The following is a 71,024-nucleotide window of genomic DNA, read 5'->3' as shown; positions in this document are numbered from 1 at the left end:
AGACCTGGATACGGGCTTCCGCGGCATTCAAGGGAAAACTAATTTCCAGAGAAAGAGGTCCCTGCGTTCATTAAACAGCTGGTGAGATTGCCGGTAATCAGGCCCGCTCCGTCATACGCCTCTGACTGGGTGGCTGCACCAGCAGCCTCAAAAACTGACACACACTTTAGAATCCCGGCAAGATGATGCAGATGTTCTCGTGCACTCGTTTGCAGAAAAGAAAAAAAAAAACACATCCAAGAAAGCAGAATAACATAAAATCCTACTGGGATGTTGTTGTTGTTGTTGTTGGTGGGTTTTTTTTTAATGATTAGATTAATGTTGGGTGTTCTCGCTGTGGGAACAGAGTAGGTGTTGTTCCTGACAAGCTCCTACCCTTAAAATCAGAGTGTGGACGGTGCGAGTGGACACTCAAGCTGTTTTTTTTTTTTTATCATGCCTGGGGGGCAGTTTAAAAAGCCTCAGATCACTAAATTGTCCCAGCTGTCTTGACCATCTGCACCCGAAAAGGGGAGGCAGGGAGCGGAGGAGGGCGACCCTTTGTGCTGGTGGCCATGTCAAAAAGCCACTTTTACAGCGGAGCGCCGACTCAATGGCCTCCGCGGGACAAATGTGTCCTTAATGGGTGAGACGGACAGCATGTCAAAGCCTGCTGCTAACTGCGGCGCTTCACTCTGTCACCATTCACTGGACAAGATGGCTTGTAATGAGCATGACCCCCCCCCCTCCCCCGGGTTTCCTTTAGGACCAGCAGAAGCACCAACAGCTGGACTTTACTGTACAACAATGCGTCAGTTCATTCAAGAGTCTGTTCTCCACTCAACTGATGCTGCTTGAGACGACAGACAGGGTTTTATCCCGGATAGACGATTCCCAGTTAGACGACTTACTACAATAAGTGAATTATTTGTAACATTTCAATGACCTGGGATGAATGGTGATGTATTTTTACACATAAAGACACATAGTTTAACATCGCGGTGGGGAAAGAATTTTTTTTTTTTTATTGGATCTGATACTGACGGATTTTACACATCATGCCAGTATTACTTGTTAATTTTCACGTCGGGATATTTATATGCGGCTTCCAGCCGAGCTTTTCATAAAAAAATAATTCATAGAAATGTATTTATCACATCGGTTAAAAAATGCATCATGTAGATAAAAAACAAAACAAAAAGACAACTACGTAAGTCGCCCTGGACGATGTCGCATTTATTTAGAAATGCAATTTATAATTCAGTCCGTTAATCAAGACACACAATACCTTTAGGTTCCTGTTCACGCGAAGGCAACGCTGGAAGCCACCGAAAAGCAAACATGGCGGCCGAGGTGGAACGTTAAGAAAATGACGTTCTGACTCAACCCCACGTTTTTAGCCGATCATCCAAACAGTCCTGCGTTTCAACGGGTTCCAGAGTGGAGACATTTTTAATTATTATTCTCGGCTTTGTCAACGATTTGAAAACGATGATGTCATCACTCCTCCTCTCGATCCGATAACCCGGCGACATCACCTAGCAACAACAACAACCATGGCGGACATCATGCTCCAGGTCGCGCTGCAGAAGCTACTGATGCTACCGATGCTACTGATGCTAGTCAGTTTAATCGCGCAAGATGCCGGAGTTGTCGTTTTCTCAGTTTGCAGAGATGCAGCCCCACCTATTGGCCTGCGACATGTACTACATAATTTTGCGTGGTTTTAACGGTGTTGGCGTGAACGCAGATGTTTCCCCCGTGTGGACGGTCGATATTCTCCCGGAACTTGCTAGATTTAGAGTTCAGTTGCATACGAATGTCTGTGTACTCTCATTGTTAGTGCTTATCGTGAATCATCGTTCTGTCTGGTTTCGTTACGCAAACAACCAACGGCACCCACTAGTGGCCCAACATGAAAACTACATCGTTTTTACAGTTTCTGACATTTCCCTGCAAACGGACATCTTTTTCAAAAGGTCGCCGTATAATCACAAAAACCTTTCTTTAAATAAATATGGCAAAACTGGATTTCATTTGAAACGATGTAATAAAAACATCGAAGGAACTACATTTTCCCGCCGTTACAAAGTCGGACAGTTTGATTTGATTGTGACTCGATGTCTTCACTGATGGTACTTTTGTGTCCTCATTCATCCTGGATCATATCTACAGAGACGCTAACTTGAAACGTCACTTCACTGCTCCAGGCAACAGTTGAAACCGATCCACACTCAATCAGTCAGTTTATTCGAGTATCGCGGTGGAAGAAATGTTGCGTCTTTGACTGATATTATTGTACTGACACCTCAGGAACTCTTTGTTTGCTCAACATAAATGAGATAAAGTGAGAATAACCAGATAAATCTACCCACCAGTGTGTCAATTTCTCACATATGCAAACATAATCAGGTGAAACATGAACAAATACTTACAATATTTTTGCGCCGCTACTCAGGTAAGTTGATAACAGAGGGATTTTGTGTTGATTCCCACCCCTGCACTGCAGTTTACATCACCAGGAGTGGGGAAAAAAACCCACAATAATTCCCTCATCTCGTGTCCATTAGCATGTTACCAAAGCCCCAAAATCTCCAGTCTCGGGCCGAGGCAGGCAGACAGCACGCATCTCTCACTTGTCAAAGAAAACTTTTATCAATACCAAGAGCACTTGAAGTTTGTTTGCATTTTGTTTTCCAGCACTCTTAACAACTTCAGAAGTCAGATCACAGGAGTATCTGATCAAAGCGCTTCGTGGTTAGTTCTGGAAACACAGGAGTGCTGCGCCACGCTTTGATACTCCACATCAATATTTCAATTCAACAATCACTTGACATGCACCCATACTCCCAGAGACGAAAGACGAGAGAGAGAGAGAGAGAGAGAGAGAGAGAGAGAGAGAGAGAGAGAGGAGAGAGAGAGAGAGAGAGATGTCTTGTGAAGCATGTACAGTAAAATAAATTAATAAAAAAAAAAAATCACTGCCTTTACCTTTATCACCTTGCGAATTTATTGATCTGATTTGCGTTTGCGACGTAAGTTTAGAGTAAGAAAAGTGCTTTTTATTGAAGAATTTACAGAATCAAAATTGAAAACTTTTATCAACAAATTAAAAAAATTTAATCTAACAACGTATACTAAAAAAAAAAAAAAAAAAATGGCATAAAGATATTCCTCACCTATCGTCACATAACTTATATTACTATTGAAACTAAAACAGTTGTCACGGGCCGGAAATGTGAGCCGAGGATGTGTTTCATGTTTTATCAAAGGAAAGTGGTACAGGAACTCTGCAGCGATAAAGATGAAGACAGTCCACCTGCCAAATGTCACTTTCATGGTGCTTCATGATCATTTCATCATCTCGACAGGATGTGACACGCTTTGAAAGTTTCTGGCCCATAAAATATGGTGTTTGATCTGACGAGAGAGAGGGAGAGAGAGAGAGAGAGAGAGAGACTTGTAGCTAAGTTGCACGACAGGACGTGAAGTCAATCAGGAAATAATAAGTGACACGGCTGCTGAGCGTAATGTGAGTTCCACTGTGCACCCTAACAGGAAGTTAAATTGAGACATTTAGAGGGTTTTTTTTTTCTCAAAATATATATATATTTTTAGCTGAGAGATGTCAGAATCAGATAAAACTCTGACAAAGAGCCTTGACTCATGTGGACTTGAGCAGCTCTGGAGTTTGCATGTTCTCCCTTGTGTGAGTTTGATTCGTGGCTGAAATAGAGAATATGGTCAAAGTAACACAGACGTAAATATCTAAAATATTAAAGAAGAAAAAGGCTAAATTGAAAAAATTAAAGGAGACGTAATGATCTTTTATTTGTTGCACAATGGGGGAATTAGACAAGGAAAGAGTAGTAAAGGTATGAAAATAAGATACAGTAACAAGAATAGTTACATTATATGTGCTTGAAATCAAAATGTTTTGTCATATTGACGTATATACTATTGAGTTTTTTTGCACAAAAAAAAGCATTATTTCCAAGAATTACAACCCTATTTAAGAATTATTACATTTACTTCGATAATGTAATTATTTATTTTATTATTAGCAAAATGCTAATATAATAAAGCATAAAAATAATTATTACATAGGGGGTGTGTATTTGTTGTAAAAGGATGTAAAAATATATTTCATGACATTATTGGCATGATAAAACATTGCATGCTTCATTACAATTAAAAAGTCCAAAACTATGAAATTATTGGCCATTATTACATTATTTATTAATTTAATACATACCTTTCACGAGAAAGCCATTTTTGTGGTTGTTTTTCTATCCGAAAACTTGAAACTGCTCCAATTGAAAACTAAATTGTAATTCTAAAGGAGTGATTAATGCACATTTATTCATATTTTGTATATGATACATATTTCACTCCCCGTCAGGTAAATCAGTTCAGATGCTTGTATAGGATTGTACCTTGTGGGTTACCGACTGCTGTACTTAACCTCAGCATCCTACACTACAGGGGAAATTGATTTAGATTAGTATTAATGGGCTGTTTGATGAATATTTGCCACTTGACTGACACCCTGTGTGGATTGTCTGTTTAAAGTACCCACTGTTGTACCATTTTCCACCATGATAAGTTCATGTTAATTCATTTCCCCAACACGGCATATAAAATTAATGACAACTAATTTACCAAGGAAAAGAAATGAATTGTTTATTTATAGGGGTTTCCTGTGTAAATTCCCCAAAACGATGAATTCCCTACAATTGCCTGTCTGTACAATGGCACTCAGAATGAATAATAAAAAAGCGCTCGTGGAGACAAAGGCGAACGAAACAATGGGATTATCAATCACAGAGCGCAGGGAAACGCACTCAGACAAAGATGAACACAGGTATATAATTAGCTGGAACACTTGACAGTGTCATTTACAGCCTTCAAGTTAATGTGGGGATTGTCGCATGCATCAATTGATCTTATTGTTCAGTGTTTGTGGGCGACGCGATGCGCCTGCCATGCTGATATCGCCGTCTGGTCGGGACCAGTGAAGTCACATGATAACGACTCCAGAAAGGAATTAGCATGAGGATTAGGATCATCATTAGAGGGTTAGAAGGTTAGGATTAAGATTAGGGTTAAGGTTAGAGGGTTGGAAGGTTAGGATTAAGATTAGGGTTAAGATTAGACAGTTATATGTTTAGGATTGAGTTTAGCATCAGGGTTAGAGAGTTATTAGGTTAGGATTAAGATTAGGGTTAAAGTTGGAGGGTTGGAAGGTTGGAAGGTTAAGATTAGGATCATCGTTGGAGGGTTAGGATTAAGATTAGGGTTAAATTTGGAGGGTTGGAAGGTTGGAAGGTTAAGATTAGGATCATCGTTGGAGGGCTAGGATTAAGATTAGGGTTAGGGTTAGGATTAGGATCATTGCTAGAGAGGTAGAAGGTACGGATTAAGAATAGGATTAGGGTTAGAGGGCTCAGGGCTTCAGGATTAAGATTAGGGTTAAGGTTTAGAGGGTTGGAAAGTTGGAAGGTTAGGATTAAGATTAGGGTTAAGATTAGATGGTTGTATGTTTAGGATTGAGTTGAGCATCAGGGTTAGAGAGTTATAAGGTTAGGATTAAGATTAGGGTTAAGGTTGGAGGGTTGGAAGGTTTGATGGTTAAGGTTAGGATTGAGATCATCGTTGGAGGGTTAGGATTAAGATTAGGGTTAGGGTTAGAGGGTTTGAATGCTACAATTAAGATTAGGCTAAGATTAAAGTTAGACGAGGGTTAGAGTTAGGTTCAGAGTGAGGTTATTTTAGGATTAGGATTAGCATTATGGTTGGTGTTGAGGTCATTTTTAGGTGCCATGAATAACATGAAGTTCCCATTCAAACCGGTCCTACGAGAAACCAGTGCTTGGAAAAGGTTCCTATCTACGTAGTGGATGTGTACAAACCAGGTCCGGCTGGATACAAACAATCTCAGCTGCTTCCTGAATGCACACATTATGACCCAAACTTGTGATAACCGGCATCAACGGGTTAATTTAAAAAAAATTATAATTAACTCTATAATTCAAAAGCATTGATCGTTGTAATTTTTACACGTTTTCCATCTGATGCGCTTTTGACTGTCCTTTTTTGTGTTTGTCGTCTTTCTTACTCTGTGAAACTGTCATTTTCACGTTTCGCCCTGTGCTCCGTACACAGCTTACATAACATGTTTAAGGTTTTCCTCGTTTATTTTTTCTGCACCGTGACATGTTTTATGGGGAACGTGTCGCCGTCGCCGTCGCCGTCGTCGTGGTGAGCCTGCGGCATTAAGAAACCCAAACTAAAATCCTGGCTCCTGTTTCCATAAATATTACCCGGGAAGCCCCCAGCGTGCCATCTGGGGGAGAAGGACCGACGGCGGTGTGGCAACAGGCTCCCGGTGGCAGGGCTCCAGCTGAAATCCAGAAATGCAAAGCAGGTTGCCGAGATACAAGGGGCGACACGAGCGGAGGAGTGCCACGCAACCAGAGCAGTAGATTTATTTGTAAATGTACGCCTGTGATGCCACTATCTGTTAAGCCCCTCCGTCAGCTCAGCCGGCGTAATGTGAGGGGAAGTGTCACCCTGTCACCGCCATGCCAGGGATCAGCCCGCTGTTTGTGTGTACTGCCAGTGAAGCCCGGCTTTGAGGAGGAGGAGGGGGGTGGGGGGGGGGGGGGCAGGGGTGGTGGTGAGGGTGGGGGTGACACCGAGGCTCTTTCATCTAATCCGCGCGGTGTAATTTGCACCTCAGTAAGTTTAATTGATGACTACTGATCAAATGCTTGCCTTTGAAAAAAAATAAAATCTTTGGGATTGTTATTTTCCCCTTCAACCTGCAAAAAGAATTCTTAATGCACCTGCTGAGAGGTTTTTGGAGTTGATGGATCGGTATCGGGGAGTCTGAACTTCGGTGTAGTGCGCTGAAGAACCGCAACCGCTGCCAATACGCCTGCCTGCTCTCTTTTAATCGCCATATCAACTTTAATTCTGAACTGTGGGAAACTTCACTGAGCAAACTTGGGAGGGTGGAAGACTTTTCTTTCTTTCCTTCCTCGGCGCGGCGCGAGCGACGGCTTCCTCCAGAGATCCAACCCGGGGATCAACGTCATTCAGACAAATGGATAGTGACAGGCCGAGCTTATCAATGTCAACGTCGGGCTGCTCTCCGGGACTTGGATTCCGCACTTTTCCCAGCGCTGAACAGAAGGCTGATGCTTTGCAAAACAAACCCAACAAACAGGGATCCTGAAGAGTGTGATGAAAGAGTAAACAACACGGCCCGGTAACATGCCCCACAACCATGACACTTCCTAAGTAGGTTACCGTGGAGGGTAACCCAATTTTACCACGTGCGTCTGATTGTGCTGAGGAACAACCGCCGGGAACTTGAGGAAGTTCGCGGCGTCCCAGCGTGGCGAGGCCGGGGCGAGGCGAGGCGTGGCGATCCGTCTCAGGACCCCGGCCTCGAAATGGGCCTCCCTCCCCTTGCGCGCGTACAAAGCACTTCATTATCAAGAAAAATTATAGGGAGTCAATCTATTGATGTTGCTTAACTAATTGTAAAGCAGGGGATTAAAAAAAAAAAAAAAAAGCAGATGTTGCATTTCAAAGCGAGGAGACAGGTTATGATTTATGCTAAAATGTGTGGCTTCAAAGCGTCGAACGCGGCTTCTAAACAAATTGAACAAGTCAAGCGCTATTCACCCAGGACCGGGACGGGAGCCCGGCGCATGCAGATCAGAGGCGCACGGCTGCCGCTTGTAATATCACTCAGCGGAGGAGGAGGGGTCCCACCGGGGAGGGGGGGGGGGGGGGGGGGGGTGCAGAGAGGCTAACACCGAGCCACAGAAAGGAATTATGTACGAATGCAGCTGCAGCACCTGTGCAGAAAATACAACCCCCCCCACCCTCTCCTCCTTCCTCCTCCTCTTCCTCCTCCTCCTCCTCCTCCTCCTCCTGGAGCAGCAGCATCATCATCCACATGGAGGGGCGGGGAGGGGGGGGGTAGTGGAGATGGGTGGGCAGCATCTTGAGACTTGACATCCTTTCGGTGGATGGCACTATTATTTGGGAGGGGATGGTGGAGTCGGGAGAAGACGTATCAACACACTGATGCAATTTGGTAAAACCCGGATGGAGCCTGGGTTGGTGGTCGGGACGACCGGGAGGCTTTAAGGCGCGTTGTCTTCTAAACCGGGTGGCACAAATACCCCGGACTGATCTCGGCTGTGTCAGCGAGATTCTGCAGAACCTTAAAAAGAAGGATTTCATCCGTTCGAATTGCGACAAAATGCAACACGTGCAAGGCTGCAGCACATTTCCTCACGACGCACGCTGCACGGAGGTGGATTAGACAGTTGTAACGGCCTGAATTTGACATTTCAGAAGTATTCCTCCTCGTCTGACGCCGCCACACACATGTAAGGAGACAGACTGCGCGGACTTCTCTCATAAGTCTTTTTTTTTCTCCCCTCCGTCTGTTTTCCTCCATTTGATGCAGCCTAAATTGGGACGGGAGAAACGAATTGCTAAATTTTTAATTAACTTCATAACATCTGCACTTGTGCTTTGAGAGAGCAGCGAGATTTCCTTTTAACCTATTCCAGCACATTTGCACACCAAGGTAAATCTTGATGCTGGCACTCTTACAGAAAGGAAGGAAAGGAAAAAAAAAAAAAAAAATCAAAAATGGAAATGAACTCGCACTTGTGTGTTGCAGATCAAAGATGCAGAATTATTCAACTTTTTGCCATTGCTTGATCTTCAAAAAAAAAAAAAAAAAAAAAGAAGCGAGGAAAAAGTAGGGAGCTGCAGATGGATGAATGAGTTTCAGTCGGAGTGTTGTTTTAAGAGTGTTCGTTTTTTTCCTTATCTGGTGTATTTACCTTGTACATGATTACTTTCATGTTTCAGTTCTGGCGCTGCTTCATTTCGCAGGTAAAACAGTCGTGTTCTGAGTGTTTCTAACGCAACAGAGTCACTTCATTTTAGGCCTTTAAAATTGTTCTCCTGCCGCTGGTTAATCTCTGTTACAGAATTAATTATCAAGAGTCTGATCATAAAGGGTCGTATTACAATGTCAAATAAAGGCCGTGAAACCTTCGGTAAACTACATTTTCCTGTACAGAGGACTAAAAGGGCCAGTCACATAAATATAATTCCATTGAATAAAAACAGGACTTGTTAAATTTTGCACACAAGAAACATGTATCTCGTTCACTTAGGTGCCTTAATGGGTATTTTTTTGCATGCTGAATGATAATATTTGAACTGGGGCTTGATGTTGCAGCAGGAAGAACATCTGGCATAAAAAATAACTAAAATTACAGAGCAAATTGCAATAACTTTTAGTTAATAACTAACCATAACCATAACCCTAACCCTAACCCTAACCCTAACCCTAACCCTAACCCTAACTTTAACCCTAACCCTAACCCTACCCCTGTAAGAGAGACCACTAAAGCTAAACATGGCGTTCCACAGGGTTCTACCTTAGGACCTATGTACTTTTCTCATCAGCCTGTGCGTCTTTCCTGTTGGGAATATTATTAAAGAAACATACCGTTGTTATGCAGATGACACACAATTCTATTTTTCTGTGAAGTCAAATGATACTGATGAACTTGCCAAATTAGAGGCTTATTTTGAAAACATACATAAAAGCCTGGAGGATCCCTGAAGTTTTATTTAATCCAAAGCATCCGCAAGACCAAAAAACAGAAAAGAAAATCTAAATATCTAGTCACACTGGAGGATGGTACTCTGCCCTCCAGTACCACGGTGCTGATACTTTTGACCAGAACTTCTCCTTTGACTCCCACATCAAACAAGTCTGCAGGACTGCTTCCTTTCACTTGTTGATGTCTGTAACATCAAGAAATTGCTGACTCGGAGGGATTTTCTACTCTCAAAATGTCCCAATAACTACTTAGGAATTCTTCGATGGATTCAAAATGCAACAGTTCATTTCACACCCCACCAGAAATAATCAAAAGGAAATGAATGACATCTTAAGGGGAAATATTGACAATGCCAGTGTTGGGCCGAGTAGAAATCAGCTCTATTGTTTAAGTTGACTCCACCAGGTCAGTGAAACCGGAGCAGCAGTGAGGCCCCCCCCCCCCCCACATACCCACCCCCGGCTGCAGGCACCTGCACAGGTAGTCCTGACTGATGTGGGTGATATCACAGCACAGTGAAGCTCCTTAAACAAATCTCCCTTTGATACAGCGCACACAATGGTGTCTCTATAGGGACCCCCCACCCCCCCCCCGGTGTGTGTGTGTGTGTGTGTGTGTGTGTGTGTGTGTGTGTGTGTGTGTGTGTGTGTGTAGAGTAAACCTTAAATGAGAGAGGGGGAAAAGCTTCTGGTTAAAGAGTCCAGGGCCTGTGGTGCTTTTTCTCGCCTCTCCACAAGAGGGCGCTGCTTTCATGTTCAATCTCATCTGCTCCATGGTCTCCAGCTACAGTAGATCAGTATTTGAGTGTGCTCACTCTGTACCATCATGCAGGATTGAAACTTGGATTTATGGTGGATTTATGATAATTAGTTTCTTGCATGTTGTCTCTCTCTTTCCTTTTGTCACATTCTATCCAGAACAGAAGAAAACCTCCACCTCCCACTCTCGTTTCCAGCTTTCTTCCTTTTTTAATGTCGGTTTTCTCATTCTGTTGGCGTCTATTCTTGCTCATGTGGAAAAGGTTTTCCTCTGGAAACGTGTCCTGAGATCACTATGCTGTTATCGGTGCTACGCACAAAAAACTAACTTTTCAAAACTTTCAGTACAAATTCAAAGAGGAAGTACCTGCATGCAAACAAAACACAAACGTATCTACTAATGTTTGCTTGCAATGATCTGCCTGGCTTGAAATTTAGATTTAGTTTGATCAATAATAAAAAAAAAAAGATTTGTTCACGTCACTATTCTCTTTCAGACACCGGGTCTGAGTGATTTAACTAGAAACCTGTTAAAAGTGTATTTAATGTGCGTCCATGTTGAAGTTCTTTCTATTGATGTGTTAATAATAAGAGTATAAAAAAAAGAAAAAAAGCAGAGCTTCTACACAGTCTGAGAGGTGGAGAGGGGGGGGGGGACGGAGGATGGGGGGGATGGAGGGATGGAGGAGTAGGGAGGGAGGGGAGGGGGGGGGCAGTCTCTTGGCTTTGTCTGTCTGTTGAATGGAGCCATCAGATAACAGCCAGGACAATGGCGCTCCATTTTGAAGGCTCACTTTAAATGAGCAGGAAGCGGCGGTGAGCGCGAGCAGAGGCTTCTGGTGGACTCCTGGGGTCCGCTCAGCCCTGATGGAGCACGCCGCCCGCTGAATGGCTGGAGAGCGCGGCAGGAAATGAGAAGCTAGTAGCCACCCAGCCGGAGCCACCAGGGCCCTTTGATGCTGAAGGAGTGAAACAAGGAACAAGGTAAAGGTGATGCAGGGGTAAGAAGAAGTGCAGGGGGGGGGGGGGGGGGGGGTAAAAATCATTTTAGGTAAACAAACCATCTCTTTTGGCCTTAAAGAATAGAAATAGGCCAGAAAACATGTTTGATGAGCTCAAAGGTGTGCAGTTCCCAGGAACGCGCAAAACAAACAATCACAAGGTTCGTTGTGTTGTTTGCAGATTTCACTGTTTACTGCAGTGACCTGGCTTCTTGTCTCCTCTGTGTCGTACAGCTGACGCTCACCTGGTTCAATCACATCACAAACTCCGCAACTATGAATGCCGTTCCCAAGATCTTGGTTTGGTTTGTTTGGTGTCATCCAGATAGACGAATCCCAGATAGACGAATCCCGGATAGACGAATCCCAGATAGACGAATCCCAGATAGACGAATCCCGGATAGACGAATCCCAGATGGACGAATCCTAGATAGACGAATCCCAGATAGACGAATCCCAGATAGACGAATCCCAGATAGACGAATCCCAGATAGACGAATCCCGGATAGACGAATCCCAGATAGACGAATCCCAGATAGACGAATCCCAGATAGACGAATCCCAGATAGACGAATCCCGGATAGACGAATCCCAGATAGACGAATCCCAGATAGACGATTCCCAGATAGACGAATCCCAGATGGACGAATCCTAGATAGACGAATCCCAGATAGACGAATCCCAGATAGACGAATCCCGGATAGACGAATCCCAGATAGACGAATCCCGGATAGACGAATCCCATTTCAACAACTTATTATAAAACGTGTATTTATGTAACATTTCGGTGACCTCAGATGAATCGTAATATATTTGACCCGGCTTTTTGTTAATTTTTTTCTTTCCCTGGCTCCTTTAATGTGTCTTTATAAAACATGTGTTTTTAGTCATTTTTTAAACTGTTGAACCACTTTTTCAAACTATGTGTCTTTATATGTAAAAAAATACATTACTATTCATCCTAGGTCACTGAAATGTCACAAAAATTCACCTTTTACAATAAGTTGTCTAACTGGGAATCGTCTGTTTGGGATGAAACCGTTTGTTTTACTGTTCGAATTTGATTAAAACGTAGTTACGAGTACCACAACACGCCCGCAATCATTACAGCCAGTATTTTTTGTTCCGATTCCGACTTCCTCTACATTGTAAAGTGACAAAAAAAATAACAAACCCCCCCCCCCCCCCCGGTCCTTTCTCATATCACGTTCGACGTCTGACTTCAGAATCGACTCCCTGACCGCCGGCACGTTGTGGCAGCCGGCCGCTCCACATCTCCAGGTCCTCCACCCGTCTGCCTCCAGCCTGGTACGTGCTGCCGAGGCGGTCCGTCGCTGCTGCCGCAGCCTTGTGAGGCACTTTGTAGTGTTCTAAAGGCCAACGTCAGGAAATCCAGTGTTTCAATATTGCTGAATGGCATCGGGTGACGTTGTCGGTTACATAAGAAACTGAACACAGAAAAATAAAAGAGAAAGTGAGAACAGCTCTGACCGACGTATGGATGTTAAGAGAATATGGTTTCTTTATGACTTCCTCGACATTATACATAAATGTGCCCTGTAGATTTTGTAAAAACACAAGGCTTTATGTGTTTTTTTAATGACTTCCTGCAAAGTCAAATTTATATATTGTGTAAAGATTCGACGTTTAACAAGAAAACCCTGTAAAGTTGCCACGATGTTTTGGTTTTTGCATTTTTTTGTAGTTTACAAAAGTAAAATAGCAGATTTAACATTTTGAAAATGCTTACTCTGATTAGCCATAACATTATGACCACCTGCCTAACATTGTGTATTGTATCCTTCTCACTTCCTGTATATAGAAAACATGTGATGCAGTATTTATTCTGATGAACAACAACAATGTCATATGTCTCCCCGTCCATGTTCTCCTGGGACTTTGTAGGTTTATTGTTGACCGTCACCGTAATAACAATACAACTAGGTTATCTGTCCACGTTCTCCCTTTGTTATTGTTTACAGGCTTGTTGTTCTCTGCTGAATGTGTGTGTGTGATTTCATTACCAGAAAAAAAAACAGCAGCGCCAACATGTTGCCTGTTATGGTAACTACATTTCTACAGTTGCGTCGTGTTCAAAATTTTGCAGCGTAAACCTAAATATAAAGCAAAACACAATGTGTTTTCTCTTGAAACGTTGTGTAAACGAGGCTCGATTGTGTTCGATTCCGCGTAAAACCAGGTGGCGTATTTTCAGTGTAAAAGCATCGAGTGAGAAATGTCTCATTGTTCAGAGTAACGAGGAGACGGATTTAGTAAGAACCGAGGAAGCTGAATCAAATTCCACTGGTCTGAATCACGGCTAATTCTAACAAACCACTTAAAACCAGTAAAGCAACAGTTTACTTTCAGATCATCAGTGTTTAGGAACTCGCCGTCGACTCGTGCTGTTCTGGTGCACAGCGGCCGCTGGAAGTGTTTGAATCAACATTCTGGCCCGAGCGGCAGCCTTGACCTTTGTCTGAGGCGAGCCTGGCTGCACTGGTGATTCTCAAGGAGCCACTCCACCGGAGTCTCACGCACAAGGCGAAATCCTGGAGTCTTTATGGGAGATCGCCGGGGAAAAAAAAAAAAAAGCGCTATTTACTCCAAACTTTTATATTAAAACCACCTTCAGAAATCCTGTTTCCTTGCTCGCGTGTCTTGTGTAATGCATGTGGGACAAACTACTACAAACTACTCTAAAACGCTCCGGAGCTGAAAGTGAATCTGGCGTTGAGAGACGCGTCGGAGCGGGAGCAGACAATGCAGCGGCGGCTCTCACAATGTGGTTCAAGGCCGTGTCGCCGCTGTGTACTTGAGCTGCACAATGCTTTGGCATGGGCGAGGAAGTGGCGGGTCCCGGCGGCCGGGCTCTCCAGTCGACCCCCGGATCAAAACGCTATTGGGACTGATAAAGGGGGGGGGGGGAACTGAGAGGCGGCAGTGAAGAAGCGTCGACGGGGGAGTAAAGAGAGGAGACGTCTCCTCCAGTCTAGACGGGAGAGGAGACGGCCAATCCCCCCCAACAACATGACTAAACACGAGAGTTTTATTATTTCATTTCTTCCACTGGAAGTTCAGTGACTATCAGTGGAGAAGGGAAGGTCAGGAGGGAATCCAGGTCTCACCTTTTGTCCTCGTCTTGACGACACGGCCAAAGGCGTCGGCCTTTTTTTCTGTCTGTTTTTGGTAACTCTGGTTTCCGACGGTACCTTTTTTTTTTTCCCCCTCCCCTTCGCTTCCAGTCCGCCCAACAATTATAATGTTGGTAAATCCACCCTCGGCTCCTGATGGGAATTGAAGCATGATGTGCGCTTAACCCGGGCTAAAGCACGGTAACATCGTTAAGTCATCGTCTTTGTCGTAACCTTAATGAGAACATAAAACCTAATTGTGGAGGATGCTCCATGGGCGCGCGCACACACACACACACACACACACACACACACACACACACACACACACACACACACACACACACACACACACACACACACACGCGCGCACACACACACAGATCCAGGCCCTCGGGGGAGCCGCTGGATGTAGGCGGTTGCTGCCTTAGGAGATGCATGACCCAGATGCTTGATGAATGGACACGGGCAGTGTAGGTGTGGCAGAGGTCAGGAGACGTTCATCAGGAAATAAGCAGCTCGCAAACAAAATCGGCCCCCGACTCACGCCAAGGTAAGGAGGTAAGGAACAGTTTAAAAAACCCCAAAAAACAATAAATCCTTTCTTGAGAGAGAGAGAGAGAGCGAGAGAGAGAGAGAGAGAGCGAGAGAGTTCGAAAACGCAAAAACAAAACAAAACTGCAAGTGCAATTCATCACACATCTTTGAGAGTAATTAGATTATACTGTGTTGCCTGGGGATCAAGACATCTCTAATTACAGCTGCTGTCAAGAACAGAGGAGCAGGCAGAAGAAGAACGTGCCTGGTTGAAGAATGCAAAATGCGTTTGATTATTGTATCGCCTGCATAATAGCTCTTGACAAGCCGCTGTGAAACAGGCACTTTTTCTTTTTTTTTAACGCACATCAAAGGGCCGTTAGACAAATTCCTGTTTGTGTTCGGCTCTTAACCCCTGCAGAAACGAATGCAGCCCGCCGTGGACGAATCTCCCTCCGAAAGGGACGCGATTCCTGAGAGTCAAACAATACGGCGGCGGCGGCGGCGGCGGAGACGGGGAGACGCTCTGATGGACGGAGACGAGCAGCGAGCGGAAAAGGGCCAGAGGCCGAGGTGAGGAGACACCGGGAGAGGTTTCGCCTTCCAGTGGGCGGCCTCGCGGACAAGGTCACTTCCAAAGCAGCGTGCCGTGTGTGTGTGTGTGTGTGTGTGTGTGTGTGTGTGGGGGGGGGGGTCCCATAAAGCAGATAAAGAACAATAGCAGGAACTATAGGCCAGAGAAGTAACTGGAGACTCTCCCTGGAAGAGACTAATTGTCAGACACACTCAGCATGAAGGAGACAGGGTGGATGAGGTATTTTTATAATCTGATTGATGCTGATGCAGCAGAGGGGAGCGGGATCACTGGGCGGGCGGCAAAAACACGAGTGCTGCCGCCATCAAACATCCACGACGCCGCAAGAGTGATGGTCGCCGTTTATCTGAGACGAGGTCGCTGACTATTTGTCTTCCAGGATATTATTCTGGAACGTCGGCAGAGACAGGAAAGACAAGACAGAAAACACTGTGTTGGGATTTACTTGAGAGACAGACTCACTTTCAGCCAGAAATCCAGCTTTCATGTGCTCGTAGTAATCTGGTTGATTAGCTGAGGTCAAATGTTGTTCCTCAAACTGGACGGAGGATTCAGAAATCGATGTTTCAACCACTTTTTAGGCCTTAGAAGTTCAGCTTTACTTTGATAGAGACGAGCGTTCGCACACAGATCAGCCTCTGTGGGGATAAAAACAAGCATTTGTTTTGAAGTCCTACATAAATAAAGTTTGATTTGATTCTGAAAACGGCTCCAAAGGTGGAACTGTTTAAAAAAACAAAAACAAAAGCAAAGCGTTCCGACGTGTTAACAGGGTGAAAATGTAACTTTAATTTTCTGCTACTTCACAGACACACACACACACACACACATGCACACACGCACACACGCACACACACACACACACACACACACACACACACACACACACACACACACACACACCTGCGCGAGTAAACAGACAATAACAACAATGTTTCCTCGTCATGACTCCCCGTCCATATTATCCTAGGACTTGGCGCTTTTATTTTGACAGTCACCGTAATAACAATCCAACTTGGTGGCTCTGTCCCTGTGAGTCTCTGTGTCCTGCCATGGTTAATGTTTATAATGTATGGTTCTCTGTGTGCGTATGTGTGTGTGTGTGTGGTTTCATTGCGAGAACAAACAACAGCACCCACTAGAGGCCAAACATGAAAACTACATAAGTTTCAGCTTTTCCCCCATGTAAAAGGACATTGTTTTCACGACGTTGTCGTGGAAACGGGAAACTTTCAAAAACCACATATTTTTGGAGAGAGAGAGAGAGAGAGAGAGAGAGAGAGAGAGAGAGAGAGAGAGAGCTTTATTCCTCCCCAGGGGGAAACACAAACTTACAACAGCTCAAGGTAAAAGGTGCAGAACTTATAAAATTAAGGAATTAAAATATGTAAACATATGTAAATATCTAAACAAGAGCAAAAAAGAGTACAAAAAATAGAATATGTAAAAAATAAATAAATAAATACAACAATGCACTTGAAACATTGTGTAAATGGGGCATAATTTATATATATATATATAATTATTTTTTTTATCATTAAAATGCCCTTAAGTTAACAAAAAGGTTAATTTCTTAATCGACTTTTGCTTTAAGTATAAATGTTTTTCCTTTCCTGGCCTCAACTCCCCAAGATGTTTTGCATCCATTACAAGGTGGAGACACGCTCTTTGTTTTTCGCCGTGTCACTCAAAGCTTTTGCACTTTCATTGTTTGAATTTACGAAGAAGTCAGTGTCATGAAGGAGCAGTGGGGTTTCATCTCGTTATGGAGGGGTTGGGGTTGGGGGTGTTTAACGCTCCATATCCTTTTCCATTGGACGCATTGTTCATTTAACCACTGATTAATATCTTGTTTAAACAGTCTGCAGACACATCACTCTTTTGGTGCGTTCATAAATTCTCTGGAGCAAATCAACACAATGGCTCAACATTCCTGGCATTTCGAGGAAGTCCCTCATATCACTGCGTCTCCTCTCCACCGCACAGACACACAGACCCAATGGATACCCCACTGGGGCAAAAGGCTTTGGCTGTTTGCTTCATTTAGCGCAGGAACGTTTGCATTTTCCACACATCCAGCTCAGATAGACTGATGCTCCAATCAGGCGAGGGGAGACGGGGCCAAGTCATGAAGTCATACCTTTAATTTGCACGTATGAAGAGAAGCGGATTGTGAGGGTTTCACAAAACCAAAAGATTTTCCAGTGGAAATTGGCTAAAATCTCAACATGAAGCCATGTCAACGAAACCTTCTGGAGCAAAATCCATTCAAGTCACCGGCGACGTCTCAGCCTGGAACCAACTTTCTTCTTTCTTCTTGTTTAAAGACACTCTTTCTTTTCCATCGTCGTTCATGTTTTTGTTCACGTGGATTTGTGGGGGTTTTTTTCTCTGGAAAAGTGATTTGAGATCATTATATTAACTCCCCAATCTGTCCTCAATATACTATATAGTTAAATAGACCCAAAGTTTTCCCATATAGATAATTGAACAGGAGAAGACAAAGCTTGTGGAGTGTGAACGTCTGGAGGAAAGTGATGGATGTGTTTCTTCAAATCTCAATCATAGGTGTGACTCTCTGTTCTGTCCAGGTTTCCGATATGCATTTTAAGCAAGTAAGTGTTGCTGAATGATGAATGTCCATGCAAATCATCCCAATATCATTAAAAAAGGGGGTATTTCTTGAACTCTTCTGTGGCGAGTGAATCAACTCCAGTGGCATCACACCCTGAAATGACTGACCGTTGGATAATTTCAAACTGAGACATGCATTTTACTTACTTTTCATCATTAGGATATGTAAGGTTTTGCGACGCAGTGAGAAAGTTTACCCACCGTTAGTCCATATCTGAAATATTACATGCAATTCACACCTGGTGTAAATCAATAGTACAGTGAGTTTATATGTATAGAAACACATTTCCAAGCTTTACTGGTAATAAATAATTGAGCGCGCATCAAACAAGGACATCTGTCATAAACCAACCGACCCTGGTTTTTTTTTTTTACATGTTTTGAATAATTAAATGAGCAGTGCGTCACACCAAGATCCCGATTCAAAGAAATCTACTTCTCAATGATGTGGTATTGATCCGAAGCCCCCCGGGGTCGCCGGCGCTGTCCAACAACATGTCACTCGTCACACCCCAGGTCTGATAAGAGTCAAGGTTTGATCCATGAACCAGGCGGCCATGTGTGATTGAGTTTCACTCAGATCCCACGGGTGGGGTGGCCACGCAGTACACCCCCACCCCTCCACCCAGTCACCCATTAGACATCCATCCTCTTCGGAAATGAACTCCCCGCTAACAGACGTGGTTTGAGATTACACCTCAGCTCCACCAACAATGCCACTTTGATCAGTTGGGAGTTGTTTCACAGGGAGATACATTGTATGACGTCGCCGCTCGAACCTACCGCAGCGCTGTGAAGGATGCTGCGCATGCGCGAAGACTTTTTTTTTCTTTTTCGGACTTGTCCACTACAAGTTGTCCACTACAGTAAGAAAGAAGGTGGAGCTGTGAGGGATGTCATTGGCTGAGCCGCTCGGACAGGAAGAAGCCATGGCTCCCGAGGTCAGGCTGCTATAAATGTATTGAAATGACCGACAGCGCCTAAAAAACCCTCCCGTCAGCCGCCGGGGTCACAATGAGCGCGTCCGTGGCCGTGTACCGGAACATTTACACCGAGGACCGCTTCAAGCAGGCGTACGGCTCGGAGGACGCTGGAGGCGGAGGTGGAGGTGGAGGTGGAGGCGGCGGGGGCGCGAGGCTCCGCGAGAGGCTCCGGTGCAGGTGTTCGAGGCTATCCTGCCTCCACCTGTTGAGGCAGCGGGTCCCGGTGTTCAGCTGGCTGCCCGGGTACAGGCTGAAGAAATGGATCCTGGGAGACACTATAGCCGGGCTGACGGTCGGGATCCTGCACATCCCTCAAGGTGAGTGATCACACTTAAAAAAAAAAAAAAAAAAGTTTGTACAGAGGAAGATTAATAACTTAAATTTGGTGAAAAAATATCAGTAATGACTCCATGAAGTCCACTGTGAATAAGTGAATACGGATTTCCGGGATTAGATGAAAATATTATACGTTAGACATGGATATACTGATTTCATCTGTGTATTATAATAATAATAATAATTCACTTTCTTCTATTTACTCTGTGTGGAACAATACTGTAAAAAAAAAAAAACCCCTAAGACTAATAAAGTATTTCTATTCTATTCTATTCATAATAATGATATATTTAATATAGAATTTTTAAAACTCTACAATAATATTTAAGTGCATTACGAAAAGCAATTGTATTATATAAATTCTATATGATATATTTATGCATTAAATTGCATACTATACACATGACTGGTGACTGGATAAAATGCAATAATGACCACAACTCATGCTAAAATATAATAATGATAATAACAATAATAATAATAATAATAATTAAACTAACCCTATTATGAAATCCAATTCATCTTTATTTACAAACCACTGTAAAACAACCACAGGGAACCAAGTTGCTTGACACAAAGTACATTTGATGAAAAAAACATAAAATAAATAAATAACAAGTCTATCCACAGGTACCATTAAAGTGACCTTGACCTTGCATTCAAAAGTGATAACACAGTGTATTGTGTTCCTTTAAATGCATATAATTCAATAAAAGCTTTAAAGAAAAGTCTCTAATTTACATTGTCATAATGGAAAATGTTAGTTTTCATGTCATACTCAATCTTAATTTTCCACAGTATGTCCGTCCTGTAATACTCAGAAGTGACACTTTTCATGTTTGCCTCCGAACAGGCATGGCTTTTGCCTTACTCACTTCGGTGGCTCCAATCTTTGGCCTCTACACCTCCTTCTTCCCCGTCGTCCTCTATATGATTTTCGGGACGGGTCGCCACGTGTCAACAGGTAAGGCTCCGCGTGGATTTGGAAGTCGTGCGTCATTGTGCTTTTCGCCGCAGCTTGAGACGCGCGACGTTTCCCTCAGGTACCTTTGCCGTGGTGAGCCTGATGACGGGCTCCGTGGTAGAGCAGCTGGTTCCCACTCCTCTGGAGCTCAACTCCAGTTCGGCGGCGGCGGCGGACTTCGAGGCCCAGAGGATCGGCGTCGCCTCGGCTGTGGCGCTTCTGTCCGGACTGATTATGGTGAGACAAGGAGACAAGAGTCCTTGTCGGGAAATGCCAAAAATAAATAAATAAATAAATAAATCACCATCTGAGACGATCCCTCTGTGTGTCGTTTGGTTTGCGGAGCAGCTCTGCATGTTCACGCTCCAGCTGGGCTTCCTCTCCACGTATCTGTCCGAGCCCATCGTGAAGGCCTTCACCAGCGCCGCCGCCTTCCACGTCACCGTCTCACAGCTGCAAAGCATGCTGGGCCTTCGCCTGCCTCGCCACACGGGGACCTTCTCCCTCTTTAAGGTGCCAAACTCCGCCCGGTGATTAAACGACGGGAGACGTGAGTCCCGGGAACCGGGACTCACCGACTTTTGTGTGCTCAGACCTTCGCGTCGGTGATGGAGAACCTGCGTCACACCAACACGGCGGAGCTGCTCATGTCCCTGCTGTGTTTGGCCGTCTTGGTCCCCGTCAAGGAGGTTAACATGCGCTACCGGAACCGCTTGCGTACGCCGATCCCCGTGGAGATACTGACCGTAAGCCAGCAGGGGGCGCCAATTCTGGAGGTAGAGTTGATGATGTTGTGATCAACGGCGATCTAAAGTCATTGTTTCGCCCTGCAGGTGATCATCGCTACAGGTGTGGCCTACGCCGCTTCCCTGGACTCTGCCTACAGCATTGAGATCGTTGGTCACATCCCCGCAGGGTACTTTTATTTATTTATTTTAATATAAGCTTGTTGGGCTTGTTGTCTAACGGCTTTCGCCCTATCGATAGATTCCCAAAGCCCCGGATGCCCTCCATTCAGACTTTCCCCGCCATCGCCGGCGACACCGTCGCCATAACGTTTGTTGGCTACGCCGTTTCCGTGTCGCTGGCGATGATCTACGCGGATAAACACGGTTACTCCATACATCCTAACCAGGTAAAAATAAATAAATAATCCAGTAATCTCACAGCGGCTTGGCCAAGGCGACCGTCGGCCCTTTTTTTTTTTACTTTGTTTGAATTTCCGTTTTGACTTCAGGAGCTGCTGGCTCACGGCATCTCCAACACCGTGTCGTCCTTCTTCACCTGCTTCCCCAGCTCCGCTACTCTGGCCACAACCAACATACTGGAGAGCGCAGGGGGATACACGCAGGTGGCGTTCGTCTTCGATGTCCTTCGTATCAAAAACACACAAATGGCAAAAAAACCACAAAAAAAAAACACTGCATGAAAAGTCTTTTGGACATCGGGTATCGTGATCGCTCTGGTTGGCGAAGTTCTAGATGATTGTTAATCAGGACAAACAAAAACAACCCAAAATTAAATGTTACACATTTTAAAAGAAGAATATTTGTTTTTTCCGTTTCAGCTGTCCGGCTTGTTCACCAGCCTGGTGGTCCTGGTCGTCCTGCTGCTGATCGGTCCGCTCTTCTACTTCCTACCCAAGGTGCGCCGGCCCGGACGGCGTGGACGCCACGCGAAGGTGAGAGGCTGAGATGGAACCCGGCCTTAATGACTCCCTTTCTCACCAGGCGGTGCTGGCGTGCATCAACGTTACCAGCCTCAGGCAGATGTTCCTGCAGTTCCAGGACTTACCGGAGCTGTGGCGAGTCAGCAAGATCGACTTTGTAAGAGAACGACGCGAGAATCGCACAGTAAACAATGATAGTGACGTCACTGGTGCGGGGTTATTGAAACGTTCATTGTGTGTGTGTAGATGGTTTGGGTCGTGACCTGGCTCTCTGTGGTGGTACTCAACGTGGACCTGGGCCTCGCCATCGGCGTTGTTTTCTCCATGATGACCGTGATCTGCCGCACACAGAGGTACCCCTCGTTCTTTCTGAACAAACTGACAGAAACACGAACGCAGTTGATCTTGTATGTACTCAATAATATATGGAGTTTAAAGTGATGACCGCGATTCAACAGGGCCGGCTGTTCAGTCCTGGGCAGAGCCAACAACACGGAAATTTACAGGCCGCTGGAGAAGCACAGCAAGGTGGTTAAAATAACCCGCGGTGTCAGATAAAATCCACACGTACAGTTCTGCACGATCACACCGAGAGCCGACGACCCTGTCGCCCCCTTCCAGTGTTACGAAGTGCCCGGAGTGAAGATCCTGACTTACAACGGGCCTATCTTCTACGGCAACCGCAGCTTCTTCAGGGAGGAAGTGAGCCGGCTGCTGGGACTGACGCCAGAGAAGATCCTCAGTCGGGAGAAATCCCGGAAGGCGCTGGAGAAACGGGAGCGGCAGACCGCCGTCAACACCGTGGTAAACGGGGGGGGAGGGGGGCGCTCCGACGTCCAACTCTACATCTCACCGTTTCAAAAACACAAATCTGACGTTAGTGTTTTCCCCTTTTCAGGAGGGAGGAATCGCAAACACGTCATTTTCTTCGGAAAATGAGTTCTTCAAATCGGGTAAGTGACCTTATAGGTTATAATATGAATTTTGCATCTTATCTTGTCCTTTTTAAAAAAAAATTGTTTCCTTTTTGTTTGCAGAAACATCCGAGAGCGACGTCCAGGCGGTGCTGATCGACTGCAGCAGTGTGATCTTTGTGGACGTTGCCGGCGCGAGACTCTTCACGCAGGTCAGGCCTCCCCCCACCTTCCTTACCCCCCCCCCCTCCCCTCCCGCCGCCGTACGCCGCCGCTCTGCGCCGTTTCTCGGAGCCGTATCAAAGTGATCTGATTGCTCGCTGGCTTCTTTCGCAGATTTGCACCGAGTGCCAGAAAATAGGAGTCCATGTTTATTTGGCAAACTGCAACGGTAAAAAGTCTTCTTCTCCTCCTCCTCCTTTTCCTCCGGGCCCCCCCCCCCCACCATCCCCCCCCTCTTCGTACTCGGGGAAAGTTTTTCTGAATGCTTTTGAAAGGTGGAACCGACTGATAAAACGACCCTCTGCCCCCCCAGAGAGCGTCCTGAAGATCCTCACCTCCAGCGGCCTCATGGACTACATGAACCCGCAGCACATTTTCGTCACCGTCCACGACGCCGTGATGTACATCCAGCAGCAGAAGGTGCCGGCCGCGGCCCCCGTTTCGCCACAATTCCGTGTGTTTTTTTTGTTTTTTTTTAAATTTGGGAGAAAAGTGACGGTGTCGTCTGGTTTACAGGAAAAACCCCCGGAGAGCAACACGACGGTCTGGGTGTGAGAGGAATAACCAGCGTTTCTACTGGACCTGGCCTGTCGGAGCGTCTTTTACACTGTTGAACCACTTCGTCACATGATCAGTCATATACTCTTTCCGTTTGACTGATGTGCATTTTTTTTTTTTTTTTTTTTTTTACTTTGTAGAATTTATTTATTTTGTTCATTGTTTGCAAAACAAACGAAAATGAGGCTGCCCCGCGTAGTAGTTTGCTGATGTGACTGTGTATTTATAGCAATTTTTTTTTTTTTTTAATTCTCTGTGGATAGTTAACACCACTTCATACAGATTGTGTGTCATTTCTATTTTTATTCATAGAAATGTGGAGTATGAATGAACTGGAGCCTTTATAAATAACCTTTGTACAGCAAGTGTGCCATCCGGTGGCTGATTTCTCAATAAATATCTAAAAAAAACCCTGAACTTGCAATGTGTTTCTTAGCTGATCCCAACATGTAATAGTGGATATTGAAGCAATGAAGGTTTCTTGACTTGATAGTTCAGTTACGGTGTTTGTAAGTAGGACGAATATGATTTCGAGTGAAAACACAGGAATGTGAAGCACGCCGCCGTGTCGGACGGGGGGAAGAAAAGAAGTCTTTGTATTTGGTGGATTACTGTAGATTTGTGTGTCCGTCCTGAGAAATGATGAAGAAATACAAATACTCCCCACCGACATCAAACACAAAGTGAAGGGTTGGCGTTGGGAGAAGATGAACTCGTCCTGCAAGGCAAGTTTATTCTGATAGGATCATTTACACCTGAAGGCAATTGATGGAAATAAAGGAAATACATTAAAACAAAGTGATAAAGAAAAAGGAAAATATACAAAGTAAAAACTTTATTAAGATAAATGTACTATAACAAGTAAAATCTGTGGTTTAATGGAAAGTCTGGCTAAATAATAATGTTTGAAATCCTGATTTAAGAGAAATGAATGCGTCAGTGAGAAATGCGAAATAAAAGCTGCTTCACCTTGTTGGTTTCTGACTCTGGGAGCATTTAGTTAACCTCTTCCTCTCCATGTTCCATTTTCTACAAGTAAATCTGAGATGTATTCATTTTTAAAGTGGATGTTGGAAACCCTTTTTCTTTTGACTTAACTGAGACCTGTAAACACACCGTTACAATAATCCAGCCTTCTGGGAATAAATGCATGACTGCACTATTTTTTTTTTTTTCAGAACTGCATTACAAACTTTACTTCAGTCCACCTGAATACCTAATGACTCGCTAAATAAGGCACATTATGGAACAAATATCCGAAAACCCTCTTACCTCTTTTTTTTTTCTATCACATGCATGCATTTGTGAGCGATGTCTTACTTTCACTGCCATGCTGCCCTCTGCTGTCCGACACGTCAGAAATCTGTCCTCCAACTGGTCTCTAATCACTATTTTGTTACCTTGACCTGATAAAACTACATGTAGTGTGAGTTCAAAAACAGGACTGCAAAAAAAAAAAGATAAAAAAACCTAATTATTGCCTTGCTTGATGTCGGATAGCCAAGTTATTAATTTTTTCCTGTGCATATTTCAAAGAGGCCTCTAGACACTGTACCCTTTGGGTTTTTGTTTTTTTTCCCCCTTTAAAGCTCAAGGAGTGTTTCACTAATTGGCAGGAAGTAGTCCACTTCAATTAGAACACGGTACACAAGGCTCTGGCCAAATGTTGACTAATCCAGAACACACACACACACACACACACACACACACACACACACACACACACACACACACACACACACACACACACACACACACACACACACACACACACACACACACACACCGTGTTTACCAGCGGAAAACATGAATGAAGTCAGGCTGCGAGAAGTGCTAATTTGCGCACGTGTGCACTATGTGCCGAGAGTTATATTCATATATATTAACACAGTTTTCGGTGCACAATAACTGTCAGGTCTGGTGACACAGTAGTAAAAGAAAAAGAAACAAGAGAAATACAAAAAGCACATATAAATAGATTATTTTTGACGCTTAATTTAAACTCAAATATTGCAGTAAGCTCACATTTCATGTAATTCTCGCCACAAAAGAAGTAAGCTGGCCTTTTTGTGTCACTCCTGTTTAAAGCTCTGTTGCCATCTTGTGGTGAGAATTTGGAACAACAGTTTATCTCTTGATTTAGTGCATCTATCCATCCCATTGTGTGACTCTTAATCCAGCTCAGTTCACACCCCTCAGGCCATCACAGAGCAGTGGTGGTGAAAGTACGCCAAAGTGCTTCAACGGCGTCTGTTTTTAATGCTCGACATTCCACACAAACTCTGTTCCTGTCTAACTGGTTACAACAGTATGGAGTTTAATCTCGGCATCAGAGAATAGTTCCGGCTTTTGGACTTCAGTCTTTGTTTAGTGTTCTTCATGAGCGCCCTGACGTTGCCCCGACGCCGCCCTGACAACTCGACAGCGGCATGAGGCGACGTTACTTATCAACCCGAGTGGCAGGAAGCAGCAGATCGCAGAAGGAGATGAACTTTAACCTCTACAACATTAAATGCATGCATTTAACACACAGTAGCTTTAATTCATACAGCAGACATGTTAAAACCAATCCAACTTATCAAAAAATTATGTTTTTGTAGTCGATTGTCAATTTTCAGCAATAGTTCAGAAAGACTTTGGTTTTTTTTTTTATTATTATTACAAAATAGCTTTTAACAATAAGAGCTCATCATTTCATTAAAAAAAGAAACAGACAAACAAAGAGAAACAACCTCTTATTATCTTATTATATGTTAAAATCACCTACAGGTGACTGTGTTGTATGTGGTTCTGTGTAAATAAAGTTGATTTGAATTTGGAAAAAACTGCATTGCCTTATAGAAAATAAAATGTCTTCATTCAGGAAAAAAAAATCAATAAACTGTATATTAATTCTGATTTTCTTCATTCCAGACTATTATTTCACTTGACGGTTCAGCTGCGTCGTGCCTGAACGAACTGTGTCGTCCACAGTTTTTCCCACCGAGTTCTGGAAACCTGAACAAGCAATGAAATAACGACCAATACTCTGTGAACATCTGTGAACGGGTATGAAGGGGCCAACTTGATAGAAATCCCGTAGAAATGGAAATAGCTGAGCATTAAAAAAAAAAAAACAGGAAACCCCTGACAAGCCAAGCTGCAGAGCGTCGGTTGCGATTTCCAGTCACGCTGCTGACGTGGACAAAATCCCTGAAGCTGCAGTCGCACACGGAAACATGGTACAAGAACAAACACAGACAACGCGAACATGACAAGAGGATATCTGGAAAAGATTCAATCCAGTTAGGTGGATACTAAACTACATATATATAAATATAAAAAAACAAAAAAAACAAAACCATAGCTAAAATGATCAATTTGCCGTCTGAACTCGTCTCCGCTGTCAGTGGTGAATCACAAAAAGTGCCATTCGGTGGAGAAAGTTGACTGCTGAGGAACCAAGCAATCCAAACAATTCGGTTTCTCCTTTCAATTCCCTGAGAAAAACGTTCATCGACTCTCCTTCAAAGCTGAAACCGGTGGAAGTCGACCGATCGACCTCGTGTTCGAACCCTTTTGGAGTGAAGCCGGTGTGAAAACGCACGCCGGCGCTGAAGGAACACGCAAACTCGGGTTCACACACGACATGTGTGAAGCTCGCGCCCTTCCTCCCGCCTTGGAAGTCTTCCCCTTTAATGTCCTCACACTCTTCAATGCGTCTCACTGGTCATGCACTTCAAGCGGTTCTTAAAGTAGAAGAGTTCGTCACTGGACATCTCGTTGACGGACGAGTAGCGGAACTTCTCGTAGGACTTCTGCGAGTCCGACTTCGTCCAGGGCAGTTTGATCTTCGAAGCGTGGTTTACGATGATGTCGCTGCAGGAGCCGACGTGCAGAGAGCCCAGAGCGTCCACGAAGAACTCTGCAAAGAAATACCCGCGTGAATGGAAAGCAGATCAAATATTACACGCCCACTTTTTATCCTACGAAAACTACTGATCAATTATAACAGAAATTGAGTTTATTCAGAATCCTTTTGAGTTGAGTGGACATCAAAAGCTGCTATAAAGTTAAAATTAATTAATTGCTTCAGCTAACTTTATTCTTCTTCCATCCAATAACTCCTTAAAAAAAATGTTTCCTGTTTTATTTTCCTTTTCCCCCAATGCTAATTCGTGTGCGCAGCAGCATCAGCCACAGGAAGTGGAAATGTTGCGATGAATTAAACTAGATTTGGGTTTTTTTTACCTGGAAACTGAAAATTCCAAAATACATTTAGTTATACAAAACATAATTCTCCAATGAAATGAATAAGCTCTAAGCCATTTTGTAAAAATATTGGGATGATTGAAATGTCTAATTGTAATAAATCTCAAAATAATAACAAAAAAAAACAGTTTAGTAACACATTCGTATTAAAAGAAAAAAACACTAAACGACTGACCGAGATGGCCACTCCGAGACAAGCGCGGATCGAAGCCGGTCTGATGCAGTTTGTCCGTCCGCCCCATGAAGAAGTTGATGACGCCGTCGGCAACCACGCAGTTCGGGAAGCCCTCGATGACGTGGTGGTAGCCGCGCCGCACGTGTAAACAGTCTCCGTCTTCCGAACCTTCTTCCACCGATATGGTGTGACGGAACGTGGCCGTGTAGCCGGTCGCCTCCCTCACGGCACCGCCGACCTGACGGCGAGCAAACGGAAAGACGACAACTGTTGCCAGAAGAACAGGTTTCAACACGAGGACTGATGGATAATGATAATAATATGTATAAAGACTAAACAATCAACAAAGCAGCAGAGATTACAGAATTCTCCAGCTCCATCTGCTTTAAGGCCGTTTCAGGTGAAAAAAAAAAATAGAAGTAAACGCAGCACATAGTTTAGTTGTACGAAAACATATTTTTTGTTGTGTTTTTTACACGGTTCCCAGAGTGGGGGGGGGGGAGGGGATTCTAAAACCCCTGCTCAGAGTTATATATAGAAGTCTATGATCAGGAGTCTACTTTTACATTTTTATGTGCTCCATGTCTTCTGCTTCATTTTAGGTGTATTTGGTGAGTCACAGCGCCCCAATAGGCCTGACATGTGTACTACATGCCCTTAAGCCTCGTAGTGACGGATGGATGGAATGTTGTTGTTGTTTTTTTTTTGAGAACGCCGGGGAGAAAAAAGATCGTTTTGGCTCGTGTGGAGGAGGCCTGAACTTGCAGGAATCATAAAACCAGATAACCTGCAACCAGCATTTGACATAAAGACTCGACGAGCCTTGAGGAGGAAACAAGCTGAAACAAGTCATGAAAACTGCAGTGGCATCACAGCAAGTTAATCAGTTTACATTTCAGAGCTGTGAGTCACAGACTTCGGCTGAGGCACGAAAAATAACAAAGATGAATCATCGATTTGGATTTAAAAAAAAAAACAACCTCAAACTTCGCATGTAGCATTTAATCTGAAAATCCATCTCACCAGATCCAGAGTCGTCGTCTCGAGCACCTCCACCATCCGCTCCAGCTTGGTGTTGGAGGTGAAGATGAAATCGTCGTCCACCCACAGCACGTACTTGGTGGTGACTTGAGACACGGCCAGGTTTCTCCCTGCAAACCAGCCCTGCGGAAGACGCACCGGAACGCAAGTCAGTCCAGGTGCTTACGTGACGGGACGCCTCGTGGAACTCGCTCAGCGCTTCACCTTCCCAAAGGGCATAATGTAATGTTCAACGTGAGGACCGGACACCGGCTGGGGATGCTGGTTGTCGTCCGCGATCACGATGGTGACGGTGGGATAGAAGAGCCGTATGCTGTCGATGAGGTCCTTGAGTTTGTCGTAGCGCAGGAAGGTCTTGGTGGCGACGGTGACCAGGGCGCTGATGTTGTACCCTGAAGGGGGACGAAGACAAAAAGACCGCATTTCATTTTGTGTCTCGACAGTAGTGGGTAATGTCCCCCAAGTAAAAAAACTGCTCACAAACCTGTTTGCGGTCCCGAGTTGTGAAGCTTCGGAACAGTTTTGTGTCCCACTTTGATGGTGAAAAACGATTTGTGGCCTTCGGTTGAGAACTGAACTGCAGAGCAAAACAACAAGAAGAGAGAGAGAGAAGCTGAGCGAGAGCCTCTGAGGCGAGGCCTGTTAGTGGACAGGAAGTGGTAAACTTTGCAGTGATAAAACCACACATGAGGGCACTCGAATATTTGCAAAGTGAGGAAGTGGGATCACAAGGCAACCATTTTTGACAGTAATGTGTGGAATCTGTTGATCTGTAAACCCGTCGAAAGAAGCTTTTAACGCCTCTTTCTCTCGACTCTTAACAGGCAACGGCAGCATCGCATTCACGTGACGAGTGACGCCGAGCTGCCAACCGATTACAATTCGAATCGCTATGGAGAACGCTCTCTAAGGTGGCGACGTCGGTACTGAGAGGGTGTGGCGACTTCCTCACCGGTGTCGGCCGTCTTGGGATGAAACACGGTGTTGGTGTAGGTGACAAACTGCAGCTGGCGGTTCAGAGCCGAGAGGAGAGGACTCGACAGCGTCATGAGCGTCTCTCCGTCTCCCGTGACGGAGACCGACTCCACCGTGGCGGCAACGTCAAAAGTACCGAGGGTCGCTGTCAGAGATACCTGACACACAATGGGTTGTTGTTTTGTTTTTTGTTTAGATTAACAACAAGAAGGTTAACGCTAAAACAAAACGTGAAGATGAAGAACTTACTGCATGACTCGGTCTTGGTGCCTCTTTAAGGCCCAAACCTGTAGAAACAAAGGCATTTTGACTGAAATACCAAAAGGGAAAGTATAGTTTGTTTCTTTGATAAGTTCAAGGTGGTCTTACCAGGAATGATGATTGTCTTGAGGGGGCGCACCTCCACACCCTGGGTGGGGTACTGAAGAGGATTGTTGGCCTCAGCTACAAGAAGCAGGTCTGCTGGACTGAATGACCTATAGCATGTAGAACGTAGACATCATAGGAGCTGCATTGAGAATCTGCTGTGCCTCTGTGAGCTGGACTGGCTCCGCCCACACACGCCCATCTATGGGGAGAGGAGGAAGTACTTCCTCTCGTGGTGCCATGTGCCAGAGCAGAGCTGGCTCATTGTGGGAGGAGTCAAAGGGGGAGGAGTCTACCTTGATTGTGATTGGCTAAAACCCCCAATGACACTATATAGGGTTTGATTTCTGATTGGCTGGTTGGAGCCACACACTTTTTAAAACCTGGAACAAGCCGGGGAGAGCGAGGACACACTTTCTTCACTTCTGGGGCGTCGTTCCAGGTTGGGGACGATCAGTACTGCTGAAAAACTACTAGGAAGTTATTTTTGCATAATATGACTCCTTTAAAAAATATGTTTTCTTTGAAATTTTTCCAATTTGCTCATTGGCTTGGCGGGCCGGACCGTAGCTCTTGTGGGCCAACTTTGGCCCACGGACCTTATGTTTGACACCCCTGTACTACGTGAAAAGTTGTCATACACATTTTAGTTTGCGTTCCAGGTACAGCCCATCAGTAAAACAGAACCATAATAACCTTCAAATTTGAACTTTTCTCTGTTGTGTACCTAAATGTCTATATTTTCGCAAAACTCAAAGAATTTCTACTTAAAATTACTACAACATCAACGTAAGGCCAATTTTAATGATCAAGTCTTTCTGCTTATGTGAAACATGTCAAAGCATACACTGAAACCACACTACTGCCATGACACGATAAATAAACTATGTTACGTGACGGTCTCCTGCATATCCCTGATCAAAAAAACGTCACATGCACATCGGCTGAGAGTCGCCTAATTCAACACGCAGTGTGTGTTTGCTGGTTACCTCTTCTGGAAGTGAGTGTACTCCTGAGCTCGGTGGCGCTTCGCGCCTTCGGGATCTGGGTGGACCTCCAGGAAGGCCTGGCCCAGGTTGTGTGCCCACACACGCGGGAAAAGAAAATCAGAGAACGGCAAGTGGAAGGATTTCTCGTCAGCCAGGCACACGCATCTGTTCAGAGCCAGACGGCTGCCTCGGCAAAACACAAACGGAGGAGTTGAGAAGGGTGAAGAATCGATCTTAATCGACGAGAAACGAGGCGCTGGCGAACTGCACACCTTGCGACGTCCTCCTTGACCTTGTAGTTAATTTCAGCCCCGCTGGTGTCTCTGATCGTCCCGCTGAAGAGTTTCCTCGCTGGACTCTCCTGGCGGATGTCAACCGTCACGCTTGTTCCCGGCCTCCAGGAGTAAAGTAGGGTCGTCAACATTCCAACGGCCAAAACCAGTCCAAGACACTTCTTGGCCATTTTACGCATCTGGAGAGAAAATTGACAGTAATATCTGAACGGTTCATGAGGAAAAGGTGATTTTGCATTTCACATCAGAATCATTGGCTCAGACTGCAATGTATGTTAGTTTTACATCTGGGTAACACATTTAGTAGTAAATGTTCTTAGTGTCCCACTTCCTGACTCTGGCTGAGTCTTAATCGAATCAGTTGCCGAAAGTACAGGATGTGGTCGGTAGAAGCGTGGTAAGAAGGGTTTTCTTCTTCAGTGAAGATAGCAATGCTGTTAACGTCACTGCGAGCGCTTGTAATTCTGAGAAAACAACAAAAAAGTCGGTACCAAAACCAAAACCGTATTCTTCACCTTTATTATGAAACCAAGTTTTTTTTTTAAACTCTTATATCCTCTGAATCTGAATAAAAAGTCATATACTTCATATATCTGAAAAATCATCTATAAGCCTGTATTTTCACCATATAGGTGTATTATAATGGGCTGCTTGTTCCAGCTTTTAGCCTGCTCCCATATTGGAGATCCCTCATTTTTGAAGATGGATGTTCAAGTTAAGGATTTATGCTTATTTTTCTCTATAAGTTAAATCATGAAATAAGAAAAAAAAAATACACAACTAAGTGAATCAGGGGCTTTAATTAAAGACGTACACCTTCACAAGTCCTCCAATGCGCCGCCACAGCCACTGATGAACGGCACCTTTCACTCGTTCAACTGGATTTGAGTGTAAACTGTGTGACTCTCATGTGAAGGAGCGTCGGTTAGAAGGGGGAACTGATGTGTCACCAGATACGTGACCAGATATGTGTATTTATGTTTGGTTTCCGGTAAAGACACTCATGCACTCAAACACACACTGTGACGTCTTCAATCAACTGACAGCCGGCCTTTGTGCGACCGGACAGACTCCAGAACAAGAGCGGTTGTGGAACAGCTCAACTGTTGAAGGTGGAGTGAGTGATCGGACTTTTGGCCGCTGTCACGCAGGAAAGGCAGATCTAATGGTGGAGGAGGAGATAAAGGGATGATAACTATACAATTATCCTTGCAAAGTCCATTCAAAGCAGGTGCTTACCCTGAACCACCTCACGGGCTGGTTTTAATAGACAAGTTCAACTTTAGTCAAACCCAGCGATTTCCTGTTTCACATTGGATTTTTGGAGCCTGATAAATATTTACGCCATGCATGTAAACTTTTGCACAGCCTTGGATCATTACCGGGTCCCTCCGGAGGTTTCCTCACCTTTGGAAAACTTGCCTGCTTTTAAAATCATTACGTTGACTTAAATTTGATTTAATTTAATGTATTCTATATAGCCTAATTAATGCGCTTTGCTTTATTTTGTTTGTTCCACAAGTATCAAATATTCTACCTCACCATCTTAACACGCGGACGACTAACCGAGACAAAGTCTGAAGACACATTTCATCGACTGAAACGCCGTTTGTGTTGTAATCTGTGCTGCAAGGTGTTGTAAATATTACAACACAGTAAGTGGAGCAAGGTTCCAAAAGAGGGTATAAATAAACCCTGATCACAGATTAAATATCGTCACAGTACTGCATGTCGAATGCAAACACCTACTAAAATCCCTGTTAGGTATCTTTGTTACTTTATGATCATTCAATTGTAATACATATACGTGCTTTTTGACAGTGAAATAATCAGCGTCTTATCTTATCTTTATGTTCTCCTATAGAGAGACTCAAAGGTCTTACAGCAGAACGAGGAGAAAACACGTTTCTATTTTTCCGTTTTAATACATTCCCGGGGTTTTTCGTCCACACGTGCGTATTATTAAATTTTGCTGCATCCGAGCAGATCCATCAGCGTGATCATCTCCCAGCCTGGCAGGTTACAAAGACCTGAGTACACATGCAGCTCGTCTCAAGATGCAAACCGTCTTTCAGTTTTGTTTCTGCTAGCGAGTTTATGTTGGGTTTTTTTTTTTTGTTCCCTCTCACTTCCTTTACAATATATACCAGCGCAACAATGCCTGAAATAACTTTTGCAACCAGTTTGCTTGAATTCTTCTTCCTCTTTTCTTTCTTCCTCATCTCTTAAAAGTTCACTATTCGACACACTCAGTCACTTCTTCTATACGTCTTTGTGTCATTTTGGGTCCCGTGGCGGCCGGTTGTGGTGGCGTACGGTCCGAGCTGGACAGTACCGCCGCACACCGTCTCCCAAAAGGCAAAATCTCAATCACCAATCAACCTCAAAATGCATATTTTACACACAAAAAATGACAAAAATGCACAGAGAGAATATGAAAACTCGACAACGAGCCCAGAGTTGAAGCAGTTTAACTTTATATGAACGTTACCGTTGTACAAACAAATCCTTTAAAGTGAAGCCGCTGAGATCTCTAATATCTACGTCCATGCTTATTATAATTTTCTATAATGATGATTAAGATGAACAAATGTTTCTATATGTGAATGAGGAATACTTTGTTGTGTCTGTACTTTTCATATAAGGTGTTTAAGGGGTCTGTGCAACAATTCTTTTGCAACCTTATGCAATATTTCACAGCAAAGACCTTCCTTTATTGTGTAATTTATCAACTTATGACCATATTTCAGTTTTTGATTTTGCCTGTAGTCATTTTCTTACAGTACAATATCTTTTCTTATAGCAGTATTCTTGGAAGTACATGGACATCGGTTGTAATTTCATCTCTACCCCTTTCAGCTTGGATTCTGCACAAAACAGTGATTCTGAAACCCTTTCATATTAAATCTGTAAATCGCGTTGGTCCAACGGAAATGTTTTCGTTACGCTCCATATTTTCAGTCAAACCAGTCAACCCACATTCATTACACCACAATCTACAGTAAACATGACACAATAGTCCCGGGAGAATGCTACAACCAGTCAATTAGTCTCAACAATCACTGAGAAAAACAGGAGAGTCATCGCGGGGCGGAGACGGTGTGGACATTAGTGGTCCGTCTTATGATCCTGGCCAGCTCATCGTAGCTCTGCAGGGTCGTCGCCATTGTGCAGGCTGAGATTCGAGCGGGGTTCTGAGGCGGGGAGTCGGGCTTGGGTTTGAATGCTGATTGGTTGACGCTTTAGGGCCTGGAGGGATGAAGGACCCGTCGCCACCTATTAAAACACTGGGTACGTCCGAACCCCTGCTCTACGGACTTTCACTGAACACAGGAAGTGTTTTGTGTCGCGGCCACGATGAGGACTGTCTGAATTCTCAATAAGCAAAGAAAAGGAGGCTCGTCGCTTCCTTTAGAGCCTCCTTGAGCCTAGGAAACACTGATGCTTCCTTTATTAAAGGAGGCGAGCTCATGCTGCCTCCAGAAAATCACAATGGCGGAAAGCAATAATCTGCATTGAACAACTTTAAATAATCTAAAAACCAAAATGTGCTTTTTGTAGTCCATTTTCAGAAACCTGTAGTCCTCCTCTCATGATGTCATCCAGGGGGTTCAGTGAAAGTCGATTCGGTCGTACCCAGTGCTCAGTTTTGCCTTCTTCGAATTTTTTCAGATGTTTGATCGTTGCTTTCTGTCCTCTGTGCCAAAGATTATTTTTCTTTTCTTTTTTTTTTTTGTTCATGTTGATGCAGGTCGACCCACCTGCGAAGCGTAAAGCAACCATGACGAACCAACAACAGGACACCAGAGTTTTCCTTCTCTTTGTCAACTTCTAGAGTCTTCAGCTGCAGCGCAGCAACGCTGTGTTGAAGTCGGTTTATATCTTAAGCAATTTGAAGCAGCACGGTTAAATTATTATTATTATTTTTTTAGATATTTCTTGTTTAAGATGTACAATATTTTGCCAGATGTATAGTCGTGTGCAAGCTGAACAACACGTGTTCTTGTGGGAGCAGGAAGTTACGACCGATTCACATGGTATCAATCCTACTGTGAGTTCAGTAGATTTTAAAACCATGGAAACGTGAGTCCAGGATGTCGGTTGTAAAAACATATTCATCTGTGAACCAAATGCAAATATAGGTAACTATATTAAAAAACAAAAACAAACACTGGTTCATGTTCAAGCTGGTGTTTTCACATGGGGGCAGAAGTACTGTGTCATAAGGAACAAGGAATAAGAGCAACTTCCTGCTACAACAGACAAGTAAATCCACTGTTGATACGTTGCTCTCCTTCCTAGACTTGATTCAAAATAAAAAAAAAGTCTGCCGATTTGCTTTTTAGTTAGATTCACAGAACACGTGAAAAAAACAAAAAACTACAATGAAATGTGATGTCTACTCCTTTAATTCCCTCAATATAAATTAGTCTTAAAACCAAAAAGAGACAGAGTAATATAGACGTTGTCATTTTATTTAAAAAAAGACAAGTAGATTTGAATCATCTGAGCCAGTTTTGAATCTTTTCATAGGGACAAGATAATAAAAAAAGAGGTGTTTGCACATGACACAGTCTCCACTGTCATGAGTCAATATTTGTCGGGGATAAATAGGCGGAAGCGACAGAACCGGTTGCTTATCAAGCTGACAGTTGCACTTCTGTAATAACAACAAAAAAGAAAAAGACAAAAGGAAGACACAGGACTTACTTTTCCTCTGACAGCGTCGTTCCTCCTGCTGAAGCGACTGCTGCTCCTCAGTGAGACGCGCTCGAGACCTGAGCCGACCTCCTCATGGCCACTCCTCTCCTGATCTCGTAATAGGTGTGGTATTCTGTTTTTTGTTTTTGTTTTTTTATCATTCAGATCATTAACTCGTAGCTACCAGTAGGCTACCACTTCCCAAGTGTTCTCTCAAACTAACGGATTAAAACCAGCGGAGAGGAAGAGGAACCAGCCACGTGAACCATCTCTGTAAATCATTAGTGACATTCTATCATCTCTGGTCGGTGCTTTAGAGATGTGATAAATTAGAATGTGATCATGGCTGCCATTTCAAAACCTCTTTTAGGTTTGACTATGAAGTCAAAAAAAACAAAACAAAACAAAAAAAACCCGCCAATGCAACGTCGGTGAGAAGCTGAGCAGAGTTCCTGTGAAGAAGCTTTATCAGCTTGCAGAGCAAAGACAATGTGGTTTTGTTGGCCCTGCAGCCTGCGGGTCGGTCAGTAGCAGTTTTGTTTGGCGATCAAAGTTCAGCTTGTCTGCAGGAGGGTGTGGAACAGTCATGGTTAGTTTTTTTGTTTTGTTTTTTTAAGAGGATGCAGGTGCTTACATTGAATGTGTTTTCAAAGAGAGATAGAGAGAGCGAGAGAGAGAGAGAGATATATAAAACCTCAAACAACCAGAAACACCCCTTCTGCTGCACAGCTTCAGCACTTTGACTATATGGAAATCGTTTTTCCTTCCACACACTTTCAGCTTTGTGCCACACAGCGCGGTTTGTATCTCGACAAACCAGCTGACGCGCACGTTCCTCCGTCACCTTATCAGAATGTGAAGGCATGTTTACGAGGAAGGTCAAACCAGATGAACTTGTGCTGGACCGATCCTGTATCTGCTGCGAGTTCAACCGTGTGCACGCTGTCGTTACACGTTTAAAGAGGTTTTCCATGTTATTATAGTACAGATGTGGATCAAGTGGGATGTATTGTTTCATTGTTGTTGTTTTTTTTTTTTTTTACTCTTTTTTTTTAACAATTTATATTAAAATGTTTCTCTTTTCCTTCCTTCTTTTTCTTTACATTTCTATGTTCGAAATAAAGTGTCATTCATTCGTTCATTCAGTCTCTAAAAAACTGTGCGTGCCCTGCATCAACAGTTAAAATTAGATCGTTCAAAACTCGTAAAAGGGCAGTTTCAGTGCAGCAGCGGGGCTTAACACCTTCATAAATACTAAAATCATCTAAAAGGGTTTGCAATTGATTAAAAACAAATATTTCCTAAACGGGAGTTTTGAAACGGGTTTAAAAATTGGAGAGAGTCTACGATCAAGATCGTTTTGTTTTGTTTTTTTCTTTAAAAGAGGTTGCACCACAGCATGTTTAAAAGCAGGTGGGACACAGATATACTCAATATCTTGTGGGTTTTTTTTGTGTCAAATATGCTTAATAATCCTTCCAGATGTGTGGAATATATTTTGAAATCTAATCCTTCAAATGGAAGCAACACGCTTCCCTCTGGGAGACAACGTGTGAAGACAGACCTTAAAACATTAATGAATCACCGCAGATGATGTTTGGATTTATAAATAAAGGCATGCTGAACCACCTATGGTCCAATCCTGCACACATAAATCCAATGCATTGGTCATTATAAACCCATTCATTGAAATAAAATTGGAGTTTTGCCTAATTGTGGGTCACGTGACTCGTTGACCTATAGGAGCGCTCACCTGAGCTGAACTTTGCGTTGCGTCTTCTCGCAAATCTTGACGCAAATTAAGAAAATATTCATGATGTGGTAACTGAAAAAAAAAAAAAAAAAAAACGTATGAATGACCAGAAAGGGCTTTGGCTGGAGAAACTTGACAAGTTGCAAAATATTAGAAAGTCTAAATCAAATAAAGCCTGTAATATGAGAAGGGAATTTAATGAGTTTATGTCTGATGGTGATAAAAACAAAAGTGATGAATGGAAGGAGTGCCAGTCCCAAGCAAACTCAAACACAAAGAGTACATGGAATAAAAATGGAGCAAAAAAAAGACTTTAAACCCCACTGCCTAAGAGTTCATGCTTCTTCATGACAATGACAAACCAAGAAGAGGAAATTTAAAAAATGGCACAATTGCAAAATAAATCTTTGGATGTGAGATGTGTAAAAGACTCAATGGAAACAGCACCCCCTGGTGGAACACGATGGAAATAAAGGTAAAACAAAACAACACTTGGAACACAAAGGTAAAATGATGAAAAGCGCCACAAAATGAAATGAAGTCTCAGTCACTGACCAGCCAACGGATGCCTGAAGGTCTTTTGTGATAGTGTAAAATCATGCATACACATTCATACCAATAAATAAATAAATACACGCAGACGAAGACATAAACCTTCTCAGCCAACTTCGTTGGTCACCTGACTTCGTTGGCGAAGGCAATTAAACGGTCATCTAGGATAGTAATCTGTGCGCCCTGCCACGTGGATATGTATTAATATTATGTATAATTAATATGTATATTCTCATATAAGCACAGACTGCACACAGTGGACTGAGAGTTAAAGAGAAGCCGAAAATATCAAACCTGTCGTTAAAGTACACTGGATTTCTGAAACCCTCATAGAGAGTTCAAACACACACACACACGCACACGCACGCACGCACGCACACAATTGTTTTGTTCAATAATATCCATAATAATATCAATAATATCATTTTCATTTTCATTTTCATTCTCTTCTCTTCACTGTGCTGCCATCTAGTGGTCGGGATGTAGCGTGCAAGGAGCGTTAATTTATCGCCCCCTTTTTTTTGCCAATTTTTTTTTTAATAATCCCTATCAATTCGAAGACCTCATCCTATTAAAACAAACATAAAAAAAATCTAATAAAAATAAACTTTATTTTACGTGTCGACGTTTCAAAGACGTGACGACTACTTCCTCATACGTCACCAGCATCCGGCCAATGAGCGCTCGCGTTTTTCAGCGCTTTAGCCCGGTAATGCTGGAGAATGTAAAGCCGTCCGTCTCGTGGGCCGTCTACTTATTTTCTAAATAGACATTTGATTCGGAGGCAATCAGAAGTTTGATCCAGGTCGTCAGCACGTCGGTATGAACGCGGTCCTCACGTGAGCACATGGCGGACAGGTGGAACGGAGCTTTCGGGCGATACTCCGCCGAGCTCGCGGATGACTGATCCCCCCAGCAGAGGTAAATAACACACACTTACACTGACACACACACGCACACACACACACACACCTGCGACCTCCATCGTGCACACACACACACACACACACCGCTGTGGCTCCCCACGATCATGACATGAGTGTATGGATTTGTCCAGATCCCTCATGGAACCATTTCACGTGTTTTTTTTTTTTTTTTTTTTCCCCAGTAAACGGATGTGAAAGCTCTATTCTGGTTAAAAGGATTGTAGTGTGATTACATCCACAGCTGAAAGGATTGTTTAAAAAATAAAAATAAAACAACTAAACAAAACGCAAACCTTGATCAGTTAATCGTTAACAGGTATTTGAGGACTTTAAACCTCACAGCCTGGATTCTGCTGAAACGTGTGTGTTTTTTTTTTTTTATGTGTGTGCAAGGTGAAGTTCCTGTCAGCTGATCAGGTTAAAGTTTAATCCAGTGTGTCTGTAAAACCCAAATAAAAAAAACATGTTTACAGATGTGAACGGAGGGTTCAACTCAAGCTGTAATCTGATAAATAATTTCACTGTTCACTGCTTTATTGCATACTTTAGTTTTCAGACATGATGTGCCATTTGGCTATTGTGTGCATTTGTGTGCGATTTACACGGATCGTTTGAAAGATATATGCATCATTCCCGGCTGGTGGGTTATAATGTCACGTCATCATGCGATTCCAGCAGAAAGGTGTTTTTCCTGAATGGCTCTAAATGTCACTAGTTTCATTTCATATACAAAACTCCCCCACAGCTGCAACCCCTTCTCGATATTAACAACACAAATCACGAGCTACCTTCTCGTAGGTTCATCAGTCCGGTCGTACCCAAATCACCTGCAACAGACCATAAAACGCTCCACATTTATTCCGTACAACCAGGAATGAGGGATCACTGCAACTTTTGGACTTGTTTTGGAATATATATCACTGCAAATACTGTAAATTCTACTTCCTTTCTTTAAGGAGTGTGTGACACTGTGTCCATCTTGGGATTAAATAAAGCTCCAAGCATCTGTATGTCTTTAAAGCCATTGACCTTCTCCTGTATGGACATCCAGGAGACCGCAGACACAAGTAATGGCAGGACTTTCAGGTTATGCTAGTTTCTTTCTTTCTCTCTGCCAGTTATGCTGTAGCTGGTCGGTCGCAGCGTCGGACTCACAGTCGCCATGAAGAGCCCCAGCTCCCGATGGGCCCTCCTGCTGGGCGTCCTGGTGGGCGCCTGCAGCATGTACGTCTTCCTGCGCCAGGTGTGGTTTGAAAGGAGCTTCCCTCTGCGGTCCGGGGCTCAGGAAAACGCCGCCACGGGAGACGCGAGACCGACCACCTGGAGGAAGATGGGCGCTGCGCTCGTCAACCTGACCTTTCCCCGAGAATCAGGTGCGCGGCCGTTTCCTCGCGTCGGTTCCAGAGCAGACGGAACCGACACTTTGCCCGGGCAGTGTGACGCCATGTCGGTTTTCCCTTCATCCGTATTTTAACCTGTTTAAATGATGTCAGGAGAATCACCTCGTTGAAAGCCTCAGGAAATCAGACTGAGAATGATTGCAAAGTTTAAGAGAAAGTTTATTCTGATGTTCTTGCAAGGAGAGACAAAATGCGTTCAGCCGGCCGTCGCAGCTTTTTAAAAGGTTTATATTGTTGTGAATTTGCCAGGTGCGTTTCTGCCCTTTACACTTTTGAAGGTTACAAGAGTGGCGTCACCAGCACGTCCCGGGAACGGTCTGTTAACTTTACACCTGTAAGACAAAACAACTTTCTCCTTTCGAATGATGAGAAACGGGAACTTTCCACAGCAGAAGCGAATCACAAAGCACGGACTCGTTTTTTGTGAAGCTGTTTCACGTCTTACGGGGCGTTTCTGCAATTTAGAATGGAAAAAGTCTGTATTAAATCAGATCTGTAGACAGTTTTGAGTGTTGGTTGTGGTCGATTCCCCCGTGGACAGCCGTTAACCGGCTGTGTCGTCCTCTGACCCCCCCCCCCCTCAGATGAAGACCGCCGGGTGGCGGACGCCCTGTACCGGAAGGTCCGGGTCCTCTGCTGGGTGATGACGGGGCCGTACAACCTGGAGAGCAAGGCTCGCCACGTGAAGGCCACGTGGAGCCGCCACTGCAACGTGGTGGTGTTCATGAGCTCGGTGGACGCCGCCGACTTCCCCGCCGTGGGCCTGGGCACCGGCGAGGGCCGCGACCAGCTCTACTGGAAGACCATCCGGGCGTTCCACTACGTCCACGAGCACTACCTGGACCAGGCCGACTGGTTCCTGAAGGCGGACGACGACACGTTCGTGGTGGTGGACAACCTGCGCTGGCTGCTCGCCGGCCACGCCCCCGAGCAGCCCGTGTACTTCGGCAAGCGCTTCAAGCCCTACACCAAGCAGGGCTACATGAGCGGCGGCGCCGGCTACGTGCTGAGCAGGGAGGCCCTCCGGAGATTCGTGGAGGGCTTCCGGACCAAGGTGTGCACGCACACCACCCCCGTGGAGGACCTGGCGCTCGGCCAGTGTCTGGAGAAGATGGGCGTCCAGGCCGGCGACTCCAGGGACACGTTGCAGCGGGAGACCTTCCACCCGTTTGTGCCGGAGCACCATTTGACCGGCAAGTTTCCCAAGAGCTTCTGGTACTGGAGCTACTGCTACTACCCCATTGTTGAGGCAAGTCTTCCCTCTTATTTGATTTAGTTATTTATTTATTTTTTTATACGTCGGCGTAACTTAACAAATGCTTCAAGTCACGTTTGCTTGGCGGACGGCAGTGGGATGAAGCAGATGTCCCGCGGCGAGGATTAGCCTCATTAGAAAGGTTGTAGTCAGGTTAAGAAACAGAACTGCGCCCAAAAAAAATCCATTAATATCATTAGTGTCCATCAACTCTTCAGAGTCTTTCATTGAAATCATGCTTTTTTTTTTTTCCTTTTCTTTTTTCTCTCCTGAAAGTGTTTTATTTGCATCAAATGAGTTCAGCGAAACACAAACGCTGCTTTAGATAAGCCGTCGGTGGAATAACAACTGAATAAAAGAAGATTGCACACCTGACCCCTTCATGGACGGAGTTCATGTTAAAGTAGATGATTGCAGCGCGGACAATGTTCCGCCCCACAAAAGGAAAATTGCTCAATTTGTGGCCCGGCGACGCGGCTATTGTATCGCCCTCCGCAATTAAAATGAGAATAGTTCATTGTGGGTTTTGAATGGAGCTGTTTTGTCACTGGTCTTTGAAAAAGATACTGGAAAACAAACGTATTTTTAATATGAGATTATTCTCTCTGTTTTTTTTTTCTTCTGCGACTCTTAACAAGTGTCGGACTAGTGATAATTGCAGCGTGATATTTGATTGTATTCATTGTGTTTCACCTCAGACCTTCAATTATTCACCCTAAACTAATAACGACATATAAATGAGCCGCAGCACAGCCCGTCGTGTTAAACACGCTATTTATCCTCATTAATTCAAGCCTTTATTATCAGCGGTGTCAAACATGAGGCCTGTGGGACGAAAGCATCCGGCAAGAGGCTCCAATCCGGCAAAACCACCAAGCAGATTGAAAACATTTTAAAGAAAACTGATTTTAAAAGAAAAATGTAAACAAATTCCATGTTTGTAAAAACAGTTATAAGATAAGTTGTTTTTTTTTGTGGACATTGCATTGTATTTTGCACCAAAATGTTTAATTAAAATCTGTTTTTTTTGGAGATTGTAGTCATTTTCAGTCGTATATATAGACAATTTCATCAGGCATACACTCCACCGCAACAAAGAAAAACTTTAAAGTTGAAATTTAAAAGGTTATTATTGCAGCGTTTTACCGGTCAAGACGACTGCATGTCGCTTACTGAACTAAAATGTGTTTGACACCAGTGATTTATATACTCTCCAACGTGCAGAGAGGAAATATTTGAAATCGTTAAATAGTGAATTAATCCTCCTCTTCAGTGTTGCTTGGTAAAACTGCCGCGGGTTCATTTGTGCCGTTGTGTTCATGGTCGTGGTGATTTGGTGTCGTCCGTCTCCAGGGTCCACAGTGCTGCTCCGACCTCGCCGTGTCCTTTCACTACGTGGATCCGACGCTGATGTACACGCTGGAGTACCTCACCTACCGCCTGAGGGCGTACGGCTACACGCCGCGCTATCGGCCCGCCGCGCGCCTCGACCTCGACCTCGACCTCGACCTGAGCCCCGCGGCGGCGGAGGCGGCGAAGCCCAAAGCGTCCAAGGAGGTCGAGGGCGAGGAAGAGGAGAAGCCTAAAGTGGCCGCCGAGGTTTCTGGAAACCAAACCAAAGAAGAGACGCAGCCGGAGAGGAAGGAGAGGGACGACGTGAAGCCGCCTCCCACCGAGAACAGGACTGTCGGACGCTGATTCGCTCCGGTGGCGCCGTTTTCAACCCGAACTGCATCAGAATCCACTGCTACTCTTCACAAGGGGGCGTGTTCTCATCTCTGACACTTAAAGTTGTCGTTGTGAGACGAGTGTTGTTAATTTTCGGCGGCAGCGTCATGACTCTCTTGGTTAAACCGACACTTATTGCAGTACAGATAAACCTGTGGTGAACGTGGGGCACGACCACGACGTGTTTAAAGTGACACAGGCAGAGAAAGTGATTTTATATGGCACAAGTATACGCTAACAGTTGTATGAAGACAATTTTTTATTTTGTTTTCAGTTGTTTTTAGGCATTAATTTCATTTTTTGCCATCGATTGAACGGTCGCAACACGCCACGGTTTTTTAAAATATTAACATTTCAAATTTTTGGCACTTTGATTATATGATATTTTATTTATCATGTTTTTTTTTTTTTATTTAATGGCTTTGGAAAAAAATCTACAAAAATAATTTATTTGAAAATCTGTGTCTTTCCCCCATTTTTGATGAACTGATTTGTTTTGGGTGGGGAAAAAAAACAAAAACCACTTTGCTGTATTTCTCTCCTTTTTTTTTTTGTGACTGACATTAAAAGCGCTGCAGCGAGCGTGTGAACTTGAAACATACCGTGAATCCGTTTGACGACACCGCAGCTCCACATCAACACACTTTTATAATAAAACTCCCAATAACTTGCCAAACCATTTTATACAACCCAACAGTGAGACTGAGCATCTATACCCGAGATCTGAGCAGCGACGGTTAAATGCACCATCATTTACATGAATAAATTATGTATAAAAATTATGTTTATTTTCAGCTTTGGAAGGGGGGGGGGGGAGGGTGAAAGAATAACATGATAGAGAAATAGAATGTATCACTTCTAACTATGCTCGGTATTCAGATAAAACATAAAATCTGCTTAGTTTATGATCACTTTCATGAGGCATCTGTCGGGTGTGAATCACATCTCTTCAGCGTTTTCCATCAGAGTTATCGCTTCGGCGCTCGGTCGTCTTCTGTCACCGCAGCCAGAAGAAAGTCGTTTCTCTCCGAACGCTTAAAGCCCCTGAAGTAACCTGCAATAAAGCAAAAGCAAGCATGCGTTTAGACGGTTTTCCCCACTGGCGCAGTTTTCATATTCCAGAGATGAAATGCACAGAAGTAATAGTGTCATCTAAGACGTTGCAGAGGTTTTTTTTCAAAAGCACTCGTTGGTTTCCCCCTCCATCAAGCAGGTTGGGTGTCGAGATTATTTTTTTTCTAAGCAGTTGATGCAAAGATGTTCCATCTACTGAGGGAAAAACATGAAGCACTCGCCTCAGCCTGCACTTGTTGAGGAAAATGCCTCTCCTCTCTGGATACTCTCTCCTCCAGGGGCCATTATCTGTGAAGCGGACATTTCAAGACAGTTCCATATAGATATACTGCCTATATGAAGAATACACAACCACTGACAGGGGAAGGTGAATTCCTGCAGAAGATAATGGATTTAAATGAAATGTCACACTCACCAGACTCAGAGTTTCTCCTTCCCATGAGGCCGACGAAAATGTCATGCATTTCCCCTGAGAAACAGATAAAGCATTAAGTACACTGTGACAATGAGAATGGTTTCTGTGATATCATTATGAAGCGAGACATGTCTTACTTTTTTGTGGCGCTGGTGCATCATTTGCCTCTAACGGGACGAAGAAAAGAAAAAAAGTTCAAACTGAATTTAAACAGATAAATAAGACATAAGATAAATAGCAGCCCTCACAGCACATTGTCGTTTATGTGGTATGATATTATTCTCACCGTTGTCACTGATAGGAAACCGTTAATGTGATGTGTTTAGTCAATGTCATGTTATTAGTTAAGACTCACCGGCGCTCCTTCTGCCCATCAGACCTACAAAGCTGTCGTAATCCAAGTCGCTGTACCTCTTCAGAATGTTTCGCTTGATGTTGTCCAAGCCTACATTCTGCTGTTATCAGGAGAAGAAAACGTTTTTTAAATATGCTGTATACACTCATACCAGGATTTTATTTTATTTTTTATTTTTTTTAATTCACGCGTCGTGAGACGTACGTCTGAAGTGGATCTGCGCGATCCGGGCTCCTCGCACCCACACCGGCTGTACTGAAGTTTCATGATGAGGATCAAAGTCACCAGCAGAAATCCTCCTCTCATTTTCTCAGCACCACCTGTGCAAAGACGCTCGCCGTTATTTGCGACTCTACTCCTGTACTGAAAGGCACAGCATCCTCATCGACGACCTGTTGCGCACAACCCGGCGCGTAATCCGTGCGTAAAAGCGCGCGGCAGCAGGTTTAGAAAATGAATATTTAAATCACAATCAATAAATCACTGTCCCTTATCATCTTCGAAACGTCCACCAAACAAATATGTATAATTATAGTTGAGAACATAACGTGAAAGACACGAAGAATATATTTTTTTAGAGATTCAGGAGTCATCGCAAACTTACTCCATTGACTGGGGGGAAAAAAAGAAAGAAAGAAAGAAAAACGTGAATTTCAAAAGCATTTAAAGGTGTTTTGTGTCCTTACCTGTTCTCTGTCAAGTAGGTATTTTGGGAAAACGGTTCAGCTGCGAGCGGTGGCGTTCGGAGTGGAAACGACTGGATCCTGCACCGAGATCAAGTCGGCAGAAAGTGAGGCGTCCACGCTTTGGGGTAATAAATAATAGCGGGATACCTGCGTAACGCCAATCAGCAGCTGGAGCGTAGGTGGGGTATTAGGTCTTATATCACGCAGCACTGAAGGCTACGTATAGTCTGATGGTCATGATGTTGCTGAGCTGCCCCCCCCCCCCCCCCCCCCCCCCCCACCTCCTCCAAACACGCAATCAAAAAAAAACAAAAAAAAAAAACGAGGATACGTGACGAGGACATACGTCTGCAGACTTCTGCCTACCTCTTGGTCATATTTGGGATTTCTTTTTTCTTTTTTTTTAATGTTATGCTCTGATTCGTCTGTCTAAGAATAAAATAAGCAAGTGATCAACGTAGTTTGAATATGATTTGTAGTGTCAGTATATCCATGGCTGTCAGGCACACATTTCGAGGCACAAGTGTCTTTCCTCTCCAATGAACCAGTCATATTTTCATCCAACAGCAGCCTGTTTATTTTAATTTACTGGTGTGGTTTATGTTTGTATATAAACTCCCTTCCATTTAATTCTATTCTTAGCAAATAGGCAAGCTGGAATGTTTGGATAGACACACCTTCACACTCAGAGTGACACCAGGAGTAACACATAATTCTGAGTCGCCTGAAATAGTTTCCGTTGCTGCTGAAATCTCAGTTAAAAGCCTCTGACAGGTGAAAAGCTCCGTACCTGTTTAACCTGTATAAGTGCCCATTGTGTTTCACCCAAATAAATTCACCACTACAGCACTATATGATTCAGTTAAACTGGCACAGGCTGAGGGGAAAACATTTAGCATTCGTGTAAATCCTAAAAAGAAATAGATATCATGAAAATCTATTTCCCCCCACATCATCGGCTGTTGAAAAAGAAAAAAAGTCAAGTGGTGCTCATACGAAACCCTATCATTTTTTTCGCCCGGCAATTATACAAGCAATTACGCTTATGTTGGTGTTGGTGTTTGCATTCAGAATGCAAATAGGCATGAATAAATCAGTAAAGCAAAGTTTGAGCTCACAGCTGGAACAACAGACACGTCCCTCTCTGCTGGGGGGCCTCTGGAGATTTCAGACACAGAGAAAAGAGGAGTGACTCCAACAACAAAGCATCATCCCAGAATCCTAATGGGGCATTTCACAAAAGGTTAACGACTCGGTTTCAGAAAACACTTCCCGTTTCCATATTTGTCCTGTTCCTGCATGCGGTGGAAGGGTAGTGGGGGGGTGGGTGGGTGTGGGGGGTTAGGTGAGGAGACAGCAGCAGTGCAGGTGTTCGGGATGGGAGATCTGACAGAAGTGGGGGAAGTCACTAATTGCATTTTTACATAATTGATGAGTGTTTTTTTTTTCTCCACCCCCCCCCCCCCCCCCTAGTAATCAAAGCACCCCTGGTTGGTTTTGGAGTAACAAAGAGCACAGGAAGGGAACCAGAGGCAGCTTATCCACAACATGCCACAGCGTGAGGAGGCGCTGTGTGCTGCGGGGCTGGAATGGACATCCTGCTATATATCACAGGTAGACACATGCCCTGTGGACGGTGGGACATTATGACGGGAATGAATGTCATCCATTCCGCACTATCTGACTCACAATCAAATGTTTTGTTTTTTTTTCACTCCCCATTATGGATGAACTCCCCACAGAGCGGCAGACAGCCGCAGAGCCGCTTGGACAGAATGTGGACCTGGCAGGTCAGCAGGATGTGCGTGCTTGGTTCAGTAACAGCAGGCGTCCATTGGTCAGTGACCTCGGGAAAGAAAAACAGTTCCTGCACATGCTGAGATTTAAATGTGTTTTTCTTTTTTTTTTTTAATGCGTGGAAAATCTGTCACTTTGATTTGATGATAAAGCAATGAGGCGACTGCAGTCGACATCTTGAATAAAGAAGATGACTACTTCATCATTCTGGGCTTTATATGTTTCAAAACATGTTATCTGAGTGCATAAAGTCTAGAATGTCAATAAGCAAGAGTGTAATCAATTTATCTTCACTGTTTAATAATGATATTATTCCAGTATCCTGGTAAAGTGACTGAGCTCACCTTACAATATCTTGAAAATAATCACTTTTGGTGAGAAATTGCCGGATGAACAGACATTTTTTTATGGTCTTCTTTTGTATTTAAAGGATAATGTTTGAAAATAGAAAGACAACAAGCCCCCAAAATCCCATGTGACTAGTTTCCCCTATGTGTCAGGCTACTCCATGCAAAAATCCACACCTACATTTGCACTACCTTAATATTTGTATTTACATAATTTCGCCAGAAATGAGTCTACGTGAGGACAAGAGAACACAACTTGTCGTTGTGTAACTGTGGAAGGAGAGCGGCGGACGGCGGCCCCGGAGTACAGCGACTCTCTTATTTCCCTCCCCGTCCGTCCAACGGAGCCGCCAATCATCCGCTTTGGTCATGTGTGGACGCCGTCAGGGAGACACAGCTCACCAGACACTTAGTGGCCGTGCCTGCTGATCACTGTTGCTCGTGGCGACACGGAGACTAAAATAAGCAGACCGGGACGATTCCGGCCTCCGCGGCGGTGGATCATATGACACACCTGTCAATAATCGAGTTAATGGGCTCTAATCTAACGGGGAGGGATTTTATATCTGCTTTACACCTCTCTGTGAGCCGTGCAAAATGACTGTGATGGATGCAGTTTCTTATTGCACGCACTCCTTCCTGATCTCTGACTGGGGAGGTCCTGAAGTGTCACTTCCATCTAAATGTTAATTTGAAGGCTGCTTCTTTAAAAGCTGGCATGGATGTTGATAAGCTTCGAAGTGTATTAGCATAAGGCCACGTTGTGTGTGTGTGTGTGTGTGTGTGTGTGTGTGTGTGTGTGTGTGTGTGTGTGTGTGTGTTCAGCACATTCTCTCTCTTCAGTGTTTACCAAAAGACTTTTTCTGCTTTCGGCTCGTCAAAAGATCCTTTAATCTCCTCTCAGGGACAATAGTTGACACTGAGGCCCCACGGGAGAAAATACAACTCTCTGCCACTGTTCAGTCTCTCAAATCACTCTCCCTTTTTTTTTTTTTTTTGATTGGCGCACTTTTGGGTCAATCTTCAAAAGCAGGATTGCACATTTTTCGCACACATCATGCAGTGAGGATACCCTCGAAGACGCATTAGAATCCCGCTCATCACAGAGACAATCACGGCCTCGATCTCACCAGATCCTGACAACAGCAGTTTATTTGCACTTCAGTTGATAAAAACGTCTGCCGCCACGCGCTCCAGTTACAGAAACAACTTTTGTTTTTTTTCTGCGTGGACCGTGAACGAAAACCTGAAACTTTTGTTCATCACCAAAGCTTCCAGGTTGCATGCTAAGATACCCTGTAACCCCCCCCCCCGGAATATACACCAAGAAGTTTTTACAAAGCTCTGAGCAGTATGAAGATGTGGACTGTGGACTCCTGCAGGCCCGGAGAGCGGTCGCACTCTGTTTGAAGAGTTATGAAGATCCCACATTTAAAGCGTTTCGGGAACCATGCATGGACGTCGATGCAGATGGTAACACGATACACGCCCTATGTGGGAATTATGAGCATCTCCGAGACACATCCTTACCTTTATTTATTTATTTTAATTTCTTTACTCTAACCTGAGCTAAGTAAACTGGACTTAATAACTTGGTTGAGCGAGACGTGATGGTGCAGGTGAATGTACATATGTATACATGCAAGTTTATGTTATTGCTGTTCATGACTGTTTGCTGGGTGAGGGTTAAAAACATATTGACAATAAACATATTGTGATAAAAAAACATGGTCATATTCACAATCCTTCATCAGATTTTTTTTTTTTGGGGGGGGGGCTGATGGTGCTGAATGCCTCGATTTATTTGCTTATTTCCTTCATGCTCAATTTGCTTAATTTTCCAGCTTCAACTAGGTTTTTAAACATCTTCCTGTTTTTGTGTTGCTGTTCTTTTCAATATTGCCAGTTAGATTTATTATTTAACCCCCTCCTCTCCAGCCAGAAGTGATAGCAGTCGTATTAGGAATTTAAGAGTGATGAACAGCAAGGAAACGTTAACTTTAGAACCACGTCAGTGTTACCGCGCAGTTCCTTCATTTGCTTTTTAAAAAGGGCAAACAGCTCTGATCGCCGTCTGAAGGTGTGCTGTGGTGTCTGGTAACAGGATGTAAGCTCAGACCCTTTTAAATAATGTACATTATGAAGTGAGGCCTTCTTCTACACAGGATTGTTTGTCTCAGCGATGCTCAATTGAGATCTGGGGTATTTATATTTAGAGGCCGTGTCAACAACCCAAAGATCATTGTTTTCCTCAAACCATTCCTGAGACTTTATTATTTTTTTGGGGGGGCTGCAATATCCTCCTGAAATAGGCGTCCCTCACTAGGGAATACTGCCTCCATGAAAGAAAACACCTGCTAGGTGGCAGATATCAAAGTGGAATAATGCAACCTGCTGCTATATGTTTACCAATGCAGACACCAGGGGCCAAAACCACGTGATGCTGATGCAACATTTTTTTTTCCTTTGAAAGATATTGACCGCTTGCATTCACAAGCAAAGAGCTGCTGACCCGGTCGTCGAACGATCCTCACGCGGGGACATTTTTCCTCGTTCCAACACGTCGAGTTCGAGGACAAATACGTTCACTTGCTGCCAAACACATCCCAGGTGTCACGATGGAGAGATAATTATTTCTATTCAAGTCACTTGATTGGCGTCGCTTCACTATAATGGAAGCGAAAGGTTTATAAGTGTATCCCACTCATCTCTTTTTTTTTTAATTGAAGCAATTACCGCATACGAAAAGTGATTTTTAGAAACACATCCTCAAACAGAACGGACTGTACCGAAACACCATTTATTTGGGGGGGGGGGGGAAACCCTGCAGCTTTCACGCAACAAGCTTTTCTCACAGTGAGAAATAACTTATTAAAATATTACAAAAACAGAGCAAATACTCATCCCCAGAGCTACTGAAGTTAAAACCCAAGTGTCGGTCTTTTGTAAGAACCGGCGAGTGACTGAAGTTATTTGTTTGGTTAAATCTCAGAGCCGAGCAGAACAGAGCTGTTGTAATGTAACGTGAGATCCAATTTCCTTCTTGATTTCGGCTTGTCTCTTTTGTGTCAGCCTCAGAGAGTCAGACTGACTTCTGAGCTGCAAAAAAAAAAATAATAATAATAATAAGTTTACTTGTTGAGGAGTTGGGCTATTTCCAACTATTTCTTCAGTTTGGGGATTTTACGGGACGTACCATGCGAGCCGTGGTTTGGTTTTTTCGCAAGACGTTTATGAGTGAGAACATCGTTGTGCAGCTCGAGCTGTCTGAAAACCAAAGTTGGACAAAGTTTGTGTTTCAGATGGACGGCAGAGTGAGTGGATCGTAGCAATATAAGGCACGGCTCAAAGCTCATTTTCATGATGTGAGTGAGAGGCTTGGAATGATGCGATTGAGCTTCCAGCACACCTTGGCGTTAAAGTGACTGACTGCACTTGGACCTGGCGTCTCCCGGCTACTTATTTCATTTTGGTCTTTCCGGCTCATAACAATGTGTCGGGGACGATTATGTAAACGCGGGCTCAAAGAGTGACACATGGACGTTTTGAGCCCCAAAGTTAAGACTATGAGACGGCTGCATCCCTCAGTTCAGTCCTCAATGTCTCTCCCGGTGTGAGTGCAGCTTCTCACCTCCTGCATCTGTACATCTGAGAGCGCTCCGCATGTCCATCGACGCACCGATGACAACAACGCTGAAAATTCAAAGTTGGATGGATGCACAAACACCAAACAAACTGCACATGTTTAATTCAGCTGTGATGTGACCGATAACCACCAGTTAAGGTGGGAAATTTCCCAGGACAGTTCTGTAAATAATACATGCCGCATTGATCTTTTCTCTGCTGCAATTACCTCGGTCATTTCCTGGAAGGGGGGGGGGGCTGAGTTAGTCCTTTGTTCTTCATTTACTGATGTGGTCAGTGAGTTTTACATTAGATACAAAGCTTGATGAGATTTCTCTGTGTGGTCGACTGATGGCCGGTGTCCACATATCTTAAAGAGGATAGATCTGAAAAGTTTGAACTGACAGCAGCATTGAGGTAATTTTGGAGTGAATACAAAAAAATACAAAAATAAATGGGCCAACAATAACCGCTGGCATTTTTTTTTTCGTGCGTGTGTCTCTTTTCACAAGAGACCATGTCAACGAAACACATTATTCACAGAGTATTCCCCTCATCAGTCCATGCCTTCACCTTCAACAAAGAGCAGTTATTGCTTTCATGGTCTGAGTGGCCAGATATTGATCAATCCTGACACATCAACATATTTGTATTTGACTGCAGAGCTGAGCTCTACAAGCTACTTGAAAACACCAGCTGGATGTGGGGATGTTTTCAGCGAACTGACGTTCGAATGCAGCTTTTTGAAAGCCTGATTTCAAAGATTCACTAATCCAACAAGGCAGCTGTTGGAACCCGGTCTTGGGCCTCCTGGTTCCTCCTGGTTCCTCCCGGTTCCTCCCAGTTCTTTGATCATGAACTTGGTTGTGTAAAAAAAAAAAGTCTCAAGACAGCGAGATATGTTTTACCATTTATTTGAGTAAACGTAGCCAAATGCAATGAGCAGCGCTGGACACCAGGTGAGTTCACACAGGAGCACACCCAAGAAGTGTCTCAAACTTCCCGGGACTGACAGTTTTCTTCTGGGCGTAGGCCTCGCCCCGACATTCCGTTGGTCTTTTCGCAATTGGCCAATTTGGTTTTGACGCCTGTTTCCAAGCGAAATCAGACGTTGCATGTTTGATGAAACTGTGTGTGTGTGAGATGTTGTGTCCGGAGAAGCTAACGAGGCAAACGCCTTGACTCCCTATCAAGTGTCCTCCTATCAGGTGTTTCACGTAACTGGTACAGATGTTTACATGACTCCCTGGTTCAGGCATTTGCAATATCACTGCGGCCCAGTTAAGCAAAAATACTTGCTATCCCTTCGGTTCCCCCCGTCCACATTTGTCAGCGTGTAGGTAAAACCATCGCTTGGTGTTGTCATCTTTAACGATCTAAATGTGAGGTGCATCGTCCTGCCAAGGGTTAGTTGAGCTGGCCTTGCCGTCTGTCTTCAACAGCGTGGTACCACCCCCCTCGGTACATTGGACTTCAAGCAAGGCCGTCACCATGCCCTTGTATAAATTCATGATCTTGCTTTTATGTGTGCACCATGTATGCATCGCAACTTTCAGCACAGAGTAAGAATTATTGATTAACGTCAAATCGATAAGCAATGGTTATAATAGAGTGTTTTTTCATTAGCGGTAGCTCTCGCTTTCTCGACATCCGTTACCGAAGCAAAAACTACAATATATCCCATTTCTTATCCTGCCTGTCACTCCGGTATTTTACGTGTTGTAGCGAACTATATATGTTATGTATTAGCTTTAGCCAGCGCAAGATGTCTTAATCAATTTCGGGGAAGGGTGGGGAGTCATCTTCGTCCAGTGACTCTTCTGGGCACGTTTCGTAGTCAGGTGGGTCCATGTCTTCTTCTTCTGGGTCAGCTGGCTGGAGCATTACTTCACAATGACGGGACTCGACATATGTTGATTGTTCTAATTTTTTTGGAAGAAAACCTTTGACAAATTTTTTGATAGGAGCGATAGAGTAGCACCCGCAGCACGCTAACAATGCAATCACCAGTAACACGGGGACAAAGAATTTCAATAAGTAACTTTTCCATCTCCCTAAAATCCTCTCGAACCAGGATGTAATGGGATTTTCAACACCTGAATGCTCTGCTAATTCCTGTGACAGAATCTTAAGTCCGTCCAACGCCTTTGTGAGTGTGCCGTCAGGTGCCGTATTGTTTGGGATGAAAGTGCAGCACATTGGACCAATCATGCTACACACTCCCCCTTTTTCCGCGAGAATAAAGTCCAGCGCCACTCTATTTTGAAATGTCATTAGGGACGTAGCACCAAGTTGTTCATGCACAGCTTGAAATCCGTCCCGGGTGTAATTGCTCAGTCTCTGCACATTATAGTGAATATAATTAATGCGCTCCGTGTTCTTATTTTGGGTTATCCAAATGAATATTGATTCGAAGCCTGATGCGACTGGATCTACTAATTTATACTCATCTGGCACGCCTCTGGGGATTCCTATGGCATCAATCCATATCGGGGAAACGCTGTCATCATGCAGATCTCGTTTATGTAGGTGATTGTTTCGGTCAAATTGTTCTTGTGCCTTCTCCCACAAGTTATCAGCAGTGGTTGGAATTACGCTTACTGGTGTGATTAGAGAGATCAGGCCACATTTTCCCTGCCAATTTGGGGCCAGGTACCCATACAAGTTTTTTCCACCACAATACCACCATACGTCTGACCTTGCTACGGTCAGTCTGGTTGAATTTTGCCATGAGGTTACGTCTATTGTTTTATTGCAACACGCGCTGGGTATGTTTCCATACTCAGCAGTATTTGTGCCGTCACGCCTATTTTTATTTAGACATGTTACTCTAATGAGTTGTGGCACAAAGACCGGCGGAATTGCTTCTTTTGGTGCAATCGGGAACACAGTGTCTAGGGTTTTGCAGTTTCCCTCCGGGTTATCCTGGCTCATCAGAGGCATTATGCAGTTAGAATATTGCTCGTCTAAATCCATAACTGTAGGTGTCATTAGGAGGTTTGGCCTGGCCGCTGCACATACCACACAATTCTCTGACGTGCTCATTTTTGCTTCCGATTCTACGAGCTTTAGCCATTTGTTCTCTTGTTCGTAACCTGTCTCTATTCCACGGACCTTGGCCACAGACAGCAGGGTGGTGTTGAATTCAGTAACCGTATTATCTTCCTGGGGCTTATGTTTGGTTATAGTTGGTTTTGTAAGAGTTATCTTTATCAGCCCAGTCGAGTCTTTACCGTTAGCATCTAACACTAGTGCTAGGTAGAAATAATCTCCGCCCCCCGTGTTACGATCCACGCAGGTGTTTTGCTTGTTTCCACTGATTGCGAAGGGATTTTTGTTGAGATTGTTTACCGTGAGGAGCAGGGGGTTATGTTTACCACCATGGCTCTGTACGCCTCCCCTTATCAGGTTGATACTGTTCTGTAGCCTCAGGTTGTCTCCTGTGAGCCCAGTCGTAGCATATCCCAGACCCGTCCCCCAGTAGGAGTGGCCCCAGGTTGGACACCATTTGTTAACGCTCCGGTGGCCCGTAAGTGGATACCCCTGATCAAAGACACACATATACACATGCTTATTCATTTGAGCCTCGGGTGCAGTTCCACAGGGCACAGCGTCACACAGGTCAAATTGGAAGGTTTGTTTTGTCCCGGCTACTATGTTCAGATTTACCATTGCCCCACACTGGTCGGGCCTGTCGTCAGTGTTTACATCACGTTTAGGCCTCTCGTTAGAATGAGTGTTGTTAATGCTCGTGGGGTGGTTGTTCGTGCCGGAAATCTGGTATTTATCCCTGTGCTCCTCCGGTGCCGTTTCCCTAGATTGTTTTTCCCACCACAAAATGGGGCAGACTATCAGCGTTGTAATAACCATCAGGGTGATCAGGCCTGAGCGGGTACCACAACCGAGTCTTCTGAACGGTTTATCATACCTCCTGCAAGGTATGTCCGTTCCCATCTCCACCATCTCCATCCTCCAAATCACTATAAATCTCTGTCAGATGTTCTCGGGAGGGGGGGGGGGGGGGGGGTCTTGGCACACTATGTCTTGTGCCACCAGTTGCTCAGTCAGTGGGGGTCTCGCCAGACCTTCACGCTGCAGTCAGTTGCTTGTTCAACTTGAAATGGTCCCAGCCAGCGGGGCTCGTCCCAGTGTCTCCTGTGTGGTTTCCGGAGGACCCACTCTCTTGGTTGCACCAGGGTTGGTTTCACTTCATCTGGGTCTTGGAGTAGCACATCCTGCACCTGAGAAGAAAAGACACCTGACAGCTGTATTCAGCAATCTCAATATGGTCACACATTTCTTCAGTCTGTCTCTTCAATGCCATTGTATCTTCTGGGAGGCAGCTCACAAAAGGACACGGGATTTTTCTTCCTGTCAGCACTTCATGCGGTGTTAAAACATGTGCTGCATTTGGTCCCGAACACATTTTGAACAGGACGATGGGGAGAGCTTCAGGCAATTTTATTTTTGTTGCCGAACACATTTTTTTTCTAATTTCTCTATAAAGGTCCTATTTGTTCTTTGTTTCTTTGTCCTTTGTGTTTTATATGAATATTAAGTTCAATTAGACCATCTTTCCCTTGGAAATTGACACTATTTCAAACTATTAAAACAGTAGTTATGGGATCAACTACTTTATTTAATCCAGTTAAGAGTTTAATCACCATGTCATCTATTGTTGATTTATTAGTCGTTTCATGTTAGGACGTTTGCAATAAGTCACAAACTTGAATGCGAAATCCAGTTTAATTTCGTCTTCAAAACGTCATCAAGTTTAATCTCAGTTATCACTACACTACTTCCTTCTCTCTCTCTCTCTCTCTCTCGCTCTCTCTCTCTCTCTCTCTCTCTCTCTCTCTCTCTCTCTCTCTCTCTCTCTCCCTCTGTATGTGTATGTGTGTGTGTGTGTGTGTGTGCGCGCACGCGTGTGTGTGTGTGTGTGTGTGTGGGTGCATTCTTGTTCGCGCGTTCACGACACAAGCTTCTGTCAGAGTCCAATTCTCCAGTTGTAGTCGCAATTCAAACTCCAAACTGGTCTGTAAAACATTTCAAATTAACTGTAACTTATTTTTACATTTTAAAAGATGGTCAATGGTCAATGTTTTTTGGATTTCTAAGTATCAGTCTCATAGTCACTGGTATCCACTACTCTATCTAATCCTGGTATCATTTCATCAAATTGGACTTGGCTTGGGCTTTTGGTCGCATCTTCAATACATTTGATCAGTTTCCATTCACTTATGTTCTGCACCAGTTTTGAAGCTTCACTGAATGTGGCATTCTGAAGCAGTAAAATCTTAGCGTCTACCTTCTGCACATGTTTGCGTGTCACCAGCTCCCAGGTGACTCGGTCTAAAAGTTCAAATTTCTCTTCCTCGCTCAAATCCTGAATGGCCCAGAAGGTCTCTTGCGAGGTCTCTCATCTCTTGTCCTTCCCGGCAACTCACAAACTTTCCCAATTTTTGGTGTTAGTGATTTAGCGTGTTAGCCTCTCACTCCCTTCTCTGTCAGTTTCTTCAGTGAAGCTCTTCAACATGTCCACCACTTTCCCCTTTCCAGCGTCTATTCCCCCTACAGCTCCTAGTCCCTGAAAATCACCCTGTTCTGCTCTTTCTGGTTCGACTTGTTTTCCTCCCATTAAGAACTCATCTTCCTCCGTACCTCTTTTTTCTGCTGCTCCTGTCTTTGCCATGTGTTTTGCCTCCTTCCGAATGTCCCTAAATTTGTCCTCCATTTCCCTTCCTGCTTCCAAAGCATCTATCATTCCTTTTAATATAAACAATGGGGCCTGGAGGTGTGATGGGTTTGGTTCGGGCTGTTGGTTCTCTATCTCTTTCAGTTGCCTTATGGCGGCTTGGTAGGGCAGAGAACTTAGTAGTTGATATTCGTTCATCATTGGGGCAGAAGCTATTTTCTGGCCCAAGCATCAAGTCAGTTCACAATGAGAGTATACGTCAAGCTTCTATCTCATAGGGCTGATGTATCTTGGGCCTCCCCTTCTCTCAGAATTCCTCTGGTGTCCACCTTTACAATGAAGTCCAACCAGTGCCTTATGTCAGCCAGTTGTAATTAAGGTCCCAGAATATTGTTTTCCCTATCACCGACCCCCCATGCAGAACTGTGTCTGGAGGACAGCCGTGCAATGAATCCGTGGACTCCAGGGTCTCAGTTTGCCTCAGAACACAGGAATCACCCCACAGTAGATGTGAAAAACATCAAATCTGTCCCTGCGTCCTTTTCACTTCTTTCGTTGGATACTTGTCTTGTTTATCTCTGACTATCATTGGTGTCTTATTCACAAATTGAAAGGCCTTCTTCCAGACCTCCTCTCTCTACCAAAACAACAGACAGACCGAGGTCTGGCAGAAATACAGAAAAGGTTTTCTGCTTACCTTAATTTAGGAGCTCCTTGTCGGTGGGTGGAACAAAGAGGATTTCTGAATTAAAAGCCAAATGTCTGACTTAATTCAAACCAAGAAGGGTCCCGGGTTTCGGGACCAAGTTGTTGGAACCCTGCCTTGGGCCTCCTGGTTGCTCCCGGTTCTTTGATCCTGAACTTGATTGTGTAAAAAAGTCTCAAGACAGCGAGATACGTTTGACCATTTATTTGAGTAAACGTGGCCAAATGCAATGAGCAGCGCTGGACACCAGGTGAGTTCACACAGGAGCACACCCAAAAAGTGTCTCTTACTTCCCGGGACTGACAGTTTTGTTCTGGGCGTAGGCCTCGCCCCGACATTGGGTTGGTCTTTTCGCAATTGGTCAATTTGGTTTTGACGTCTGTTTCCAAGTAAAATCAGACATTGCAGGTTTGACGAAACTGTGTGTGTGAGTTGTTCCGTCATTTCTCATCTCACGGACACTGTTACTCCCAATCAAGTGTTTCCTGCAGGTGTTTCACATAACTGGTACGGATGTCCTTTAGGACTCCCTGGTTCAGGCATTTGCAGTATCATTGCGGCCCAGTTAAGCATAATAGCTGCTATCCCTTCACAGCAGTGTTGTAGTTTTCGGTGGAGCTCTAAGAGATTGCATGTTATCCCTGTGCATTGCGTCTGGGTACTCTGCTTTCCTCTCATTCTTCAAAAACATGCATTTTAGACAAATTCTTGATTCTAAATCGCTGGTTTGTGGTTATCCACCACTGAGATAAAGCAGTTCAGGAGTTAAATGAATGTTCATGTGGGACTAATGACACTTGCGTTGTTTGTATGGTTTGTCTTTTCATGATTTATGAACCAGATGATTAACTGATGGCTGATGAAAGACATTTGAACAATGCCAAATATAAAAAACAAAATGCGGGGTGGGTGAACTTGTTTGGGAGTGTTACTCACTGTGCCAACTGTCCATAAACACAGCACCCCACAATCATACGAGCTGAAAAGATTTGAGTTCCGAAGAAAAATGATTCACACAGCAGTGGAATGAGTGACAGATGAATGCGTAAATGTATGGAGCTAAATCTAGGTCATTAAAAAAAAAAAAAAAGTGATTGAAAAAAAATATTTTGAAACTGAATGTTCAAGGTTTGATGATCTTCAGTTTTGAAAAAAACAATTATAAACACTGTATTCGAACAAAAAAATAAGTGTATGAAAAGTTTTTTCACCTTACATATAATTTTGATTCCGCTCTGGAATTCTTTTGATTCATTTTTCACTCTTAAATATATTGTTTTTAAATGTAGGTGTTATTTTTTTTTCATGCTTTCAGATTAGGATCTTATTTTTTTCACATTCAAATCCTGTTTTCAAGTTTAAAAATGTTTTTTTTCACTCTCAAAACTTTCTTTCACTTGCAGGTCATATTTTTTTCAGTTTCAAACTTTTGGCTCTGTTCTGGCGTGGAGGTGTGGCTTCCACTAAAATGGGTGTGGGATCATGTGAGATCAAAAAAACAAAAGTGATTGTCACTCACAATCACTTTTGTTTTTTTTTCTTCAAATGAACAAATCTTTTGACCTAGATCTCGCTCCATAATGTTGACATTGAAATTTTTTGCTTGTAATTGTTTGATTTTGCCAAAATATAGACATTTCCATCACATGTACTCTACATCACAACTAAGAAAAACATTCAAGTTTATATTTAGAGGTTGTTATTGTCAGTGTCGGCGTGTCTGGACACAGGCCCGATCTACACTCCTTTGTTCGGTAGCGCGCAATAAACGGCTGGCAGATCGCCGCAGAACACCTGCGCCCACGTACCAACCTGGACAGAAGGTGTGGCTCTCCTCCCGTGACCTACCTCAACAAGTGGAGTCACGCAAGCTGGCACCTCGCGATATCGGATCCCTACGAAATCGAAAGGATAATCAATCCATCCGTTGTCAAGCTCAAGTTGCCGCAATCACCGCGGATTCACCCTACGGTTCATGTTTCACTGCTCGAGCCGTGTCTTCCAGCCCTCTTGACACAAATCTTGACTTTAAAAGTGGATTTTCATTTACTGGCATCGCCGCCACCGGCCTACCGGACAATTACATGCTTCGGCCTCATGAGCAGTATTTTTTCAGTGAAATGATGGACTTTCTAGTGCAACCTAATAAAATTCAGATATACTATTGTAACTAGTGTACTTCTCTGTTGGTCGGCATGTAAAGCTGCCATTAACATGGCATGTACTTCTAAAAAGTATAAATTGTAATGCTGGTTTTTATCATCCACTCATTCCTTTTTTTCCCCTCCCAAAATAATAAAAAAAAAAACATAATAAAAAAAGACATGCAGATAAACGACCAAACCAACGAATGTGATTATGTCATTGTCCTGTCACCAACATTCAGCCTGTCTCAGCGCTTGATGGCGTTTGTTTCCCACTTCTTGAAATATCTTTGTGAGGAAAAACTGCAGCAGAATTAACCATCTTAGTGCCGCTGCTGAAGTCCATACCACTGGGCTGACGAGAAGATAAACCTGGGAGTCCGTCGCAGTCTGACCTGTATTTTCTGTCAGGTGATGGTGGAATTCACAAGGTTGAACCTGAGCAAGAGGTGAAGCGACTCGGAGCACTTTATCGTTGTGGTTTTGAACGAATGAGACGAGACGTTTCTGTCTCCTTGTTCATACGACTCAGCAGAGGCCGCGACACTTGTGTGATGAAATCCTCATTTGGTGTGACGGGGGGGGGGGGTCACGAGGGGCTCTGCTCTGTCCTGGTCTGGTACGTAACGGCCTCACGTGGCACCGTGAAGATTAAAAGTCGCGTTCCTAACTTAGCGATCGTGTTTGATTTTACTGTGCTGTCTTCACTGGAGGCACAGATGGATAAAAGCTGGACGAACTCCACACACACACACACACACACACACACACACACACACACACACACACACACATGGAGATGACTGATGGCCCTGGGCTCTCCTCTGTAAATGACAAGCGCCATCCATAAGAGGCAGGCAAGGGTTGGTAAAGTGATTACCTCCGTAACACACGGTGTCCTGGTAAACACAGCTGGCACCGTGTCGGCCAGGCGAGACGCGAAGGCAAACTGCTCAATCCACGTAGACTTATTGATGGGGTTTTTTTTTTTAGATTTGTCTTTGGAGAAAGGTTGTGGCGACATGGCAGATGGAGCGCGTCTGTTTTCCACCTCACTTACTGGAGGATCTGACCGTCTGAAGCCGAGGATGTCAGAGACGGACAAGTCCGATAAGGACTGATAAAGATACTGGCAGAAGGGAATTAAGGTCTATTGTGGGCATTATAAAGTCGTTATCCATCGCTATCTTGCTGATCACAGGCATTATAATTCATCACAAATCTGGCATAACTATGTAATGTGGTTCCATCTTCCGATTGTGAGGATTGTGCAGTGATAACGTGGTGACTAGAAACACAAGGTCATGGACAGCAGGGCAGAGCAACACTGTTGTGAAGGACTGATCCTTTAAGGTGTATATATATATATATATATATATATATATATATATATATGCATGGGAAAAATAAGATTTACTCTCAAACTGACATCCTTGGACATGTAGAGCTGCTCAATACAACCTTCTTAAAACAAAGATCAACCGTCGAGTAACGCTATAGTTACTTTTTCAGGCGAGAAAAGGAAAATGAAGTGTGAATATTTCCACAAATCTGTGCAGATACGAGATTTCTCTATGTGACGTGGCCGATGAGAACAATTGTTGAATTTCCAGTTGGTTTGGATGTTTGCGCGCACCGATGGACAAACGGCACAAGAGACAAAGATTTCTGCTTTAGCCATCATGTTTTCAAAACAAAATATCATTGTCTCTTTTTTAATAAATAAATAGTTTAAAAGTAAATGATTTTAGTATGTTGAAATAAAATCCATCCATCCATCCATCCATCCATCCACAGTTCATATTCCAAAATGACAAAAACCACATGAATAAAATCATAAAATATTTCAAATTAAATTAATGTGATATGAAAAAATAATAATGGCTATGACTATATTTGTGTTTCATGAATAATCAAAGTTCTCCCTGTTCCGTCGTGCCTGTGCCGTTATCTCAAATCAAACGTGCGGTTGGATTTCCGCAGTGAATTCACGAGACGCAACGCGGAAGAATATTGTCCGTTGAATACAAAGCGACATCACAGTCACGTCGTTCCCTCAAAAGAGCAGATTCAAACGGCTCAGTTCAGTTTTCCATTTCGCTTTCGGCGGAGACCAAAATCGGCCCGAACAAAAACTCCATTCTCGGCGTCGTCCTGGACGGCGTGTGGCGAACACGACGCCTTGCTTTTCTTCTCTTGGAGGGAAAAAAAAAGAGAACATATTTATAAAAGAAGTATGACCATTTGTTGCTGTAATTGTTGAGGATCAACCATTAACTTCGCTTGTGCTCTGCGACGTCTTCAGCCTGAACGTGAGACATTGTCTGGACCTTCCCGACGCGTCAGAGGACAAAGAGATAATTAGCGAGAGGCTGTCACAAACCGGATCCCGCCGAACGACAGCATTATTTGTTTCCTTCCGTCTCGTCTTCTAATTAAAGGTGGCACCCCATCTTTCACATTGCATCCGCCGTCCGACCGTCAAAGCCTCGGTGTCACCATCCCCCCCCCACCCCCCGCCATCGTTTCCATCGCCATCATTTCCTGAAATGCTCCGGGGTTCGTTCCAGTGCAGTACTGGGGACTTAAATAGAACATACTTGGGAGGACATCTGTGACACACCGGCCTTTTGGCTAATCTCGACGGCGGGGAGTTGTACAGTATGGCGGGAGTGTGTCTGTGTAGTGACAAGACGAGAGTTTGTCATTTACACACTTACGTTGGGATTTTTTGAGCCACGACTTTGAATTCAACTTTTTCTGTTTGGGGTTTAAATCTGCCACTCATCCAGTACAAATATGTTTTAGAAACATTGGACCTGAACATTGTGCTGTTTTGTTTTTGTTTTTTTTGTTTTTAATCCCAACACACATATTTCTGGACTGTGGAAAGGAAACCAGAGAAAACTCACACGCAGGAAAATGCCCTTAAAAAGCCCGTCTTGCTGCGAGGCCACCGTCGTCGCTACAAATGATCAATTATTATTGACTGTCTGGTTTAGATTAGAAGAACAGCTGGTGCCTTTTCCAGCAATCACAGGGAAACACATAGGGAGCGCTGTGCACAGGTCCTCCGTGCCAGGACAAACAGAGAAAGACAAGTCTGCATTAATCAATGATCTGACTGGATTTCGGAGGAAGCCGGAGGATCAGGTCCCGGTAAAGGAGCGGGTAGAACATGGAAACTCAACACAGACAGACACCGAGCTGACGGAGCTATTGTCATTTTCTTGGTTTACTAAAGTGGCAGAACAAGGTTAAAAAAAAAAGAAAGAAAAGAAAAATACAGCAATTTCTAAGATAGTGGGCAATTTCTGTGGGTTGATGAACAATTGATTGAGAAAAAGACTAATTGCTGCAGCTGCTATTGTTTGTAGCTGCGTTCATTTAAGTAATCAATGACAATTCCTGTGAAATTACTTTTCCTTTTTTTTTTTTTTCTGAACTGATCCCGGAGCATCGCGGCCCGGCATGTTTTCTCTACGTGACTGAAATGAAAGGATGATTCATTCTTTTGATGACTGATGGTTGACCTGATATTTTTGCAGGTGCATATATATATATATATATATATATATATATATATATATATATATGCTCCACTTTTCATCTGGTGCCACCAATATATGAGTTTTCTATTGGACTTGGTATGTGTAGCCCTAACCCTAACCATAGCCCCCCCCCACACACACACACACACACACACACACACACACACACACACACACACACACACACACACACGGTCTGAGTCCCTTGTGAGTACTTTTAGTTAATTCATCTTTTCCCATTGATGTGAAATCACTAAGGCTTTGTGTAAGAGGGGTGCTATACCAATAAAACTGTTATTAAATATTAATAAGAACCATTAATAGTGATAAAACTATTTCCTCTTGTTTGTATATAATTTGCTGCACTATATTTGGAAGATGATAAAAGAACCCTGAAGCTGATGATGATGATGCCCAAGGCTTTTATCCACCGGGAAAAAAAACATAAAACTAGAACAGTTTCTTCTTCATGTTGTGATTTTTCTCTCGTTTCCTTCAAATTGGACGAATTAATCAACAAGTTGGATAGTTTGATCAGACATTACTATGTTTGCTTTTGTAGTTTAAGTGACTCATTGTCACTGAACCTGAGGTTTCGAAAGCTGCACGCCTGTATATAATTATATTTAATTGAACGCGGCTTGTCGGGTCTCCATGTCCGCCTCCGTGTGTCTCGCCTCGTGTTTCCTATTAACCAATGGCCTTCTCCCTCTGTGCCCTCCTGTCGTTGTGTCCCACCTGTGTCCACCCCTTCCCCGTGTATTTAAACCCGCTCCCTCTGCTGTCCTGGTCGCTTTGTCTCGTCAACGTGTCTCCCCGGCGCTCCTCTCATTGCTCTTGTGGCTCCTCCGATCCCTGACACAACGTGAAACTTTAAAAACAGCCCTGATCAACTATAAGAACATAATTCAACCCGATCTTATAGTTTCTCCTTTTCTGGTTCAAACTGAACTGTGTGATTTTGTCTTTTAAGGTTTGCACTTTTGGAGACAAACACGATGAAGCTTTATGATCCTGCCACGTCTTAGTTTTCAGTAAATGCAACCAGTTTTTTATTTGATATACAGTGTAATGATTTGGCCATGTTATAAAATAGACTAACATTCAAGTTCATATCTGCTGGAATGTTTACATCATTTAATGTTCCCACTCTTAAGAGTGATGTACAGACACTGTATTACTGGTGTCACGCGGGTATTTTTTTTTTTTACAACATACCATACAAGTTTACAGTAATTACTTTTTTTTTTTTTTTGAAGCTACATTCTCAGTCAAGGACATAAATCAATGGCGGCACAAAGTGTGAATTCTATCCACCATAACATGTTATTGAAGGGCCTCAATTCACTGCCTAATTCGATTCCTTCAGCCATGGCCTCCACTGCTTCCGTGCAGAAGGGCAATTGTACTTGACCGCCCACTCCTGCTGGAAGGGCTGCAGACCGTTCTCATACGTTTATCTGGAGACGCTGCTGTGCCGACAAAACTGAGCGGCGAGATTCCGACGGCTCATCCTTCAAACTGGTGAGACGCCTGGTGAAGGTAGTAACACACCGGGGGTAAAAATTACAAAAATAAAATAAAAAAAACGCCACTTTTTAAGTTTTTAATAATAAGCATAGGAGGTTGTTTTTCTTCATGCGACTGTGTGAATGTTATATATGACACGGCCTCCTTTGTGATTACCTGAGAGGGTTTTTGCATCGGGTGACCCTGACAGTTTGTTTATTGTCGAGAATCAAGTTAATTTCCCTGAAGAAAACAAACATATCAGTCAGAAGACTGATTCCTTCCGTGTGACGTCCTTCTCGAATGCCTTCGGTGTGTCTGGAGGTTTTTTTTTTTTCTTCCCCCGGATTGATAAATGTTCGTAATGGCGACGTGTCGCCTTTAGTGGCGAGAACGACATCCAACCAACATGACTGGAACAGGAGACGGGAAGACACGCTTTAGAGCTAATGACAAGCATCTGTTTTCACCTGAGGAGGGGGCGGGGCCAGTGCTGACAAGGGCATTTAACATTTGGAGAGAACAACAACGGGGTGACGAGCAAAGAGCACCAGACACTGTTGGTCTATAAAGACAATTTTAAAAACGAGTTAAGGAAATGAGATAAGCTCATTTGCTCCGCCGCGTCGTCTCTCCTTTCCTCCCAGAGCGTCTTCGGGGTCGAGACTAATTATGTCCTCACAGGCGCACCTGGACCTGTCATCTCATGTTTGTGGAGGGAGACGCGATCGCACACGCCTGAATTAACCCGAGCCGGAACACGAGGAGAGATTTCATGCCGACGATGATGATGAGCTGTTCCGCTCGCTCTGCGTAGGGCAAGGGTTCGTCGGAGGGTTTTTGGACAATTTGCATTGTGATCACATGGCTGAGCTCCTCTACAGTTGAACTCAGACGCAGTCTGTGACACGGTTGTCGTATAATGTGTAACGTTCATATAATATTAAGAATCATCACTGACCTGGACCCCCACTGGTATTTATCTTATTAATATAATTTAAAAGGCCTTGTGTCACTCCTTAGGAAAACTTCTTCTTCTGTAGGGCAATGCTGATTTTCACCAGTAGGGGTCAGCACTGGTTTTGGACTGTGAGAATTTGGCGCTATTATCGTGGCGTACGAGGCCCAGTCATATGTTCGATGTTCAGCTATTCCAGGTGAGAGATAACAATTGTGAGAGAATCATGGCGATATGTTTGGTCTTGGCTCTATTTATGCGTTAAACTACCTAGCAAATAGAAATGGAGTATGAAATGATATACAGTGGTCCCTCACTGTAACGCGGTTCACCTTTCGCGGCCTCGGTGTTTCACAGATTTTTTTGTGTGCAATTGTGCAGGCTTTTTTTTTTAAGGCATATGAACGTGCACAGTGTTCTGCATGCTGATTGGCTAAGGTAGAACCTGCACATTGTATTCTGTGTCCTGATTGGCTAAGGGACTATAGACTCTTGTCAATCAATCTCCATGCCGCGTTTCGCGTAAGCGAATTCATTCAACTTGCATATATATATATATATATTGCAAATACATCAATGTCTGATTGATAGCACTGTGACTCTGAAGTGCTGTATGTTTGCAAGTTTAGTTCCTGACAAACCCCACAATGTCGACAAAACGTTCTGCACCAACAAAGGAACCTGCCGTCGCAGCCAAAAGGCAGAGGTATGTTTATGTTTAAAAATCTACAAAGGTTTCAACTTTGGGAGAGTTTAAACAAGAGAGAAATGTGAGGAAATGTTAATTCCTGTCTGCGAAAAGTGTATAGTGTGTGGTGACGGGTTTTGCAGCCTTAAAACATATATAATACCTATAAATAAAGCTAACTACTTCGCGGATTTCGCTTATTGTGGGTTATTTTTAGAACGCAACCCCCGCAATGAACGAGGGACCACTGTACTCATGTTGTACAGGGAAGCTAGCCGTTAACTTACAGGATTGTTAAAGACGCACAGTGTGCAGCGAGCAATGGAGAACTGGGATTTATGGCTCTTTGAACTGAGCCAGGAGACGTTGATCAAGAAACAATCACTTGTCGCAGTTTTAAGACACAATATGGATCAGAGTAATTCAAAACGTACACATTATTCTGAAATATTGACATATTTTCATTGTAAACATGCCATTTAAAAACCACTCATTACTTCCATGCAAAGCAAACTTTTCTGTAAAATATGTGTAAAAGTGCACAAGCGTCATATATCTTCCACTTATATGTAATTTGCGGTGCCGTGTTTTAGGTTTACGTGATAAATGTCAGAAAAGAAGAAAGCTAACTCCCACTAGCATCGGCTGCTAATATAGGCCTTTAACTGTCGCGTAGCATAACAACAAAACAAACTTACTGGCATTGAGCAGTAAAGCTGGTGACATTAACAACTTTCATTGTTTTCATGCACATATGACATATGGTGTTAAATAGTTTGTAAGAGTATATTGGTACATAAAAGCCATTTAATGTGAGGTCGTTGGGAAAATTCAGTTTTCTTTCAAATGTATCCTGGAGTCGATGATAGTCGCAGGGTTTTTGATAGGATTGCACGTGTTCGATGGTTTCGATGGCATTTGTCCTAAAAATCAATGTCTTTAGTCTCAGGCATATCGAGCTGCAGGTGTGTGTCCTCGCACCACTTGGCAAAGTTGTTTGTATTTTGGAGGAAGTTGGTCAGAACAACTCATAATTCCGGAAAATATATTAACCATTCAAAGGTCCCGGGTGCCACAGTTGCAAACGGAAGCTTTTTAAATGTCTATGTTCCCTTTATTACTATTCTTTCTTTGTCTTTATTGACATTCGAGTCTAACATCTTTTCATCATTTATTTTTTTTTTTTTGTTGTTGTTGCATGTATATTACCGTCTTCATTCCCCTTCGCCGGTTAAACACCCACAGCACGACATTCTCTGGAATTGGAGGGACGATAATCAGTGCTTTTATTTGAAATTTTCTATCATAAGTTGGGATTTTATGGGGAAATAACATAGACATTTCGAAGACACTCTCCTCTCCTGCTGTTTGATTACTATGCTCTGAATGGTAATGCACACACCCGAGACGTGGACCCAGAGAGAGAATACAACGTGCTGCCAATGGGCTTCCCAAGCCTGCTTTTCATGAGGCTGAAATGTACTCCGATCTTGTTAACAAACAACTGTAGGCAGACGGCGAAAAGACGGTTCCATCATTACTTTGCTTTTACATCAGGAAAGAAAGGTCATTCTCATATATTCCCTTTTCACACCGTCTGTGTTATACAACCTAAGTTTTAGAATCAGAGACACGAAGAGAGAAGAGAGACAGCCAGACCAAAAAAAAAAAAAAAAAAAAGCCCTCTCGTCTCAGGTGCAGACTTCCATTTCAAGGAAAGTGCAGCGACGTATCTCCACCTCTTCAGATTCCATTTGAAGACCCCTGTCTGACCATCTCGCTGAGTTATTGGCACATTTCAATGCATGGAGCTCTTAAGAAAGAGCTGCTGGTTCTGCTTCTTATAGCCGCCGAGTGCAAAACTGGTTCAACCCATTTCGCTGCTGCTTTCCAATATTGTGACATATAAACAGAAAAGAGCAACATGAGGGATCCGTCTTGAAGTGAAACAATCAATGAAGTCACCCTGTTATTAGATAACGAAAGAGATAAATAATGGAACGAGACTCGGCAGCGGCGTGGATAAAATGCTATGTTAGATCATGTAAATGACTGTATGAAGTTGCCCAGCTATAAACATGGCAACTGATAATTATAACATTCAAATGTTTTTTGTTGTTGTTTTGTTTTGTAAATATGTGGATCATAAAGCCGCAGCACTACGGATGAAAACATACAATTTGAAGATCCGTCTTTGAGTGGCTTACATTTTCATAATCTTTATAGTTGCAGCCGATTTCTACGGCTCATTTAGTTTTACAAGGTGTTCAACAAGCATGGCAATAAAAAAAACAACAACCATGGCACCGCAACCATCTGTCTCATGCACCGATAGACTGTCCTCTCATCGCAGAGCTTAAAGGGCAGTTTGATAAAGTGCACCGCGGGGATCGACGAGTGGTTTTGACGGAGGATGTGGTGAAAGGTGCTTGTGCTCTGCTCGTCAGATGTTCCAGATGAGCAGTTCTAATTATTGCCCCCTACAGAATGGCAGCATTACATAAGTGCAAAATGTGACCTGTGTTGAGTGTTCTTGATTTCTTTTTCTTTTTCTTTTTTTTCCCTCCCCATTTTCTCTTATGGTTTTTATTCCGGCAGACACGCTTCACAGCAGGACCATCTAGTGGCTATGTGGAGTACTGAGCAGAGAGAAGAGCTGGGAAAATAATAATAATAATAATGTAATAAAATAATATTTAAAAAAATGTAAATAAATAAAATAAAATAATATAAATTAAAAAAAAATAAAATAAAATATAGAATAGAATAGAATAAAATAAAATAAAATAAAATAAAATGAAATGAAATGAAATGAAATGAAATGAAATGAAATGAAATGAAATGAAATGAAATGAAAAAATAAAATAAAATAAAATAAAATAAAATAAAATAAAATAAAATAAAATGAAACAACCTCTGAGCAACAACATGAGGGCTGGCCGTTGGAAATCAGCACAATGCTGCTCTTTATCAGACGGCCTCCTCTCGGCCTCTGCTGCTTACAAATGAGGCTCAGCTGTTCCTGCTCCCGCCTGAGATGGACGAGTCAATAAAAGGTTGCATGTTTATGGTAATATGGCACAAACACTCAATTGTTTCCACTGATATGTGGAGC

General features: G+C 43.6%; 4 protein-coding genes across 7 annotated transcripts; 2 read left to right on the top strand and 2 right to left on the bottom strand.

Moving 5' to 3' along the window:
• Nucleotides 1-19,323: 19,323 nt before the first annotated feature.
• slc26a10 (solute carrier family 26 member 10) lies at nucleotides 19,324-24,286 on the top strand (the record flags this gene model as incomplete). Of its 2 annotated transcripts, none has more annotated exons than XM_080496178.1 (18): nucleotides 19,324-19,609; nucleotides 20,482-20,592; nucleotides 20,672-20,829; nucleotides 20,941-21,105; nucleotides 21,186-21,338; nucleotides 21,426-21,508; nucleotides 21,580-21,727; nucleotides 21,830-21,943; nucleotides 22,160-22,237; nucleotides 22,323-22,418; nucleotides 22,508-22,614; nucleotides 22,720-22,789; nucleotides 22,883-23,065; nucleotides 23,160-23,214; nucleotides 23,299-23,387; nucleotides 23,512-23,566; nucleotides 23,711-23,817; nucleotides 23,914-24,286. In XM_080496178.1, the coding sequence occupies 18 exons, from the start codon at nucleotides 19,324-19,326 to the stop codon at nucleotides 23,950-23,952; spliced, it is 2,097 nt and encodes a 698-aa protein (XP_080352304.1). In that variant the 3' UTR covers nucleotides 23,953-24,286. The 2 variants fall into 2 exon arrangements, with proteins under 2 accessions (XP_080352304.1, XP_080352305.1); XM_080496179.1 differs by having other exon boundaries at nucleotides 23,891-24,286.
• A 1,960-nt stretch (nucleotides 24,287-26,246) lies between these two features.
• Nucleotides 26,247-36,844, bottom strand: b4galnt1a (beta-1,4-N-acetyl-galactosaminyl transferase 1a). Of its 3 annotated transcripts, XM_080496671.1 has the most exons (12): nucleotides 36,756-36,793; nucleotides 35,682-35,806; nucleotides 32,025-32,224; nucleotides 31,753-31,935; nucleotides 30,767-30,873; nucleotides 30,647-30,684; nucleotides 30,375-30,555; nucleotides 29,907-29,999; nucleotides 29,627-29,814; nucleotides 29,405-29,545; nucleotides 28,382-28,619; nucleotides 26,247-27,859 (listed from the first exon to the last, which is right to left on the bottom strand). In XM_080496671.1, the coding sequence occupies exons 2-12, from the start codon at nucleotides 35,784-35,786 to the stop codon at nucleotides 27,648-27,650; spliced, it is 1,686 nt and encodes a 561-aa protein (XP_080352797.1). In that variant the 5' UTR covers nucleotides 35,787-35,806; nucleotides 36,756-36,793; the 3' UTR covers nucleotides 26,247-27,647. The 3 variants fall into 3 exon arrangements, with proteins under 3 accessions (XP_080352797.1, XP_080352798.1, XP_080352796.1); XM_080496672.1 differs by lacking the exon at nucleotides 35,682-35,806 and having other exon boundaries at nucleotides 36,756-36,844; XM_080496670.1 differs by lacking the exon at nucleotides 36,756-36,793 and having other exon boundaries at nucleotides 35,682-35,871.
• A 2,929-nt stretch (nucleotides 36,845-39,773) lies between these two features.
• c1galt1la (core 1 synthase, glycoprotein-N-acetylgalactosamine 3-beta-galactosyltransferase 1, like a) lies at nucleotides 39,774-44,915 on the top strand. The gene is made up of 4 exons (XM_080497407.1): nucleotides 39,774-39,972; nucleotides 41,096-41,350; nucleotides 41,962-42,626; nucleotides 43,986-44,915. The coding sequence occupies exons 2-4, from the start codon at nucleotides 41,140-41,142 to the stop codon at nucleotides 44,328-44,330; spliced, it is 1,221 nt and encodes a 406-aa protein (XP_080353533.1). The 5' UTR covers nucleotides 39,774-39,972; nucleotides 41,096-41,139; the 3' UTR covers nucleotides 44,331-44,915.
• Nucleotides 44,916-45,395: 480 nt separating this feature from the next.
• tac3a (tachykinin precursor 3a) lies at nucleotides 45,396-46,510 on the bottom strand (the record flags this gene model as incomplete). The annotated part of the gene is made up of 5 exons (XM_080496977.1): nucleotides 45,396-45,414; nucleotides 45,656-45,722; nucleotides 45,850-45,903; nucleotides 46,205-46,304; nucleotides 46,409-46,510. 5 exons carry the CDS (start codon nucleotides 46,508-46,510, stop codon nucleotides 45,396-45,398), a joined length of 342 nt encoding a protein of 113 aa, XP_080353103.1.
• Nucleotides 46,511-71,024: the final 24,514 nt, after the last annotated feature.

The sequence above is a fragment of the Blennius ocellaris genome (genome assembly GCF_963422515.1).
Source record: "Blennius ocellaris genome assembly, chromosome: 5".
Lineage (NCBI taxonomy): Eukaryota > Metazoa > Chordata > Actinopteri > Blenniiformes > Blenniidae > Blennius > Blennius ocellaris.
This window is presented reverse-complemented; position numbering and strand designations above follow the sequence as displayed.

Coding starts and splice junctions, on each gene's coding strand:
- b4galnt1a (XM_080496670.1), bottom strand. CDS start 35,828: ATGGTTGCTTTACGCTTCGCAGGTGGGTCGACCTGCATCAACATGAAC. Junction 32,225..35,681: donor AAGGCAAAACTGAGCACTGG/GTACGACCGAAT, acceptor TTTTCTCTCCAG/ATGCGTAAAATGGCCAAGAA. Junction 29,546..29,626: donor ACATTATGCCCTTTGGGAAG/GTGAAGCGCTGA, acceptor CGTCTTCCGCAG/GGCTGGTTTGCAGGGAGAAA.
- c1galt1la (XM_080497407.1), top strand. CDS start 41,140: ATGAAGAGCCCCAGCTCCCGATGGGCCCTCCTGCTGGGCGTCCTGGTG. Junction 41,351..41,961: donor GACCTTTCCCCGAGAATCAG/GTGCGCGGCCGT, acceptor CCCCCCCCTCAG/ATGAAGACCGCCGGGTGGCG. Junction 42,627..43,985: donor GCTACTACCCCATTGTTGAG/GCAAGTCTTCCC, acceptor GTCCGTCTCCAG/GGTCCACAGTGCTGCTCCGA.